General features: G+C 37.8%; 2 non-coding genes across 2 annotated transcripts; one reads left to right on the plus strand and one right to left on the minus strand.

Moving 5' to 3' along the window:
- The first annotated feature begins 49,651 nt into the window (after positions 1 to 49,651).
- Positions 49,652 to 49,760, plus strand: LOC112798803 (small nucleolar RNA R71). The gene has a single exon (XR_003200400.1). It is a non-coding gene; the product is annotated as a small nucleolar RNA R71 (small nucleolar RNA).
- Positions 49,761 to 70,281: 20,521 nt separating this feature from the next.
- Positions 70,282 to 70,389, minus strand: LOC112798896 (small nucleolar RNA R71). Its single transcript, XR_003200492.1, has one exon. It is a non-coding gene; the product is annotated as a small nucleolar RNA R71 (small nucleolar RNA).
- Between the last annotated feature and the right edge of the window lie 1,700 nt (positions 70,390 to 72,089).

The raw sequence follows: 72,089 nt of genomic DNA on the forward strand, positions 1-72,089 counted from the left end.
CAAAATTCCATCAAATTGACTACTGGACCCGCCTAGAAACATCTATCACCAAGTTGCAAGAAGCCATGGATCAAGTTAAGAAAGAATAGCAAAATCAAAATAGCATGCTCTGTAAGCTGCTTAAGGAACAGGAGAAGCAAGGGCGTGAACTACAGGAGCTGAAGTGCCAGAACGTGTCCCTTGAAGGACCAGACATACCACAGATTGAAGGAGCATCCATCTACCAAAATAAAGGTTGTTGACTCCTAATCTTAACTCTGTGATAACTTCTGCTATTAGAGAGCTACCTTAGGAGTCACATGAATAGTAGTAATTAGTATTTTTATTTTTATTTTTATCATCTCCAAGTAAGCTATAAATTATTTTTCTCATCATCATTAAACATGAATAAAATAGCAGATTTTTTTTTAATAAGGAGGCAATTCTTTCTCGAATTTTTAATAAGAAAAATTCAAATTATTTATATGTGGTGGCAATACTTTTTTTTTCTGAATGAATGCTTGAACAGTGCATATTTTTTATAGTGAAGTTTATGAATGTTAAAATTGTTGGCTCTTGAAGGAATGATGAAGAAGGAGAAATATTGTTGATAATCTGAAAAATCATAACATTGATTCTTGAAGCAAGAAAAAGCAGTGAAAAACAAAAGCTTGCGAAAAAAATAAATAAATAAAAAAAGGAAGAAGCAAGCAGAAAAAGCCAATAGTCCTTTAAACCAAAAGGAAAGGGTAAAAGGGATCCAAGGCTTCGAGCATTAATGGATAGGAGGGTCCAAAGTAATAAAATCCTGACCCAAGCTGGTGAATCAAGCTATCCCTAACCATGTGCTTGTGGCATGCAGGTCCAAGTGAGAAACTTGAGACTGGGTGGATAAAGTCGTGATCCAAGGCAAAAAAAGAGTGTGCTTAAGAACTCTGGACACCTCTAGTTGGGGACTTTAGCAAAGCTGAGTCACAATCTGAAAAGATTCACCCAGTTATGTGTCTGTGGCATTTATGTATCCGGTGGTAATACTGAAAAACAAAGTGCTCAGGGCCACGGCCAAGACTCATAAAGTAGCTGTATTCAAGAATCAACATAATAAACTAGGAGAATTAATAACACTATCTGAATTCTGAGTCCTTATAGATGACAATGATTCTGAACTTCAAAGGATAAATTGAGATGCCAAAACTATTCAGAAACCAAAAGCTACTAGTCCCGCTCATCTAATGAGACTTTGAGCTTCATATAAAACTTTGAAGCCCAATTGACGCGCTCTCAATTGCGTTGGAAAGTAGACATCCTGGGCTTTCCAGCAATATATAATAGTCTATACTTTGCCCGAGTTTTGATGACGCAAACTGGCGTTTAACGCCAATTTTCTACCCTATTATGGGGTTAAATGCCAGAACTGGGCTAAAAGCTGGATTTAAACGCCTAAACTAGCACAAAAGCTGGAGTTAAATGCCAAGAATAGTCTCTACACATGGAAGCTTCAATGCTCAGCCCAAGCACACACCATGTGGGCCCCGGAAGTGGATTTCTGCACTATCTATCTTAATTTACTTATTTTCTGTAAAACTAGGTTACTAGTTGAGTATAAAAACTACTTTTAGAGATTCATTCAGTACCTCATGACATTTTACAACTGAATTTGTATCTTCTATGGCATGAGTCTCTAAACCCCATGGTTGGGGGTGAGGAGCTTGAAGAACTAAAGATTGATGATTTAGAAGTTATAGTAAACTCTCGTTGTAAGTATAGTTACTAAACCAAGCAATCAACCTTTCTTACAAACGTTTTGGTTGTTACAAGTAACAAACCCTAAATAAATTGATAATCGAAGTATTTAAACCTCGGGTCATCTTCTCAAGGAATTGCAGGGAGGTATGACTTATTATTGGCTATGAAAAAGGTAAAATTTTGGGGGTTTTGAGAATGAGGAACAAGTATGATAAATGATAAGCGAAATAAATAAATAACTATAAAATAAACTCTTGGCAAGATATGAAAATTCGGAAGTCCTATCCTAGTTACTCCTATAAGAATAGAAGTTAATCCCACTTATTTAACCTTTGCGTAAGCAAGGGAAAGTCCAGTGAATCAATTGGTTAGAATTCCCAAGTCCTAGCCAACTCCTAAGGAAAGACTAGAGTTAGTGGAATTCAAATTAATTAGCCGACATAACAATCAATCATGAATAGTTGATAACTCAAGAGTTTCCAGTTAATCAATTAAAGCCAAGAATATAAAAAGCTAAATGAAAATCATAGATTTGAAAATACCTCAATTGTATTTAAATATAATATTAAATCTAACATGGAAAGATTTATGAATCAAATGGGCAACATAAATAATCAACAGATAAAAGTATTAGAGTATCCAAAGTAGAAGAGGAACATAAATTTAAAGGAATATTGAACCTGTGATGAAGACGAAATAAATCGTAATTTCTAAAAATCCTAATCCTAAAATCCTAAGAGAGAGGAGAGAACCTCTCTCTCTAAAAACTACATCTAAAACTATGAAATCTGAATTATGAAAAGCCCTGATTATGAATGGATGCATTCCCCCACTTTATAGCCTCTAATATGTGTTCTCCGGACCGAAAACTGGGTCAGAAACAGCCCAGAAATCGCTGATTGTGAAATCTGGTCCGTACAGGTCGCGGCAAAGTGACGCGGAGGCGTTATCCACACGTCCACGTGGAATGAGATTCGCAGATGCGACGCGTCCGTGTGGAGCATGCGTTTGCGTCACATATCTGTATGGCCACTATGGTGAATTATATATCAAATGGAAGCCCCGGACGTTAGCTTTCCAACGGAAGTGGAACCGCATCATTTGGATCTCTGTAGCTCAAGTTATGATCGTTTTAGTGCGAGAGGGTCAGGCTAACAGCTTTGCAATTCCTTCAACTTCTTGTATTCCTTCCACTTTTGCATGCTTCATTTTCATCCTATAAACCATTCCTACCCTGTAATTCCTGAAATCACTTAATACACATATCAAGGCATCTAATGGTAATAAGGGAGGATTAAATAAAAGGAAATAAAAGCCAAGGAAGCATGTTTTCAATCAAAGCACATAATTAGGAAGGCAAATACAAAACCATGCAAATAGTATGAATAAGTGGGTAAAGAATAGATAAAAACCACTCAATTGAGCACAAGATAAACCATAAAATAGTAGTTTATCAGAGCTCTGCTGTGTCTAGATGGATTAATACAATTACTTTTATTTTCTATTCAATCATGCTTGATTCTATTCTAAGACATTCACTCGCACTTAAACATGATGAATGTGATGATCCATGACACTCATCACCATTCTCAACCTACGAACGCGTGCCTGACAACCACTTCTGTTCTAACTTAGATTGAGTGTGTATCTCTTGGGATCCTAGTTCATGAGTTTGACTGCATCTCCTGACAACAGAGCGTTTAACCTGTGAGACCAGAGTCTTCGTGGTATAAGCTAGAATCAATTGGCAGTATTCTTGAGATCCGAAAAGTCTAAACCTTGTCTGTGGTATTCCGAGTAGGATTTGGGATGGGATGACTGTGAAGAGCTTCAAACTCACGAATGTTGGGCGTAGTGACAGACGCAAAAGGATCATTGGATCCTATTCCAGTACAAGTGAGAACTGACAGATAATTAGCCATGTATATGGACCTTTTTCACTGAAAGGACGGATGGTAGCCATTGACAACGGTGATCTACAAACATACAGCTTGCCATGGAAGGAGCCTTGCGTGCATGAAGAAGAAGATAGTAGGAATGCAGAGATTTAGAAGACAGAGCATCTCCAAAACTCCAACCCATTCTCCATTACTGCATAACAAGTATTTATTTCATGTTCTTTTATTTTTCACAATTAAAACTAAGAACCATTATTGATATCCTGACTAAGAATAATAAGATAACCATAGCTTGCTTCAAGCCGGCAATCTCTGTGGGATCGACCCTTACTCACGTAAGGTATTACTTGGACGACCCAGTGCACTTGCTGGTTAGTTGTACGAGTTGTGAAAAGTATGATTTACAATTTCGTGCACTAAAGAGTCATTCTATGATGCATACCAATCAAATGGCTATGGTGAATCTCCTTGTGACTTTCAAGAATCACCACTATATGCCTATGAGCCATATCCTCAACATGACCATCAACCATGCTCACAAGCCCTTTTTTACCAAGCACCTCCATATGACCCTAATCCATATCCACCATACCAACCACCTTTTGAACCATATGAGCCATACATAGAACCGCCACCATTCTAACCTCAATACTTCCAAGAACCACCTCCTTCATACTATGACCAAGATGAACCACCTCCAATGTGTGAAAACTTTCAACCACAAGATGAATTCTACCTTCCACCACAACCCTCCATGGAAGAATATCTATGTCCATCTTTCAAGAAAGCAATGGATTGGCTTCAAGCAATCATCCGTGAATAGTTAGATACATGGGACTCATACCATATGTCCAAGGATAATTGTGGAGGAGCAACCGAAGAGGAAAGCATGAAGGGAATTGTAGAATCTCAACTTGAGAACAATAGATTGGAATATGTTGGGCAACAAGTAGAACAAATGGAGAACATAGAACCACCGTATCCTCACTGTGATGAACCACCTTTCTATTAAGAACCCTTCCTCCAAAATGATGAAACCTTCCATCCACCCCAACCTCCAATGGATGACATCCTGGGTGTCCTTGTTCAAGGGCAAGAAGAGATGAAAAGAGATGTGCAAAATTTTATGGCCACCTTGGATGCGGTAACAAATCAATTAGCCTCCCAATGCTTGAACACTTGATGCGTGAGCATCTTTCTTGTCTTTTCCTAGTGAATTTGTAATCAGTTTGTTAAGTTTAATCTAGAATTAAGTGTCTTTTAGCCACTATGGATGCTACTTTGAGTCTTGTGCAATTCTATTTATTTTAGGTAACATTCGACTGGAATTGATGGAGTTTCTGCAGCACAAAAATTTAAATGAGATGACAGCAAGAAGCGACGCGCATACGTACCTGACGCGTGCGCGTGATTTAGAGCTTTCCATGGTGATGCGTGCACGTGGATGATGCGTGCGCGTGATTTTGAGCTTTCTATGGTGACGCGTACGCGTACCTGACGCGTACGCGTGACATGCACCACGTGCAAAAAATGCTTGGGGCAATTTCTGGGCTATTTTTGACCCAATTTTCAGCCCAGAAAGCACATATCAGAGGCTGCAGAATGGAAGAATCAGGGGAACACTTCTTATTACTTCCCAAGTTAGGTGTGGGTCCTATGAAGCAAGTGGTCCCCATCAATCACTTGAAGACTTGCTGATTGCCATAATTAATTCTGATTTAAATTTAAATATTATAGGAAAAGATATTAGTTTAGATATTAAATTTTGAATTAATTAGGATTAGATATAAAAGATATTAGGATTCTATACCAATTAACATTCAGTACTTTAGAGTTTACCTGAATCCTAGTTTTCTTCTCAGAGTCATGAGCAACTAAACCTCCATTGTTAAGGTTAGGAGCTCTGTCTATTGTATGGATTGACATTATTATTTTTCTATTTTAATTCATTTTTTTATTTATATTTCAAGAATTATTTTCGTTCTTTATTCTATGAATTTGGGTGGAACAGAAGTATGAACCATATTCTAATTGAGTTCTTGTATAACTTGGAAAAGCTCTTTACTTGAACAACAGCTTGAAAACATATTCTCCTGAATTTCTAGTTATTTGTATTTAACGGGATATGTGACATATAATCCCCTTACATCTGGATAATTAGGATTCTTGTGGCATATAAACTGGAATTTGATCATCGCCCTTTAATTGGAATTAATTGACCAAGGAATTGACGGTTGATGAATTTTAGAGGAGACTAGAAAGGTCTAAAAAATTAGGGTCTAGTCATATATAGTTTGCTATGAATTAAATCTTGCATGACTAAAATAGATAGTAAGAAAAGTCAATCCAGAAAATAGATAACTCTGAAGCCTTAACTATTTTCTCCTATATTTTATTCCTAACTTATTCACCTGCTGTCTTCAAACTCTTAATTTACTGTTTAATGCTCTTTGAACATCCAACACTCTTTTCTGTTTTCCTAACTAAGTGGTTTAACCAACCATTATTGCTTGATCCATCAATCCTCATGGGATCGACCTTCACTCACCCGAAGTATTACTTAGTACAACCCGATGCACTTGTCGGTTAGTTTGTGGGTTATAAATCCCGCAGCAACACTCAAGGAACTCCCATGGCTACATGTGGAAAATCTAATGAAGAACATAGCATGAAGGAGAAATTGGAAACTCCAGTGGGAAATGAGGGAAGTTGCTTTGTGTTGGAACAATTGGAGGAAGCTACTATCTTGAAGAAAAGAAAGAAGTGGTTGAGGACTTAGGAGATGCAGAACCCCCATGGGAACCTAGAGTTGAAGAAAACCCTCCAAAAAGATTAAAATTGATGTCAAGGAGGAATGTGCACAACCTCCAGGAAGGCATATCCCATATGAAGAATTGGACGGGATAGAGCAAGAATTGAGTTCCCTTGGCAATGAAGATCAATCAACAAGTACTAGTGGTGAAGAATCCTTTGCACTTGAAGAACCTTCTCCCCGTGAACTTGGAAGTGTTGTGGAGGTAAACCTCTCTCACCCTCCCAACTATGACTTGACTTGAGTAAGGGAAAAGGCTTAGATAAAATTTATAAACAAAGGATTGAAATTGAGAAATCTTGTAATGAGGTGGAAGTCCTTAGAAAAAGAAGGACGGGAGTTAGATACGTTTTGTTAAGACCCTTGGAAGCTTCATTACCTAGGTTGCCATCTACTCCTACATTTGAGTGGGTGAAATTCATTTCTATTAGCTTTATTATCCCACTCGAATATGGCTTGCTTGAAACGGATGGTTAACTTAGAGCATTTTATGGGATGAAGCGTAAAAGAAAGATGTTTTGTGGTTGGCGTTGCAAATAAAGGCTCATCATGGTTGATACTTCAAAGATTAGATGCAAAGGTTGGACTAACGCTCAACTAGATGGGTCTAGGAGGATTGTTGGATACTTCTTTGAGAATTCATCTTGCTTGCCACCCGGAAGGATTAATAATAATCAACTTCAAGACGGGTGTGAAAATAAGGTGTGGGATCCTGGATTACAAGAAGAGGATCGACTTTGGGAGCCCCAAGCTTGTGAAGAACTCCATCAAGACTTAGTGCAACCAATGAGAAATCTTGGGGCACAATGGAGAACCAAGCACTGGTGGGAGTTCCAAGAAGAGTTCAAGCACAAGCCACCTTGAAAGGAGCTCCCCATAAGTCCAACTTAAGGACAATAAACAAAAGTGTTAGGTGGGAGACACCCCACCATGGTAAGATTTTTTTCATGTTTTGTTTTGTTTGTTGACTTTATTTGGTAGTTTGGTATGTTAAATAAGGTTTCTTGGTGTTTTGGAAGCTGTTTGGAGGTTTGGAAGGCTTGGTTTGGTGCAAGAACTTGGAAAACTTTTGAAAAAATGGAGGAACAACCCGCGCGTGCGTGCACTTGGTGCGTACGCGTGCATCAAGCATTTTCGACCATCCACGTGCACGCGTCATGCACGCGTACGCATGGATGCAAAAATTCCATCCCCAGCCAAAAACCCGAGAGTTAGGCCTGCACTGTGCGAACAATGGGCCTAAGGCACAAACCAACCCGCGCGTGTGCGCATCTGGCGCATACGCGTCCTTCATTCTAATTGCGCAATGCACGCGTACGCACGCTATACGTACGCGCGTCGATAGCACACCTGCCCTCCTGGTACATTTTCCAAAGAGTTGGGCCAACCTTGGGCTGATGCTGCGCCCTGCGCCTAATCCCACCCAGGCGTGCGCGCACCTGGTGCGTATGCGTCCTTCTGCCAATCTGAGCATCGATGCGTGAGCGTGCATGACACGTCCGTGTCGGTGGAAAAAAATCCATAAGTCCATAAGTCCTTCAGGGATTAGGCCTCGGTTTTATTGATAGAGATTTGGGAAGGATAAACACATCATGGGTCAAGAAGTTTTACTGTAACTTCTTCAGTGTGACCCTTGATTTAGTTTATCTATGCGGCTGGCAAATTTTGGTTACAAAAGCTGCCATTAAGGATGCATTACATTGTCTACCTAAGACCGGTGCCACAGATGCCTATGAGCAGGCGGATGTAGCGATGTATTGCATGACTTTTGACTATGAGGTTCTGAGATGTGTTATAGCCTCACCGGACGTCCCTTAGGTGATGGACGCAGATAACAAGAAGCCCAAGGGGATGTTTTTTGCTCACTTATCGAGAGAGGCTAGGACTTGGCAGCAGTTTTTTGCCACTTATGTCATGCCTACTACCCATTTTTCTGAGATTTCGATGGACATGCTCATCCTGATCGGTTGTGTTATGGAGGGGAAGGAGGTATACTTCCCCCGATTAATCAGGAGATACATGTGGCGAGCACAGGTCCGTAGCATACTTCCATTTCCCACATTGGTCACTAGGATGGTTGGGCTAGCCGGTGCTCCATGGAGACATGATGACGTGCCACCACTATCCCCAGACGACGGTGTCAAGGAGGATGTTATTCTGTGGGGTACGTAGGTGCACGAGAAGCCACCATCCCAGTGTGCATCTAGAGCTCGAGCCAGAGCAGCACCAGCTGGACCCTCCTCTTCCTCAGCTGCAGCAGGACCATCAGCACCAGTAGGATCCGTAGTACCACCACCAGCACCTAAGCCGACTTATCTTCTGGTTCAGTGTCTTTTCTGCTTCATGGAGCGCAGTGAGTGCCGCATTATGCGACACCTAGACAGAGTGGATCAGATGTTCATGGCACTGGGCGTTGAGTTTCCCCCTCTTCGTGCTTCTTCCGCATCCGATTAGGAAGAGCAGGCTCAGCCAGAGGCACCTCCACAGACACAGGCCACCCCGGAGGCACAACAGCCACATGAGGATCCACAGCCTGAGACCCAGTAGCCAGATGCGACCGTTGACCCTCACCCTGAGTCCGAGCAGTAGCATCGAGGACGATGCTTCATTTCAAGTGCGGGGCGGTCACCTTCGTCGCTGTCGGTGGATAGCTATGTTTGGTGAATGACGAACGGATTTTTGCTAGTAAAGAATTTCATAAATAAATTCTCGTTGCAAGTATAGCTATTTAAACATCAGAATGGCTTTCAAGGAATTGCAAGGAAGTATGATTTATTATTGGTTATGGAAAAGGTATCTTTTTGGGTTTTTTAAGATAAACAACAATAGTAAATGGCAATGGAAACAAACTAATTATAAAAACTCTTGGCAAGGTATGAGAACTGGAAATCCTGTCCTAGTTATCCTTATCACTGGTGATGAGAATTGTTCACTGCTCCCACTTAGTTAACCCTTACTAAATAAAGGAAAGTCAAGTGGACTAATCAATTTGATTCCTCAAGTCCTAGTCAACTCCTAAGGAAAGAGAAGCCTTAGAGGGATCCAAACCAATCAGCAAATTCCAATTATCAATCACAAAGGAGTTTGATAACTCAAGTGTCACCAATTACTCAACCAAAGCCAAGAGGGGAAAAATCCAAATTATTTATATCATAAATAGAAGAAAGCAATAATAAATCTGAAATACCTCAAATTGCATTAAATAAAGAAATCAAATCTAACATGGAGAGTTCATAAACCAAATTAGGAAAATAAACAATTAAAGTAATAAAATAAATAAAAGTAGAAGAGAAATTAGAGTAAAGGAACATTGAACCTGGAATTGGGAAGAAATAGCCTAAAACTAACAGAAATCCTAAATCTTAAAACCTAGAGAGAGGAGAGAGCCTCTCTCTCTAGAAAAACTACATCTAAAACCTAAAATTGTGTATTATGAATGTTGTCTCATGAATGAATGGATTCCTCCACTTTATAGTATGTAATCTGTATTTTCTGGGACGAAAAAATGGGCCAGAAATAGCCCAGAAATCGTTGGGGGCGAATTCAAAGACGTGCAGGTCTGGAATTTCTGTAGAACAACGTGTGCACGTGATTCATGCGTGTGAGTATTTTTTCTGTACGGCCACTATATCCTTTCAAAACTCTGGATGTTAGCTTTTCAACGCAACTAAAACCGACTCATTTGGACCTCTATAGCTCAAGTTATGATTATTTGAGTGCGAAAAGGTCAAGCTGGATAGCTCAGCAATTCCTTCAGTTTCTTGTATTCCTTCCACTTTTGCATGCTTCCTTTCCATCCTCTAAGCCATTCCTACCCTATAAAGCCTGAATACACTCAACACACATATCACGGCATCAAATGGTAATAAAAGGGGATTAAACATAGAAAATTTAGGGCCAAAGAAACATGTTTTCAATCATAAAACAAATTCTAGGAAGGAATTGTAAAACCATGTGAATAATATGAATAAGTGTGAGACTAGTGGATAAAATCCACTCAATTAAGCACAAGATGTTCCACGAAATAGTGGTGCATCAAATCTCCCCATACTTAAACAGTAGCATGTCCTCATGCTAAGCTCAAGAGAAGCTATAAGAGTGAAAAGGAATGGTAAGACTTATGAAATGCAATGCAACCTATGTATATAAATGCAACTATATGCTGAGATGTTTCTATCTACTTGGTTAAAAGTAAATAAGTTCTCCAAGACAAACATAAATCAAATTCCACTAATTCAAATCATACAGTAAAGACAAGTAAACTTGTAAGAAGATAGCTCATGAAAGTAGGGAACATAGAATCAAGCATTGAACCCTCACTGGTAGTCTATATGCACTCTAGTCTCTCAAGTGTCTAGGGTTGATGACTCTACTATTCTCTAGTCATGCTTTCTAAAACTTTGTTCTTCATCTAACCAATCAACAAATATTTAATGTACTAATGCAAACATCATGAGGTCTTTCAAGGTTGTAATGGGGCAAAGGTAAAGGTGAGGATATATATATGTATGGCTAAGTGAGCTAAAATATGAATCTTTAATTAACCTAAGCTTTCACCTAACATACACACATACTCTATATAACTCTAAAATCATGCCTAGCTACCCTATAATTCCCACTTTTGTATCACATACTCATGTACCAAATATTTCTTCTAATTTTATCACATATGCATTGATCTTTTATTAAACTTAGCATTGGGGTAATTTTATCCCCTATATATATATATATATATATATATATATATATATATATATATATATATATATATATATATTTCTTTTTTTCTTTTTCTTTTTTTATCTTTTTTTATTTATTTTTATTTATTTTTAATTTTTTATTTTTTTATTTATTTTTTTTATTAAAAATATAAAAGTAAACATAACATATCAATGCACATGAATTTTTAATTTTTCTGGTCTCACATGAGTATTACCCAAATTCCCAATATTTTGTCAATAAAACACTGTACATTTTCATCAACCCAAGTTCCCACAGTTTTCCACACTTAATTGATACACAATCCTTAACTGAAGCTAACCAAAGATTCAATTTGGGATATTTAATTTGTTTTTCTACTTAAGATTAGTGATGTGGTAAAATATAGAACAAATGGGGATTAAAAGGCTCAAAGTGGCTAACAAAGGTAATTGAAAGGGTAGGCTATTTGGGATAAGTGAGCTAGTAACAAATAATGGCCTCAATCATATGCAAGCATGTAAATACACTAAACAATGGACATATAGAATGGAACAAAGCAAAGATTGCAGTTATAGAGAAGGAAACACACAAGAATAAAATATTATGGTTAAATAACATAACCATGTAATTAAGCTCAAATCTCACGGGTTGTGTGTTCTTAGCTATCAACCATGTTCCAAATACATCTTCCAACAAGTTTATCACAAATTTTCAATTTAAATTAGTGAAATACTATAAAATTAGGTCTTGAAAAGAAACTTATCACTTCAACCAAGTAGTGGTAGAATATGCACAAAATCAAGTAAACATGCAATGAAACATGCAGATGTAACAATGAACTAACAAATAAAATAAAACATTGGTGTTGAGAAGAAAATAACTAACCCATGGAAGTCGGTATCGACCTCCCCACACTTAAAGGTTGCACCGTCCTCGGTGCATGCTAAGATGTACAAGTGGACTGATTTCTCCAACTGACGCTTTTCTCCAAAGATTGTGCAGATGGACTTGTTTGTCTCCCCATTAAGAAGTTTTTCCTCTTTTACCTTCTTCAGTGGCCAGCCTGAAAGAAGAAAAAAAGAAGAACAGGAACCCAAAAACAATAACAGAAAACAAATAAAATATGAGTGGGTAATACCAAATAATAAGGGTCTTAATTACATGGTAGCTACAACATGAGTGAAAAAATAGTAGAAGCATACGGCATATCAATAGTGCAAGAATTACAACAATGGGGATAGCATGAGTGTATATCAATGCAAAAGGAATACCAGTATTATAAAAATGAGCATTGACTTATGAATAATAATACCCAATCAGAATAAAACAAGTCATGAAGCACCGAAATAATGCAAGAAAAGATGCAACAGTTGAATAAGAAAATTTAATACCAATGAACAAATAATAAATTCAGAGAAAAAAATAAAAATATGCACAAGATTAAAATGTAATGAATGAAAGTATGCAAATAAATTAAGTAAAATAGGATAAAAGTGAAGAAGGATGAGAAGTTAAAGAGATAAAGTAAGAAAGAAAGAAGAAAGAAGAAAAGATAGAAGAAATTAGGATTAGAAAGAAAAAGATAAGATAAGTGGCAGCACAGGGATCTGGTGGTGTTGCGTGAGAGACACGCACGCATACTCCAGGCGTACGGCAAGTCGCGCAAATGGGAATCGACGAGTCGGCGTCGGTGACCGAGCTTGTGCTGTGAGGGCATTGTGGCGCTTGCACAACTTTCTGTTTGCATTGGGGTGTGTGCCAAAATAGCATGTGATGCGTGCGCGTCATTGACGCGGATGCGTGAGTGTGCAGAATTAGAAAATGACGCGTACGCGTCAGGGATGTGTACGCATGAGTGACTTTGTGCCTTGGGCATAGTTCCCGCACCAGGCCATCACAACTTTCGGCCTGACATCTCTTTACATCAATTTTCCAAGGTCACGCGTGCGCGTCATTGACGCGTACGCGTGAAGTGCCAAATTTTCAATTGACGCGCACGCATGAGGGACGCGTGCGCGTGGTGATGCTTGTGCGGTTGGCACACTTTATGCATGACTCCCACATAACTTTCTGCCATTTTTTTGCAGTATGCAGAATGCAAAATGCAGATGCTGATGCAGAAATTATGAATGAAAACTAAGAAAAATAGAATAAAATAGAACTAAATAAAACAAAACAAAATAAAATTAAGTTTGAAAAAGAATGATCATACCATGGTGGGTTGTCTTCCACCTGGCACTTTTAGTTAAAGTCCTTATGTTGGACATTTGGTGAGCTCATTGTCATGGAGGCTTGTGCTTGAACTCTTCCAGGAATCCCCACCAGTGTTTGTAATTCCAGTAGCCTCCAGGATCCCACACTTGTTGCAAAAAGCCTTCAAGCAAGTTAAAGCAAGTGATAAGGCCCCAAGAGTATTGATTGCTAGAATAAATTCCGGGGTCCTAGACTTTACTTTTACACCCGTCTTCTTGTTGATCATCATGATTCCATCCGGGTGGCAGGCAATCCGAATTCTCACTGAGGCATCCAAACAGCTTCTTAAACCTATTCGATCGAGCTCTACACCAATCCTTGCACTTCAACTTGGAGCGTGCAACCATATTGAACCTTGCATGATAACTCTTACCACTAACCATCTCCCTCTTACTCTTAAAGCCATAGAGAGCTCTAAGTTGACCATCCGTCTCAAGTAAACCATATTCAAGTGGGAAAGTAAAGGTCAAGGATAAGAATTTTACCCACTTGAATGTTGTATTGGATGGTAATGGCTTTGGGAGAGGTGTTTCTAATGATCTTGCAAGCTCTACTCCTTTGAGCGCTTCTTTGAATTCTTCCACCTCCTTGTAAGCTTCTTCAATTTTAACCTCTTCCTCTTGGTAGCTTTCTTCCAATTCAATCTCCTCTTCATTGCTTTCTAAGGGCATGTGATGTTGTGCTTCTTCTTCCTTAATCTCCATGTCAAGTCCAATGGGAGAGGATTTAATTGTAGATAAGGATTCATCAATGATTGAGTCCATCTCTTGATCAACCTCTTCAAAATCTTCAACCAGGCTATGCCTTGGAGGTTGTACACCCTCGTCAACATCAATTTTAAATGTCTTTGAAGGAGGCTCTATAACTTGACTTTCCCATGGAGGTTCAAGATCTCCTAAGTATTCAACCACTTCTTCTTCTTCAATAATTACGGCTTCCTCCAGTTGTTTTAGCATAAAATCGTACTCCTTCTTGATGATTTCCTTTCTATGACAACTCCCTTCAACTACTCCTTCATCTTCAATGGTCTCTCCTACCTCCGCATTTTGGGCCTCCTCTTGCTCCTCTGGAAATAAGGCCGCGTATAACCAATCCATCGCAATTGCATCCCTAAGATGATCCCTTCTCTCTTGTTCCATGTCCATAGTATAATTCGGATCATCTTGCTCTTAGATTGATGGATGTGGGTGCTCTTCCATGGAGGGTGGTGATGGGATGGAGAGATCATTATGTGGTTGAAAAGGAAGTGTACTAGAGCTTGAGGGTTGAGTATTCGAGGTAGAGGATTGGTCCATGCGGGATGTATGAGCTTGAAGAGTAGAAGTGAGACTAGTGATAGAAGTAAGTGTGGTATGAAACTCTGTTTGCCCTTGGTGAATAGCACCAAGGGTGTTGTTATCCAGTGGAGGTTGGGGTGGATAGGAGGGTTCATATTTTGGCGAAAGGGTGCATGGTAAGAAGGTGGTTCTTCTTGGTAAGGGCATGGAGATGGTGAATATTAAGGTGGCGGCTCCTGAGAGTAATTGTGCTGGAATGGGGGTGGGTCTAAGTGTGGTTCATAAGGTAGATAAGGGTTAGGGTCATATGAGGGTGTTTGGTAGTAGGGGGCTTGTGAGTTTGGTGGTTCAAACCTATGTTGAAGAAGGGGATCATAGGCATATGGTTGAGCTTGTTGGTAACTACAAGGGGTCCACCATATCTATCATCTTGGTACGCACCTCGGAATGGCTCTTGACTATAGTAATTTGGTGGAAGTTGGTTGTCACGAAGAGGTCCACCTTGGAAGGTGCCATTTTGACGAACGGATTTCTGCTAGTAAAGAATTTTACAAATAAATTCTCGTTGCAAGTATCGCTTCTAAACCAGCAAAGAATCCTTTCATACAAAACTTGGTTGTCACGAGTAACAAACCCCTAATGAAATTGATAACCGAAGTATTTAAACCTCAAAATGGCTTTCAAGGAATTGCAAGGAAGTATGATTTATTATTGGTTATGGAAAAGGTATCTTTTTGGGTTTTTTAAGATAAGAAGCAACAATAGTAAATGGCAATGGAAACAAACTAATTATAAAAACTCTTGGCAAAGTATGAGAACTGGAAATCCTGTCCTAGTTATCCTTATCACTGGTGATGAGAATTGTTCACTGCTCCCACTTAGTTAACCCTTACTAAATAAAGGAAAGTCAAGTGGACTATCAATTTGATTCCTCAAGTCCTAGTCAACTCCTAAGGAAAGACAAGCTTTAGAGGGATCCAAACCAATCAGCAAATTCCAATTATCAATCACAAAGGAGTTTGATACCTCAAGTGTCACCAATTACTCAACCAAATCCAAGAGGAGAAAAATCCAAGTTATTTATATCATAAATAGAAGAAAGCAATCATAAATCTGAAATACCTCAAATTGCATTAAATAAAGAAATCAAATCTAAAATAGAGAGTTCATAAACTAAATTGGGAAAATAAACAATTAAAGTAATAGAATAAATAAAAGTAGAAGAGATACTAGAGTAAAGGAATATTGAACCTGGAATTGGGAAGAAATAGCTTAAAACTAATAGAAATCCAAAATCCTAAAACCTAGAGAGAGGAGAGAGCCTCTCTCTCTAGAAAAACTACATCTAAAACCTAAAATTGTGAATTATGAATGTTGTCTCATGAATGAATGGATTACCCCACTTTATAGCCTTTAATATGTGTTTTCTGGGCCGAAAACTGGGCCAGAAACAACCCAAAAATTGCTGGGGGCGAATTCAAATACATTCAGGTCGCTGAAATTTCTGCAGAACGACGAGTGCGCATGACTCATGCGTGCGCGTGATTCATGCATACGAGTCGTTTTGCTGTATGGTCACTATGTCGAATTATACATCGTTTCGAAGCCCTGAATGTTAGCTTTCCACCGCAACTGGAACCGTCTCATTTGGACCTCTGTAGCTCAAGTTATGACTGTTTGAGTGCGAAGAGGTCAGGCTGGAGAGCTCAGCAATTCCTTCAGTTTCTTGTTTTCCTTCCACTTTTGCATGCTTCCTTTCCATCCTCTAAGCCATTCCTGCCCTATAAAGCCTGAATACACTCAACACACATATAATGACATCGAATGGTAATAAGAGGGGATTAAACATAGAAAATTTAGGGCCAAAGAAACATGTTTTCAATCAAAGAATAAATTCTGGGAAGGAATTGTAAAACCATGCAGATAATATGAATAAGTGTGAGACTAGTGGATAAAATCCACTCAATTAAGCACAAGATATGCCACAAAATAGTGGTGCATCAGTGAACATTTTCGAACATTATCTCCTAGATTATGTTATTTTGCCATATTTTGCACTTTTTGGATTATTGTATATACTAGTATTTTGAATACCTTTATTTTAGTTGTTGCATACTTTTATTTTAGTTTATTGCATTTTGCACCTTAGATTGGATACATTTCATATTCTTAGTTGGATTTTGCTTTATATAGTTGTCTTAGCTTTTGGTTGTGATTGGAAAAATATTTTGGATTGTTGGAACCTTGTTGATCCTTTTTGCACAAGAAATTGGTTTTGATTGAAAAAACGGAGAAACTAAGGAATTTTTAGAATTTCTCAATCACAACATTGCATTTAAGATAAGCTTAGTCAAAACAATGAGATTTTTCCAAGAATTTATCTATAGGGCACCACCCCAATTGATTGAAAATTTTTGTGGAACTTGCTTGAATTTTACACTTTGTGAAGCATGTTTTGAGCTAAGAACACAAGCATGTGGATTTGAGCCTAATGGTGTGGTTACATCTTATAACCACTTAATTTTCCTTCTTGTGTGCAATTGTTCTCTTCCTATGATTGTGATTCTTGATTTGCTTAATTCTATATGTCCAATTATCCCTTGTATTCATGCATTTATATGATTGAGACCATTACTTCATTAGCTTACTAACATAAATAACCTACCTTTTATCTTCCATTGTTAACCAACTTTGAGCCTACGCTTAACCCAATTGTTCTTTATTTTAGCACATTACATGCCTAAAGTGAAAAACAATGAAAGTTCCTTGTTTGGATCTTTGATTAGCTTAGGCTAGTGAGAGTGTTTATTCTTCAAGTTTAGGGAGATTTGGGAACATTGGTTGGGATAAAAGGGTGTTTTGTAATTCTATATTTGGGAATTGGGTGCACACTCATGTAGTGATCAAATATATAGACCTTATGCATTGACATTCTTGTATAATGTTTGAAAGAAAAGAAAAAATGAGAAAAAAAAGAAAAAAGAAAAACAAAAGAAAAATATATATAAAAAATAAAAGAAAAATGTGGAAAAACAAAGAAAAAGAAGAAAAAAATAAAAGGGGACAAAATGCCCTAGAATAAAGTGAATCCAATAAAAGTCAATGCATAAGTGTTGTGACATGAAAAGGGAAATGCATGAGTATGTAAGAAAAAGTGAAGAATGGGTAGTTAGATTAGTTTTCAATTTGTATAGGTCATTGTATAGGTTAGGTGGGAAAGTCTAGGTTAATCAAAGATTCAAATTCTAATCCACTTAACCATATATGATCCTACCTTGACCCTAACCCCATTACAACCTTTGAAATAAGTCCTCATGATATTTGCATGCATGCATTGAATGATTATTGATTGTTAGATGAAGAACAAATTTTAGAAAGCATGATTAGGGAAGAATTGAGTGAATCAACCCCTAAACACTTGAGTGACTAAAGCGGATACACATCCGGTGAGGGTTTGATTGCTCAATTACATGTGTTCACCATAATCATTCTTATTCTTGCAAGTTTGTAAATCTTTTTGGTAATTCAATGCAATTGTGGGTTGGATTTGATTCCTATTGCTTTAGCCCTTATGCTTACATATGTTCTCTTAGAAGTTGATTTCTTTTGACCAAGCACTTGCATTCACATAGAAAGTTGCATCTAGATAGTTTGCATATAGTATTAGTTGCATTAAATAAATGTCATACCCTCTACTTCTTTCTTTGTTTAACATGAGGACATGCTGAGATTTAAGTGTGGGAAGGTTGATAAACCTCATTTTTAGGGTTTATCTTGTGTTGAATCTAGAGAATTTTGTCAACCTTTTCTCACAATTATTCAATAATTAGCATAGTTTCATGATTGTCTCTCAATTTGTGCTTAAATGTGAAAACATACTTTTTGACCCTTGATTTGATAATTTTAATCTTCCTTTGATTCCACTAGATGCCTTGATGTGTTTGCTAGTGATTTCAGATTGAAAAGAGGTAGGAATGGATCAAAGGAATAAAGAGAAAGCATGCAAAGTGGAGAAATCATGAAAAGCCAAAGTTTTAGGATGCGCCCATGGACGCGTGCGCGCAATAGACGCATACACATGGATCACGCAAAACCCCATGGACGTGCACGCGTGCTGTACGCGTATGCGTCGATGCTGGCATGTAATTTTTAAGTGAAATCGTACCCATCAAATTCACAGAGGATGTAGGGCCCAGTTTGGAACCAACTTTGACGCCAAAATGCTTTAAAGGACCCAGGATTGAAGGAAAAATGGGGGGATTCCATTCATTCCATTAATCTTAGATAATTAGGGACTTGAGATCTAGTTTTAGTGTTAGTTTTCTAGAGAGAGAAGCTCTCTCTTCTCTCTAGAATTAGGATTAGGTTTAGGTTAGAATTTCTTAGATCTAGGTTTTAATCTTTGCTTTCATCTACTTCTACTTTTCAATTCCATGTTTCTACATCTTGTTCTCCTATTCTCTTGTAGCAATTCTTCTATTTTGTTCCTACACTTTGTAAGTTGATCTACACTTTTGTTCTTCTTATTTCCTTTTAATGCAATTTGAGATAATTCATATTAATTGTGTTTTCCTTGATTGTTGTTGTTAATTCTTTGCAATTGATTATTGTTAGATTTCATTCTTGTTGTCAATTTACTATACTTTCTTTTTGTGTCTTCCAAGTGTTTGATAGAATGCTTGGAAGGATGTTAGAGTAGAATTTTATGTTCTTGGCTTGAGATGGTAATTTAGGAACTCTTGAGTTACTAATATCCAAATGATTGATGATTGGTAGCCATTGACTCTAGCTCTCATTAATTCAATTTGTGAATATTTAGGACCTATGGACTTGGATTGATATAGCTCATTTGACCTTCCTTTACTAGTTAGAGGATGATTTAATGAGATTGACCCTTGCAATTATCATGATGTGATTAGTGATAAGGATAGAGATCCTTGACCACCAAACCTTGCCAAGACCGCTTTATCATTTGATTTTCATTGCCATTTACTTTTCATGTTTCTCATCGAAAACTCCAAAATATACAACTCATAACCAATAACAAGAACACTACCCTGCAAGTCCTTTGAGAAGACGATCTGAGGTTTAAATACTTCGGTTATTAGGATTATTAGGGGTTTGTTACTTGTGACAAAAAAATTTTTGTATGAAAGGATTATTGTTGGTTTAGAAACTATACTTGCAACGAAATTTTATTAGTTAAATTCTATAGCACACAAAAGTCCGATCATCAAATTTGTATCAAAATCGGAGGAGCTGAATGCCTTTATGCACCGTGCGTATGATAACGTCATGGTTGAGATGGAAGAACTGAAAGCCAAAAGGAAGGGGACATGTTTGTTATCTCACAAAGATGCCAACTTGGAATCCATTAACGAGCTTCAAAGCCCTCTAAGGATTCGAACAAGAGGACGTCTAAAAAATAGGCTAGGTTCAAAGTTGGACAAATAGATTGCAAATGCCTCAAAGAAGAAGAAAACGAAAGCTTTAAATGAGGTAAAAGTGATGTTCTTTAAATCTGTGGTGATTGAGTTTAATTTTCTTGTTAATAGTTTTGCTAATATGTGAGTTTATTATTTCCAGTTAAACCTCTTTGATGTTGCATCAGTGGTGCGTCCAAATTCCAACCAATATCAAGGACGTGTTATGAATTATCAATTCAGGGAACCAATAGCAGGGGATAGTTTTTTGGGTGTAAAGCTCCAGTTTTTTGGTGTATTTCTAAATTTCTTGTGTTTGACATTTTACATATATATATATATATATATATATATATATATATATATATATATATATATATATATATATATATATATATATATTTCAGATACTGCTGTTTATGTTATAAATTATTGTTTTGTTTATTTTGTATGGTTTAGGGTTTAGGGTTTATGGTTTAGGATTACGGTTTAGGGGTTTAGGGGTTTAGGGTTTATGGTTTTAGGATTTAGGGTTTTTAGGGTTTAGGGTTTTAGGGTTTAAGGTTTAGTGTTTAGGGTTTAGGGTTTAGGGTTTAGGGTTTAGGGTTTAAGGGTTTAGAGTTGAGGTTTAGGGTTTAGTGTTTAGGGTTTAGGGTTTTACGGTTTAGGGTTTAGGGTTTGGGGTTATATAGAAGTTTGGGTGTATATTCAACTTTTTTTGGGTGTAAAATTTTATGTTTTAGGTGTATATCTGATTTTGATGTTTTCCTTCATCTTTTGGTACCTGTAATTCAGACCTTTTGAATACATCAGAGACAGTTTAACTATGGAAAAAAATTATATAATAAAACTGGATTATAATTGGCAAAAATTTACAGCATGTGTTCAATTTGTTACAAGACTACATAATAGTTAGATTAATCAGTGTCAATATCATGTGAATCTTTCTGACAATATGGACTTAATAACAATGAGGATGGCTTGGACAGTCTTATTGCATTACTTCCCCTAATGGCTTCAACTTTGTCTTGATTTATTTCATTGAATAGAATCCGGGAAGCATATTCTACTCTATAGTGGTCCACCTCGTCCTACAGTTTAAAAGAATATTATTTTTAATCAACCATGTTAATTTAGTAAAGTAATACAGAGTTATATAGTTTTAAACACAATTACCTGGGTCCAATTGTCATACTCATACTTCCCCCTTTTAACGTTTTTGGGCTAAATTATCTCAAGCCACTTCATTACATAAATAGCACAGTCATAGCTAAAAAACAAGAAATAAATTAGCAAATTACATAGAAGAAAGATTAATTTTCAGAGTGAAAAATTTATACCTCGTCTTTTGGCCTGAGATGTTAATGTATGGTGGTTCAATTTCCTGATCTTTTCTCTTCAGAGGTGCCCCCATCATATACTCTTATTCTTGAAATTATATATCCCTTAAAAGACAAAACAAATCAGTAATATATGAATAAATTTAATAAAGAAATACACCCAAAGGAGCACAAACTTACACTTTATATTGAGCAGAAATACACCGAAATATTAAAATACAAAACACAGAAAATAACTTACAATGAATTTATTTATGTTTATTTTCTCTTTCTTGCATCAGCCACCCATAACCACCAATGGTTTGAATAGCAAACAGGTGCAAAAATCTAAAGCATGTCCACATTGAACAGTGTTTTAGTTTATTTTGCACATAACTACAGAATGGTAATAAGTTTTAGAAATGAAAACTTACATATGGATGTGACGCTCATTTTTTGAGGTCCAAGAAGGGTGATGAGGGAAAAACGATTCCACACAAACTCACCGGCAAGTGTACCGGGTCGCATCAAGTAGTAGTAACTCACAAGAGTGAGGTCAATCCCACAGGGATTGATGGATCAAGTAATTTTAGTGGGTGATATGTCTAGTCAAGCTAACAGTAATGAATTGGATGAAATTGAAGCAACAGAAAGTAAATTGACTGAAAATTGTAAATGGCAGAATGTAAATTAGACAGAAGCTTAAATTGGCAGAAGCTTAAAGAGCAAGAAAAGTAAAATTGCATCAGATCTAACTTGCAGGGAAATAAATTTGGCAAAATCTTAAAGAACAAGAAAGGTAGATTGTAGCAAAAGTAAAGGGAAGTGGGAGCAGGGAAATTAAAGAAGCAGTGAATCAAAACTCAAGACAATTGCAGGAATTGTAAATTGTAAGAAAGTAAATCAAACTCAGTGTGAATGGAAAAAGTGATATTGAAGAATAACAGAATTGAAGAATTGCAGGAAGAATTTAAATCACTTGAAAGTAAATTGGAAGCAATGGGAACAGAAGACAATGGGAACAAAAGAGAAAAATCAAGCTTAATGTAAATTGAATTGTAAAATTGCAGAAAAGGAAAAGAAAGCTAAGCTCTCTACCAGAGCCTTTTACCCTACTCCTACTCCTACTGCTCTCTATTAGAGCCAACCTAACTCGAAAATGATGCTGATGCCTTTATATAGACTTTTTACAAAATGAAAATGAAATTGACATTGAAAACAAATTACAATTAAAATGAAATTCCTAATCTAATTGTTTCTTGTGCCTTTGAGTCATGTCAATGGGCTTTGCTTGCTTTGGGGCTTCAATGAAATGGGTTGATTTGGATTTGGCCTTGAATAATTGGATCCGGATTGGCACTTGATGGCATGGGTTAGAGTGGGTTGGTGCAGCTCCAATGGAGCGCTCAGTTCACTTTAGTGAACGCCCAGTTCTCTTTCTTGGTGTGCCACTTTGGTGGGCATTTGGTGCCTAGCGTTCACTTAGTGAACGCCCAGTTCACTTATTGAATGATGTTCCTTATGGGTGGCCCTCCTTGGTTGAGCGCTTCATCCTTTGTTGCGCTTCCTTGGTTGAGCACGAAAACGTTCATAGCAATGAATGTGGCGTTCACTTTAGTGAACGCTGCTTCTTGTGTTGCGCTTTGGTGCTTCAATTGTTGCCACCATTTCTTGCCTAGCGTTCACTTCTTTGAACGCTCAGTTCATTCCTTTGAGCGCTGGCCGTGTGCTCCCAAGCTTCCAAGCCTTGTGTCGCGCAAAGGTTCACAAAAGTGAACGCTAAGTTCAAACTTATGAACGCTACCCTTTGTTTGGCTTTAATGAGCGCTTGCATGGTTGGCATTATAGCGTTCATTCATTTAATGAATACATAAGCCAATGATGGCATTACTAATACTACATGTATGCTTTCATGGCTTTATTAATGTACGCTTTCATTAACTTTAATTAACAACGCCAAGCGTTCATTCATTAGCATTAGGAATTAAATGTTTCATGCATACATTCATTAACGCCTTAGCAAAGAATTAATGACATTAATAATATTACATGCATGCTTTCATTACTTTATTAGTAATGCCAAGTAATGTAGCGTTCATTCATTCTTAATTGGCATGATTAAATGCATGCATGCTTTAATTCATGATAATGCATGCATAAGGCATTAACTAAATGCCACGGCTTCATGGTCATGGGCCACGCTTTTAAAAGCATGGCCTAAATTAAAGTTCCAAAGCGTGCTCAAACTTCAAAGTGTGCCCCAAAATTCTTCTTTTCTCTTTTTGAGCTTAATTTGTGCTTTTTTTTCTTCTTTTTTCACTTATTTCCTTCAAGATTTATAAAATTAAAAGATCAAAGAAATATACCATTTAAGCACAAAAGCATTCAATATTTAAGCATTAATCATCAATTTCTTGTATGAAAAAGCATAGAAAAATATGACATGATGACATGTCATCACAACACCAAACTTAAACCTTGCTTGTCCCCAAGCAAGAAAAGAATCATCCAATAAAGATTGAAAATCCAAGGTAAGAAGAATAGCAACTCAATATTCATGGTTGGCTAGTTTTCTATGCATGCCACAATCACAAAAGAAATGTAAATGATTGATGCTTCTATCTAGCTCATTTTATGAAATCTTTTCCTTATGTTTCTTCCTTGAAACAAGCTTTTGATTTTCTTATTAGCTTCTCCTTTTGGGTGTTTTACCCCATGAGTTGATAACAAAGCTACGATTCTAAATGCTTTATTTTCAAGTATTACCATTTGATACATAAGCGCCACAAGCATTGAATTAGAGGACTTCATTAGGCTCATTTGTTTCTTTTCTTGACTCTCTAATCATTGATGCTCAGAACTTTGAGCTTTTAGGGAGTGCTTTTGTACTTGAGCCTAGCCTTGACTTCTAAGTGTTTTGTTTTCAAGCTTTTTGCCTGATACATAAACACCACAAGTACTTAACAAATGAATTATCATTGGTACTCAGAGCCGTCAACTTTCTCATTCTTTCCCTTTTTCTTTCTTGCCTTATTTGCATTTGCTTCCTTCAAGGTTTTCATGATTTCCAAAGAGTTCAAAAAATGTCCTAGATGAAAACTTTAATTAAATAAAATCTAATGCAATTGAGCAACAATTAACCATACTAGCTTTCCAATACTTGTATGCACATGCTAAGTTCTTCTTTAATTCCTTGTTTGTTTATGATCATGATACTTTATTGATTTTGAACTCACAAAATTCAAGTTGGTAGTCATAATGTCACAACAACATGTTACAATTTATCAATCAAACTATGATTATTCACAGTACACATGTATACAGAGAAGGTAAAGACAATCATGCACTTTACAGTGCTGGAAATAAGCAGGAGGAGAAAGGAGCGTTACCACCTTGTGGTTCATCTTCCTTTGTTGTGGTTCTTTTCCTCATATTCTTCCTCTTCTCTTGCCAAATTCAAAATGCTTGCTCATCCTCAAGCAACAATTAGAACAATGGCTTTGGGGCTAAAATGGATGATGAATGTCTTACACAATGAAATGTTAGTAGTACATGTGTTTCAAGCAAGAAAAATTAAAGATAACAATCAAGGCATATAAAACAGAGACATTGTGATTACAAATATAAGAGGTTGTGCCTGATACATGATGGTTTTTTTGTGGAAAACGAATTTTCAACACACATAACTAACCAGCAAGTATACCGGGTCGCATCAAGTAGTAATAACTCACAAGAGTGAGGTCGATCCCACAGGGATTGATGGATCAAGCAAATTTAGTGGGTGATTAGTTTAGTCAAGCTAACATTGATGAATTGAGTGAAATTGTAGCCAACAGAAAGTAAATAGCAGTGAATTTAAAGTTGCAGAATGTAAATGGCAAGAAACTTAAAGAGCAAGAAAGTAAAAGAGCTGAAACTTAAATTGCAAGAAAAGTAAATTGCCGAAAAAGTAAAGGGGGGCTGGGTGTTGAAAATTTAAAATTCAACAAGAAAATGTAAAGAGCAATCAAGCAGAGGGGTAAAAGATGAAATAAGTGCAGCAGATTTAAAAAGAAATGGAAAATTGCTTGAAGAAGCAATACAGAATGTAATTAAGCTCAATTGTGAAATTTAAAGAGACAAATGAAGATCTCAGGGAATCAAGAGACTAGAAAACAAGTATAGATCTCAAGCCCTTCCTTGATTCAACAGCAGGCATATTGAAAAAGAAACGAAGATGAAAGCAGTAGGAGAACTTTGATTTAAATTACAATTCACTGAAATTATGCAGCAAGGCAAAACAAAGAGAAATCTCAAAGGGAGAATGAAACAGAATTCCTTCAATTCTCCACCCAAGATTCAAAACAAAGAAAAGAAAACTAAAAGAGAAAGCTCTCTATTACTACTCCTAATGCTCCCTAGTGGAGCTAGCCATTCTTTTGAAAATGAGAATGATGCCTTTATATAGGCTTTTTACAAAATAAAATGAAATTGAAATGAAAAACAAATTAAATAAAAATCCTAATTCTAGCTTGTTCTTGTGCCTTTGAGTGATGATGTGGGCTTTGCTTGCTTTGGATTTGAGGAGAAATAGGTTTGGTTGGCCTTGATTCAATTTGGTGAGGAACTGAATTTACATAGAATTTTGGTTGAATTTTGGCCCATAAGTGACACTCCCAGGGGGATCCTCTGCTCTTGTGGAGAGCGGAGCATTGGTGCCTTGTGTGGGGATCCTTGTTGCGTGCCAAGGCTTGTGAGGCAACAGGAGATTGCCCTACTCTTGTGGAGAGCGGAGCAGTGGAGCCTTGCATGTGTATCCTGCGCTCCAAGCTTCCTGGCCCGTGTTGTGTTGTGCGCCTCATGTGTGTGGCACCAAGGAGTAGTGCTCCGCTCTCCTTGTGAGCAGCGCAATGGAGCTTCCAAGGGGAGGTCCTAAGTTCAAACCCTTGTGAAAGCATTTGGGGAAACAATTTTCCTTGAATTTTTATGAAGAGAGTACGACATTGCTCTCACCAAGAGAGCAGAGCAGAATAATGAGCTTTACTTTGCTTGGGAGTGAGGCTCGAGCTTCGAACCTTGGTGGAAGCATTGGCCAATTTTTTTACTTGTTTTTGGCACTTAAAGATGCCTTTGACTCGTGCCCCAATTTCATGCCAAATATAGATTGCCATATATCGTTGGAAAGCTCTGAATGTTAGCTTTCCAACGCAACTAGAAGCACATCAATCGGACATCTGTAGCTTAAGTTATAGCCCTTTGAAGAAGACATGGTCATGCTGTGAGCGCCCCAAATTTAACTTAGCGAAAATTTGCTTCCACTCACTTTGCATCACGATAATGCTCTGCTCTTGGCAAGAGCGGAGCATTGTGTGCTGATTGCCTATTCTCCTTCAATTTGGTCATGGGCCATGCTTTTAAAAGTGTGGCCTAAGGCTCCAAAGTGTGCTCCAACTTCAAAGTGTGCCCCAAAGCTATTTTCTTTCTCCTTTTTAGCTTATTTTGTGCTTCTTTGCTTCTTTTGCTTCTTATTTCCTACAAGATTTATAAAATTAAAAGATCAAGGAAATATTCTAATTAAGCACAAAAGAATGCAATATTTAAGCACTAATCATCAATTTATTGTATGAAAAAGCATAGAAAAACATGACATGGTGACATGTCATCACAACACCAAACTTAAACCTTTCTTGTCCCCAAGCAAGAAAAGAATCATGCAATAAAGATTGACAATCCAAGGTAAGAAGAATAGCAAGTTAATGTTCATGGTAGGCTAGTTTTCTATGCATGCTACAATCACAAGAGAAATGTAAATAATTGATGCTTCTATCTAGCTCATTTTATGAAATCTTTTCCTTATATTTCTCCTTGAAACAAGCTTTTGATATTTTTTTTTATTAGCTTCTCCTTTTGGGTGCTTTGTCCCATGAGTTGATAACAAAGCTACGACTTTTAAATGCTTTGTTTTCAAGTATTACCACTTGATACATAAGCACCACAAGCATTTAATTAGAGGACTTCATTAAGATCATTTTTCTTTTCTTTTCTTGACTCTCTAATCATTGATGCTCAGAGCCTTGAGCTTTGAGGGAGTGCTTTTGAACTTGAGCCTAGCCTTGACTTCTAAGTGTTTTGTTTTCAAGCATTTGGCTTGATACATAAACACCACAAGCACGTAGCAAATAAATTGCCATTGGTACTCAGAGCCTTCAGCTTTCTCATTCTTTCCCTTTTTCTTTTCTTACTTTAATTGTATTTGCTTCTTCAAGGTTTTCATGATTTCAAACGATTTCACAAAATGTCCTAGATAAAAACTTCAATTAAATAAAATCCAATGCAGTTGAGCAACAATTAATCATACTAGCTTTCCAATACTTGTATGCACATGCTAAGTTCTTCTTTAATGCCTTGTTTGTTTATGATCATGATGCTTTTTGCTTTTGAATTCACAAAACTCAAGTTGGTAGTCATAATGTCACAACAACATGTTGCAAATCAAATTTAAGCTATGCTTAGTCATACCACATATGCATACAAAGAATATAAAGACAATCATGCAATTTAAAGTGCTGGAAATAAATGAGAGGAAAAGGAACTTTACAACCTTGCAATTCATCTTCTCTATTGTTGTCATTTTCCTCCCATTCTTCTCCTTCCCATACCAACTCAGAATGCTTGCTTATCCTTAAGCAACAGTTAGGACAATTGTGTTGGGGCTAAGATGGATCATGAATGTCTTATTCAATGAAATGTTAGTAGCACATGTGTTTTAAGCAAGCAGAATTAAAGATAAAAATCAAGGCACAAGAGACAAAGATATTTTGATTGCATAGATAAGAAGGTGTGCACAATACATTGCATAAAAAATAAGTGGCACACCAAACTTAGTGTGACACTCTCACTTGGAATTGATGCAAGTATCTAGTAAACATTGGAACCAAATTTTGTTGCATAGCAACACCAAACTTAGAATGCAACCATATGTCAAATTATTTGAACTAAGACTAAACAAGAGAATACAATCACCAAGCCAAGATTTGTCATGAATAAGGATCTCTTAGTGATGTATTAACAAAAATAGTTAATAAAAGAAAACATAAAAAAATAAAGAAGTTACTAAAACAAAGAGAATGCAAACGAAATGTCAAAACAAAAGAAGAATAACAATGCAAAGGCAATATGATTATGCAGACAAGTGATGTTGCTGGATGAGTTGCATAGAAAATAAGTGGCACACCAAACTTAGAATTTTAGTGTGACACTATCATGTAGAATTGATGCAATCATCCAAAGGAGTTGAAAACAATTTGTTGCAGTGCAACACCAAACTTAGAATGTGATCATATGCCAATTTATTGAAATTTAAACAAGGCAAGGAGAAGGAATGTTACCTACTGTTTACCTATTCTTCACTTTCTTCCTCTTCTTCCAGTTTGTTAAGAAGAATAACCTCAAAGGGGGAGAAGATTCAGCTACTGTCCCTTGCCTTGGCCTTTCCTCAGCAAGCTTCCTTTTGCAAATGGCTTGATTGATCTTGCTTGATGGATCAGGGACAGGATTGGTGCTCTTGTTAGTTGCCTTCACTTCTTTGAATCCAAGTCTTGGTTACAGTGTGATTATTAGAGTTTTGTATTCATCCAGAGCCTTTTGAATCGGTGGTTCCATGAACTCTTCCTCGCTTGAGTGTAAATTTTCTGGAATGACTTCCTTACTTTCTTGCTCCTCTACTCATTTCTTTGCACCCAACATTTGACTTAATAGCTTTTTCATTGAGGAGGTTTGTTGATCTTCCCAACATTTCTTCATCTCATCTTCATATTTTTCAATCACAGATTCAATTGTTGAGAGTTGTTGGGACAGGAAAGTTTGTGAGAGTTGTGAGTCTTCATGTTCCCTTGTCATCTCAAGTGCAGTTTCATTTTCAACCACCTCATTTTTCATTGAAAGTTCACTTGATACAGTAGCCTCCTCATCTTTCTCTTCCACTTTCTCCCTTGCACTTAACATTTGGTTTACCATCACTTCTATGTTTTTGAATGAATTCTCTTGCTCATTCCAGGATATCTGTGCCTCCCTCTCATATTTTTCAAACATGGTCTCAAGCTTTGAGAGGCTTTGGTTCATAGAAGTTTGTGTGGGTGGTGAGTTTTGACAGGGGCTTTTTGTTGAAGCATGGTCAAGTGATGATATCTTTGGATGAATATCATATAGAGCATTAGAATTCCCTTCCCAGTCACCATTAGAATCATGACTAGCATCATTTTGTGGTGGAGGAAAATATCCCATATGGTTTTCTCGCTCATCTTGTGTCTCTGAAGCAGATCTCCATGGATTGGAGTGCTTGGAATTTGTATTTTCTTGGTGATATTCCCAGCCACCATTAGAGGTTTGTGATGGTAGGTAATATCCCATAAAATTTTGTTTGACCATAAGATGAGTTGAACTCCATTTATATTTTGTAAAATGCAACATCAATGAAAATTGAAATTCATGTCACAGAGAAAGAATTTCTTAGTGAGGCAAAAACACAAACACCTTGGTTTCAACTTAGAACAGAGAACAAAAACAAAAAAATGCTTGATCTAGACTTCTCACCCACTTAATCATTGTTGATCTAATCTATCCCCGGCAACGGCGCCAAAATCTTGATGGTGTTTTTGTGGAAAACGGATTTCCAACACACATAACTAACTGGCAAGTGTACCGGGTCGCATCAAGTAGTAATAACTCACAAGAGTGAGGTCGATCCCACAGGGATTGATGGATCAAGCAACTTTAGTGGGTGATTAGTTTAGTCAAGCTAACATTGATGAATTGAGTGAAATTGTAGCCAACAGAAAGTAAATAGCAGTGAATTTAAAGTTGCAGAATGTAAATGGCAGGAAACTTAAAGAGCAAGAAAGTAAAAGAGCTGAAACTTAAATTGCAAGAAAAGTAAATTGCAAAAAAAGTAAAGGGGGGCTGGGTGTTGAAAATTTAAAATTCAACAAGAAAATGTAAAGAGCAATCAAGCAGAAGAGTAAAAGATGAAATAAGTGCAGCAGATTTAAACAGAAATGGAAAATTGCTTGAAGAAGCAACACAGAATGTAATTAAGCTCAGTTGTGAAATTTAAAGAGACAAATGAAGATCTCAGGGAATCAAAGAGACTAGAAAACAAGTCTAGATCTCAAGCCCTTCCTTGATTCAACAACAGGCAGATTGAAGAAGAAATGAAGATGAAAGCAGTAGGAGAACTTTGATTTAAATTGTAATTCACTGAAATTATGCAGCAGGGCAAAACAAAGAGAAATCTCAAAGGGAGAATAAAACAGAATTCCTTCAATTCTCCACCCAAGATTCAAAACAAAGAAAAGAAAACTAAAAGAGAAAGCTCTCTACTACTACTCCTAATGCTCCTTAGTGGATCTAGCCTTTCTTTTGAAAATGAGAATGATGCCTTTATATAGGCTTTTTACAAAATAAAATGAAATTGAAATGAAAAACAAATTAAATGAAAATCCTAATTCTAGCTTGTTCTTGTGCCTTTGAGTGATGATGTGGGCTTTGCTTGCTTTGGATTTGAGGAGAAATGGGTTTGGTTGGCCTTGATTCAATTTGGTGAGGAATTGAATTTAAATGGAATTTTTGTTGAATTTTGGCCCATGAGTGATACTCCCAGGGGGATGCTCTGCTCTTGTGGAGAGCGGAGCATTGGTGCCTTGTGTGGGGATCCTTGTTGCGTGCCAAGGCTTGTGAGGCAACAGGAGATTGCCCTGTTCTTGTGGAGAGCGGAGTAGTGGAGCCTTACATGTGTATCCTGCGCTCCAAGCTTCCTGGCCCGTGTTGTGTTGTGCGCCTCATGTGTGTGGCACCAAGGAGTAGTGCTCTGCTCTCCTTGTGAGCAGCGCAATGGAGCTTCCAAGGGGAGGTCCCAAGTTCAAACCCTTGTGAAAGCATTTGGGGAAACAATTTTCCTTGAATTTGTATGAAGAGAGCACGACATTGCTCTCACCAAGAGAGCAGAGCAGAATAATGAGCGCTACCTTGCTTTGGAGTGAGGCTTCAGCTTCGAACCTTGGTGGAAGCATTGGCCGATTTTTTTACTTGTTTTTTGCCCTTAAAGATGCCCTTCACTCGTGCCACAATTTCATGCCAAATATGGATTTCCATACATCATTGGAAAGCTCTGAATGTTAGCTTTCTAACGCAACTGAAAGCACATCAATCGAACATCTATAGCTCAAGTTATAGCCCTCTGAAGGAGGCATAGTCATGCTGTGAGCGCCCCAAATTTAACTTAGCGAAAATTTGCTTCCAACCTCACTTTGCATCACGATAATGCTCTGCTCTTGGCAAGAGCGGAGCATTGTGTGCTGATTGTCTATTCTCCTTTAATTTGGTCATGGGCCACGCTTTTAAAAGCGTGGCCTAAGGCTCCAAAGTGTGCTCCAACTTCAAAGTGTGCCCTAAAGCTCTTTTTTCTCCTTTTTAGCTTATTTTGTGCTTCTTTGCTTCTTTTTCTTCTTATTTCCTACAAGATTTATAAAATTAAAAGATCAAGGAAATATTCCAATTAAGCACAAAAGAATGCAATATTTAAGCACTAATCATCAATTTATTGTATGAAAAAGCATAGAAAAACATGACATGGTGACATGTCATCAATACATTGCTTAAAAATATAAGTGGCGCACTAAACTTAGTGTGATAGTTTCACTTGGAATTACTGCAAGTATCAGTAAAGATTAGAAACAAAATTTATTGCATAGTAACACCAAACTTAGAATGCGACCATATGTCAATTTATTTGAACTAAAATTAAACAAATGAAATTGTTATACGTTAAGTACAATCACCAAGCCCAGAATCTGTCATGAATAAGGGTCTCATGGTGATGTATTAACAAAAACAGTTAATAAATGAAAGCATTAAAAACAAAGAAATGACTAAAGTAAATAGAATGAAAAAGTGTCAAACCAAAAGAAAAATAATACTGCAAAGGCATTATGATTATGTAGACAAGTGGTGTTGCTGAATGAATTGCATAGAAAATAAGTGGCACACTAAACTTAGAATCTTAGTGTGACACTTTCATTTTTGATTTGATGCAATTATCCAAAAAGATTGAAAATAATTTGTTGCAGGGCAACACCAAACTTAGAATGTATTCATATGCCAATTTATTGAATTTAAACAAAGCGAACAGAGAAAGTAAACACAGCAAATAAATTAAATGTTACCTACGGTTGGGTTGCCTCCCAACAAGCACACTTTTAGTGTCATTAGCTTGACATGTTGTTCTCCACTTTCTTCCTCTTCTTTCAATTTGTTAAGAGGAATGACCTCAATGGGGGAGAAGATTCAGCTATTGTCCCCTTTCTTGGTCTCCTCTCAGCAAGCTTCTTTCTGTAAATGGCCTGGTTGAGCATGCTTGCTAGTGGTTCAGGGGTTGGATTGCTTGTATTCGACCTTTCCTTCTTCATGGATATGATCAATCATGGCTTGGTCACAATCCTCTCTTTGGTGTTCTTGTCAGTTGCCTTCACTTCTTTGATATCAATACTTTGTGGTTGTGTGATTGTTGAAGTGTTTTCTTCATCAAGAGCCTCTTGAATTGGTGGTTCCATGAGCTCTTCCTCTATGTACTTCTCTGATTCACTTGAACTTGGAATTCTTTGATTGTCTTCCTCACTTTCTTATTCCTCCACTTCCTCCTTTGCACTCAACATTTGATTTAATAGTACTTTCATAGAGGAGGTTTGTTGTTCTTCCCAAAATTTCTTCATCTCCTCTTCATATCTTTCAATCACAGATTCAAGTGTTGAGAATCTTTGGTTTAGGAAAGTTTGTGAGGGTTGTGAGTTTTCATGTTCACTTGTCATCTAAAGTGCAGTTTCAGGTTCAACCTCCTCCACCACCTCATTCTTTATTAAAAGTTTGCTTAACACAGATGCCTCTTTTTCTTGTTCTTCCACTTCCTCCTTCACATCCACCAATTGGTTTTTATCTTTCTTGCTTAGCAGTTCTAAGTTTCTCCTCATTTGCTCTAAGTGCCCATCCATCTTCTTGAAGAGGATCTCTCGCTCTTTCCAGTATTGTTCTTGCCTTTCCAATAATTCTCTGGACTTTTAAAGGGGATCTTCAACTGCTGGCTCAAGAGACGAAGGCTGAGAGTGATTTTGTGGACATGGATGTGTTATGGTAAAATTGTTTTGTGGGATATAAAATGAATTTTGTGAATTGTGGAATGAATTTTATGGTTGGTGAGATGAGTTGTATAGATCTTGGAGGAAACTGTGTGTTGAGGCATAATCAAATGATGAAGAATTTTCAAATGAGAAACTGGGAGGTGAGGGTGGATAATTTTGCATAAATGAATTAAAGGTTTGCTCAAGTGATGATGGCTCTTGACAAGTAGAGTGTGCACTATCAAATGCTCTCTGGTTTTGCTCATTCCATCTACAATGTGAGTCATTAACGAATTCATCACAATACGGATCATGTTGTGGTTCTGGGGAGCAAACTTGCATGAATTCATTGATAGCAGGATCAAGTGACGATGTCTTTGGATGAATAGCATATAGAGCATTAAATTACCTTCCCAGCCATAGTTTGTGTCAATGTCATAACAGCATGATTCACTTTGTGGCCTTGGGAAGAAATTCATTTCAATTGATTGTTCACACTCTTGTTGATATGTCCATATACCATGAAGATAATGACATAAATTATTTTGTGGTTCTGGACAATATCTCATGTGATTGTCTTGCTCATCTGTTGGCTTTGAAGCATATCCCCATTGATTGGGTTGCTTAAAATATGTTAATTCTTGGTGATACTCCCAGCCACCATTAGAATAATGACTTGAATCAAATTGTGGTGGTGGGTAATATCCCATATGATTCTCTTGCTCATCTTGTGGCTCTGAACATATCTCCATTGATTGGAGTCCTCAGAATCTGTGATTGCTTGGTGATATTCCCAGCTACCATTAGAATAGTCAATTGGTGATGGTGGGTAATATCCCATAAAATTTGTTTGATCACAAGATGAGTTGAACTCCATTTGAATTTTATAAAACACATCACCAACGAAAATTGAAATTCATATCACAGAGGAGAATTTCTTAGTGAGGCAATAACTCAAACACCTTGGCATCAGAAAATTAAAAGAACAAAAACAAAGAAAATTCTTAATCTAGACTTCTCACCCACTTAATCATTGTCGATCTATATCAATCCCTGGCAATGGCGCCAAATATTTGATGAGGGAAAAACGATTCCACACAAACTCACCGGCAAGTGTACCAGGTCGCATCAAGTAGTAATAACTCACAAGAGAGAGGTCGATACACCAAGGATTGATGGACCAAGAAATTTTAGGGGGTGATATGTCTAGTCAAGCTAACAGTAATGAATTGGATGAAATTGAAGCAACAGAAAGTAAATTGACTAAAAATTGTAAATGGCATAATGTAAATTGGATAGAAGCTTAAATTGGCAGAAGCTTAAAGAGCAAGAAAAGTAAAATTGCATCAGATCTAACTTGCAGGGAAATAAATTTGGCAGAAGCTTAAAGAACAAGAAATGTAAATTGCAGCAAAAGTAGAGGGAAGTGGGAGCAGGGAAATTAAAGAAGCAGTGAATCAAAACTTAGGACAATTGCAGGAATTGTAAATTGCAAGAAAGTAAATCACACTGAGTGTGAATGGAAAAGTGAAATTGAAGAATAACAGAATTGAAGAATTACAGGAAGAATTAAATCGCTTGAAAGTAAATTGGAAGCAATGGAAACAGAAGACAATGGGAACAAAAGAGTAAAATCAAGCTTAATGTAAATTGAATTGTAAAATTGCAGAAAAAGAAAAGAAAGCTAAGCTCTCTACCAGAGCCTTCTACCCTATTCCTACTCCTACTGCTCTCTATTAGAGCCAACCTAACTCGAAAATGAAACTGATGCCTTTATATAGACTTTTTACAAAACAAAAATGAAATTGAAATTGAAAACAAATTACAATTAAAATGAAATTCCTAATCTAATTGTTTCTTGTGCCTTTGAGTCATGTCAATGGGCTTTGCTTGCTTTGGGGCTTCAATGAAATGGGTTGATTTGGATTTGGCCTTGAATAAGTGGATCCGGATTGGCACTTGATGGCATGGGTTAGAGTGGGTTGGTGTAGCTCCAGTGGAGCGCTCAGTTCACTTTAGTGAACGCCTAGTTCTCTTTCTTGGTGTGCCACTTTGGTGGGCATTTGGTGCCTAGCGTTCACTTAGTGAATGCCCAGTTCACTTATTGAATGCTGTTCCTTGTGAGTGGCCCTCCTTGGTTGAGCGCTTCATCCTTTGTTGCGCTTCCTTGGTTGAGCACGAAAACGTTCATAGCAATGAATGTGGCGTTCACTTTAGTGAACGCTGCTTCTTGTGTTACGCCTTGGTGCTTCAATTGTTGCCACCATTTCTTGCCTAGCGTTCACTTCTTTGAACACTCAGTTCATTCCTTTGAGCGTTGGCCGTGTGCTCCCTAGCTTCCAAGCCTTGTGTCACGAAAAAGTTCACAAAAGTGAATGCTAAGTTCAAACTAACGAACGCTACCCTTTGTTTTGCTTTAATGAGCGCTTGCTTGGTTGGCATTATGGCGTTCATTCATTTAATGAATACATAAGCCAATGATGGCATTACTAATACTACATGCATGCTTTCATGGCTTTGTTAATGTATGCTTTCATTAACTTAAATTAACAACGCTAAGCATTCATTCATTGGCATTAGGAATTAAATGTTTCATGCATACATTCATTAACGCCTTAGCAAAGAATTAATGACATTAATAATATTACATGCATGCTTTCATTCACTACAAGAAAATAAGCTTTTTGCCACGCTTTTAAAGTGTGCTGAAAAGGGCAAAAAAACGTTACCGATAGCTTTTTGCCACGCTTTTTAAGCTATCGGCACGCTTTTGAAAGGGTCACATCTGCGAGCGTGCCGGTAGCTCTATCGCCACGCTTTTTTCGATCTACTGGCACGTTTTTTTTTGCCACGCTTTGATCTATTGGCACGCTTAAAAGTGTGGACGTATGTATAATCCTATAGCCTCACTTTTAAAGCGTGCCCAAAAATAGACATACAGCCAAGTAATGTAGCGTTCATCCATTCTTAATTGGCATAATTAAATGCATTCATGCTTTAATTCATGATAATGCATGCATAAGGCATTAACTAAATGCCACGGCTTCATGGTCATGGGCCACGCTTTTAAAAGCGTGGCCTAAAATTCCAAAGTATGCTCAAACTTCAAAGTGTGCCCTAAAATTCTTCTTTCCTCTTTTTGAGCTTAATTTGTGCTTTTTTTGCTTCTTTTTCCACTTATTTCCTACAAGATTTATAAAATCAAAAGATCAAAGAAATATATCATTTAAGCACAAAAGAATTGAATATTTAAGCACTAATCATCAATTTCTTGTATGAAAAAGCATAGAAAAATATGACATGATGACATGTCATCAAAGGGTATAAACATTGGGTAGTCTTCCACCCTGAATGGCTTATTGGTTTTAGGCTGTAAGAATTCCCCATTTGGATGATTTCCAACAGCCATGTTCTGCAACAATTTTGAAACACCCAAATGAATACAGAAAATACACCCAAATGAATACAGAAAATACACCTAAGATTTGTTGAAGTACACCTTACCACTATATCAGGAGGGAGACAGTATACTTCTTCTTGAAACCTTTTAATGTTTTGCTAGTTAAGAATGAGGCATATGGCAGAGACAATCTAGAAAAAAAAGCCCAAATCAATTTACATCAATCAACATTGCAGTTACATTTCATGATAAAATCATTAATGTTATTCTAATATTACCTCAGCTTCTATATGTGTATCGGCTTTGAGAGATGTGAAGTGGACTTTTGACAAAATGTATCGATCTTGGGCATTGAGTGTGCACACAGCGTTATACTCGTTAGTGCTTCCATCTCCGTATGTTTTAACACGTGTGGTCCAGATGTAGCATTTCTCATTCATCTCAGCCGACATCTCATTGGTCCTCACAGGAGTTTCAAATTTTTCAAAACTTTCTTCGCCACTCTGCTTTTGAATCTGTGGACTTTTACCTTCTGTTTTCACTCCACTGCTTGCAATTTTTTCCACTAGCTCACCTAATTGTTCTATTAGGTTTGGCATTTCAGGAGTTTTTGCCCTCTGCCCCTCTTGCGTTGCTGCTTCTTCTTGGCTTGAATCAGTCAAGCCAAGGCTGAATGATTGTATCGGACCTTCTTTAGGAACGTAGGATGCTGTCCATGCCATCATCATCAGTGTAGCAGTGTCTTCTGGGGCTGGATTACTGCGTGATGACATATAACATACTATAAGAGTAAGAATAGACGAATGATATTGAAAACCAAATTTTACTCTGCTAAACTTACATTTTAGGTGGAGCTAGTAGAAGCGTCATTGTGCTTTCTTCAGGTTTTGGGGGTGGTTTTGGAGTGCTGCAGGGTTACATAAAACAAATCATGTTATAAAAAAACTAGTTACAGATCAATTGTGAAAATATACACCCCAACAAGGATAATATACACCCAAACAATAACGAAATACACTCTAACATTATTCCTTACCTTTTTGTTGTTTCTTCATTAATTTTTTCACTTGGAGACTTTGCAGGGGTTGGTTCAATTTCTGGCACAGGGGTTGTTTGGGATAGAGGTAGATAAACTTTAATCAGAGCTCTAAACAAGACAAAAATAAAAGGTTAAGCCCGTGAAAATAAAATGGTTATAAGGTTGAAATTTACTTGAAAAACTCACATTGAAAGCGCTTCTGTTTGTGACTGTGTCTCTACTCGCACAACTGATAAACCACTATTTATGGTTTATCTTGTGCTCAATTGAGCGGATTTTATCAATCTTTCATACACTTATTCATACTAATTGCATGAGTTTATATTTTCCTTCCGGATTTTGTGCTATGATTGAAAACATGCTTCTTTGGCCTTATATTTGCTAATATTAATCCTTTCTTATTACCATTAGATGTCGTGATATGTGTGTTAAGTGATTTCAGGGATTAACAACCATCATGTTCTCTTCAGTTGCGCCATTCGCTGATTCTTCTACTAGACTCAACCTAAAATACACCCAAAGAAACTCAAAATACACTAGAAGAATTCAAAAGAAGCACAGACTTTGTTTATTGAGAACATACGCACTTCCAGTTTTTGGTTTTTTTCCCTTTCTTTTTTTTATCTAAAAAACATATATATAGAATTAGAAGCAGAAGGTAATAAAAGATAAAATAAACCGTTATTAGAAAGAGAAATTACATGCTATGCTCTAGTTTGTTTATGCTGCTTTGATCTGTGTGTCCTTGAGACAAAGGATCATCACTTCCTAAGTTTACCTCTGGTATTCTAAATATACAATAGATATCATTCAGTAAAAATACCATATGGTTAAATTAGGATAACAAGATTTTATAAAATAAAGGTTCTTACATTTCCGATGAGTCATAGTTACCTTTTGTCGATTACAGGTCAGCTCCCTTCTCCCTGGGAAATGAGAAACAATATAGCAACGAAAACACCTTAAAATCGATAATATTCACCCCAAACATATGAAACCTCTATGCAGCAAATTTTTCATTGTTTTTCTTCTTTTTAGATTCCCTTAAGAATTCTTCTAACTCTTTAGTTCCAATTTCAGATCTGACAGTACATGCATAAAAGAACATGTTAACAAATACAATTTTGATGATAAATGTTAATATAGCTTTACAAAGTATCCTACCCATGATAGGATTGAGTTTGTTCAGGAGATGAATCCTTAACAATAAGCTTTCTCTTTTTGGATAGCGTCTTAGGGAAAAGAAGTATGAATCAGAAAGACAAAATAAAATTGATCAGAAGATACTATCCAAGGTTGTGCTTACTTTTTGGCTCTAGTCTGAATTTTTTTCTTTGTTTTTTGTTTTTCTATAGGTGATGATTCTTCGCTTCTGAAAGTTAATAAGAAACGCTCTATTAATACATGAAATTTTGAGAATAAACGGAAAAGAAAGTGATGATAATTTCAGAACATTACTGATCATTCAATTTAATTTCTAAATCGGAATCCTCCTGAATCTTCTTCCTTTTTTTGGATTTCATTCTGGAAGACAAACAATCATTAGCAAAAAACACCCCTAAAGTGACAAAATACACTTAAAAGTAACATAATACACCCTAAAAGTGACAAAATACACCCAAGTATGTTACTTACTTTTTGGCTGTTCGGGTGGGTTGTTTCCCCTTTGGTTCCTCTGAGTCATATTCAGTCTCAGACTCAGAGGAAGAATAGACTTTAGCTTCAGATGTTTCACTCTCAGATGATGATGAACTTGCCTTCCTTTTTTTTCTTTGTTTTCTTTTTTCTTAATTTGTTTCAATTTCTCTTTTGTTTCGGCCATCATTACAATTCCCTAAAAAAGTAGAAATGTTAGTTAACAACATCCACATAAATAAAATACACCCAAGGTATTCCGTTCACTTACCATATGTCCATCCATTTATGCTCTCATCCTTTCAACCAACTGCTCTCTATTCCAGTAGGCCATCCAGGGTTGTGTAGGTCTTTCTTCTCCTTTCTTGTATTTGTTTTTTGATAGATGGAAATAGACCATTATCAGGGCAAATAGGTAGCCGTTGATTGACTTTTTCTTTTTCAGATTGTAATTAGTTATGCCCTTGATGATAAAATTCAGAACATGGGCTCCCCAGTTGCCCTCCTTTATTCTGTCAATCTTGAAAATTGGAGCTAGGTGCACATGAGAGATGTTGTTTATTGTGGTTGGCAACAGGAACGCCATCTGTATATTGAGGATGAAAATTCTCTTGAACATGAGGCGATCCTGTTCATTTCCAACACCAATACTCATCATCTCATCCGTCAAACATTTTAGAGTCTTCCCCGGGTTAGGTGGTTTTGAAAAAGATAATGAACAAACAACAAGTTAGTTAGTTGATTGAAAAAGATTTGAAATCAAATTTTGAAAAAGATAAGAAGATAAGAGGTTAGACAAGATATTTTGAAATCAAATTTTGAAAAAGATAAAATTTTTGAAAAAGATAAGATAAAAGATAAAAAGATATATTTGAAAAAGATATTTTGAAAAAGATTTAATTTTAAAAAATTACTTAACTAACAAGAAACTACAAGATAAGATTCTAGAATTTAAAGATTGAACCTTTCTTAACAAGAAAGTAACAAACTTCAAATTTTTGAACCAATCACATTAATTGTTAGCTTAATTTTCGAAAATTTAATAAAAAGATAAGAAAAAGATTTTGAAAATATTTTGAAAAATAATTTTTGAAATTTTCGAAAATTATAAAAAAAATGAAAAAGATATGATTTTTGAAAAAGATTTTGAAAAGATAAGATTTTTAAAATTGAAATTTTGACTTGACTTGTAAGAAACAACTAATTTTAAAAATTTTTGACCAAGTCAATCCCAAAATTTCGAAATTTTGGAGGGAAATAAGGAAAAGATATTTTTGATTTTTTTAAATTTTTAAAGAAAAACACAAAAATGACCCAAAACATGAAAATTTTGGATCAAGACACAAGATGCATGCAAGAATGCTATGAATGTCAAGATGAACACCAAGAACACTTTGAAGATCATGATGAACATCAAGAACATAATTTTGAAAAATTTTTGATGCAAAGAAAACATGCAAGACACCAAACTTAGAAATCTTTAATGCATGAAAAATATGAATGCAAAGATGCACATGAAAAACAACAAAAGACACAAAACAAGAAGTCATCAAGATCAAACAAGAAGACTTGTCAAGAACAACTTGAAGATCATGAAGAACACTATGAATGCATGAGATTTTCGAAAAATGCAAGGAAAATTTTAAAAGCATGCAATTGACACCAAACTTTAAAATTGACACAAGATTCAAACAAGAAACACAAAGTATTTTTGATTTTTATGATTTTATGAATTTTTTTTTTAAATTTTTTCGAAAACATAGTTTGGAAAAACGAAAATTAAAAAAAAAATTTTGAAAAAGATTTTTGAAAAGAAAATTACCTAATCTGAGCAACAAGATGAACCGTCAGTTGTCCATACTCGAACAATCCCCGGCAACGGCGCCAAAAACTTGGTGGACGAAATTGTGATTTCTATCTTTTGAGCTTTAGCATATATTTACTCTTAGGGCACTGTTTATTTTCACAACTCCGTTCAACTAACCAGCAAGGGTACTGGGTCGTCCAAGTAATAAACCTTACGTGAGTAAGGGTCGAATCCACAGAGATTGTTGGTATGAAGCAAGCTATGGTCACCTTGTAAGTCTCAGTCAGGCAGATTAAAATAGTTTATGGGTTTTCGAATTTTAAAGAAGAAATAATAAAATAGAATATAATAAAGAGGGATAGAACACTTATGCAGATTCATTGGTAGGAATTTCAGATAAGCGGATGGAGATGCTGTAGAGCCCAAGGATTCCTGCTCTCCTACTGCTTCTACTCAATCCTTCTTACTCCTTTCCATGGCAAGCTTTGTATAGGGGTTCACCATCAACTGTGGCTACTTTCTTCCTCTCGGGGAAATATCCTGTGCGGCTGTCACTCGCACAGCTAACCAGTCTGGAGGCATCACCCATGGCTGATGGCTACATCCCATCCTCGCAGTGAAAACTAATGCTCACGCACTCTGTCACAGTACGGCTAATCACCGGTTGGTTCCCGCTCTTACTGGAATAGAATCCCTCTTTTGCGTCTGTCACTAACGCCCAGCAGGTTAAAGTTTGAAGCACGTCACAGTCATTCATTACCGGAATCCTACTCGGAATACCACAGACAAGGTGAGACTTTCCGGATTCCCAAGATCCTACTCGGAATACCACAGACAAGGTGAGACTTTCCGGATCCTCATAAATGCCGCCATCTATCTAGCTTATACCACGAAGATTCTGTTGGAGAATCTAAGAGATATACATTCAAGCTCGGTTGCATGTAGAACGGAAGTGGTTGTCAATCACATACATTCATAAGTGAGAATAATGATGAGGGTAATTTGACTCATCACATTCATCATGTTCTTGGGTACGAATGAATATCTTGGAATAAGAATAAGAGAGATTTGAATAAAAGAAAATAGAACTTCATTAATACTTGAGGTACAGCAGAGCTCCACACCCTTAATCTATGGTGTGCAGAAACTCCACCGTTGAAAATACATAAGCAAAGAGTTCAGGCATGGCCGAATGGCCAGCCCTCTCTATGATCAAGTGACCGAATAAAAAAGACTAAAAATGGTCAAAAGATATCTAATACAATAGTAACTTATCCTATTTATACTAGACTAGCTACTAGGGTTTACATGAGTAAGTATTTGATGCATAAATCCACTTCCGGGGCCCACTTGGTGTATGCTTGGGCTGAGCTTGATCATTCCACGAGCTAAGGCATTTCTTGGCGTCAAACTCCAGGTTATGACGTGTTTTGGGCGTTCAACTCCGGATCATGACGTTTTTCTGGCGTTTAACTCCAGACAGCAGCATGTACTTGGCGTTTAACGCCAAGTTACGTCGTCATTCTTCGAATAAAGTATGGACTATTATATATTGCTGGAAATCCCTGGATGTCTACTTTCCAACGCCATTGAGAGCGCGCCAATTGGAGTTCTGTAGCTCCAGAAAATCCATTTCGAGTGCAGGGAGGTCAGATTCCAACAGCATCAGCAGTCCTTTTGTCAGCCTTCTTCAGAGTTTTGCTCAAATCCCTCAATTTCAGTCAGAATTTACCTGAAATCACAGAAAAACACACAAACTCATAGTAAAGTCCAGAAATGTGAATTTAGCATAAAAACTAATGAAAACATCCCTAAAAGTAGCTTAAACTTACTAAAAACTATATGAAAACAATGCCAAAAAGCGTATAAATTATCCGCTCATCAAAGAACCAACGGTACTATTGAGCTCTGGTGCACGAAATTGTGATCATCAATGGTGCCATCAACATGGTACGCTCAATTGCAATCTCAACTCTTTATCACAACTTCGCACAACTAACCATCAAGTGCACTGGGTCATCCAAATAATAAACCTTACGCGAGTAAGGGTCGATCCAACGGAGATTGTTGGTATGAAGCAAGCTATGGTCATCTTGTAAATCTCAGTCAGGTGGATTCAAATGGTTGTGGAGGATTAATGATTAAAAGATGAATAAAATATAAAATAAAGATAGAGATGCTTATCTAATTCATTGGTGAGAATTTCAGATAAGCGTATGGAGATGCTTTGTCCCTTCCGCCTCTCTGCTTTCCTACTGTCTTCATTCAATCCTTCTTACTCCTTTCCATGGCAAGCTGTATGTTGGGCATCACCGTTGTCAATGGCTACAGTCCCGTTCTCTCAGTGAAAATGTTCAACGCGCTCTGTCACAGCACGGCTATTCATCTGTCGGTTCTCGATCATGTTGGAATAGAATCCAGTGATTCTTTTGCGTTTGTCACTAACGCCCCACAATCACGAGTTTGAAGCTCGTCACAATCATTCAATCCTTGAATCCTACTCAGAATACCACAGACAAGGTTTAGACCTTCCGGATTCTCAAGAATGCCGTCATCAATTCTAGCTTATACCGCGAAGATTCTGATTAAGGAATCCAAGAGATATCCACTCAATCTAAGATAAAATGGAGGTGGTTGTCAGGCACACGTTCATTGGTGAGAATGATGATGAGTGTCACGGATCATCACATTCATCAAGTTGAGGAACAAGTGATATCTTAGAACAAAATAAGCTGAATTGAATAGAAGAACAATAGTAATTGCATTAATACTCGAGGTACAGCAGAGCTCCACACCTTAATCTATGGTGTGTAGAAACTCCACCGTTGAAAATACATAAGAACAAGGTCTAGGCATGGCCATGAGGCCAGCCCCATGACCTAAGATAGCATAAGACTATTCGAAGATAGCTACCCAGATGAAAATATAATAGCAAAAGGTCCTATTTATAGAGAACTAGTAGCTTAGGGTTTACAAAAATGAGTAAATGACGTATAAATCAACTTCCGGGCCCACTTGGTGTGTGCTTGGGCTGAGCATTGAAGTATTTTCGTGTAGAGACTTTTCTTGGAGTTAAACGCCAGCTTTTGTGCCAGTTTGGGCGTTTAACTCCCACTTTTGTGCATTTCCGGCGTTAAACGCCGGGTAGTCTTGAGCTGATTTGGAACGCCGGTTTGGGCCATCAAATCTTGGGCAAAGTATGGACTATTATATATTGCTGGAAAGCCCAGGATGTCTACTTTCCAACGCATTTAAGAGCGCGGCAATTAGACTTCTGTAGCTCCAGAAAATCTACATGGAGTGCAGGGAGGTTAGAATCCAACAGCATCTGCAGTCCTTTTTCAGCCTCTGAATTAGATTTTTGCTCAGGTCCCTCAATTTCAGCCAGAAAATACCTGAAATCATAGAAAAACACACAAACTCATAGTAAAGTCCAGAAAAGTGAATTTTAAATAAAAAATAATAAAAATATAATAAAAACTAACTAAAACATACTAAAAACATACTAAAAACAATGCCAAAAAGCGTATAAATTATCCGCTCATCACAACACCAAACTTAAATTGTTGCTTGTCCCCAAGCAACTGAAAATCAAATAGGATAAAAAGAAGAGAATATACAATGAATTCCAAATACATCTATGAAGATCAGTATTAATTAGATGAGCGGGGCTTTTAGCTTTTTTTGCCTTTGAATAGTTTTGGCATCTCACTTTATCCTTTGAAGTTCAAAATGATTGGCTTCTATAAGAATTCAGAATCCGATAATGTTATTGATTCTCCTAGTTAGGTATGATGATTCTTGAACACAGCTACTTTATGAGTCTTGGCCATGGCCCAAAGCACTCTGTTTTCCAGTATTACCACCGGATACATACATGCCACAGACACATAACTGGGTGAACCTTTTCATATTGTGACTTAGCTTTGCTAGAGTCCCCAATTAGAGGTGTCCAGGGTTCTTAAGCACACTCTTTTTTGCTTTGGATCACGACTTTAACCGCTCAGTCTCAAGTTTTCACTTGACACCTTCACGCCACAAGCACATAGTTAGGGACAGCTTGGTTTAGCCGCTTAGGCCAGGATGTTATTCCTGTAGGCCCTCTTATCCACTGGTGCTCAAAGCCTCGGATCCTTTTTATTACCCTTGCCTTTTGGTTTAAAGGGTATTGGCTTTTTCTGCTTGCTCCTTTTTTTTTTTTAATTCAATGCTTTTTCTTGCTTCAAGAATCATTTTTATGATTTTTCAGATCCTCAGTAACATGTCTCCTTTTTCATCATTCTTTAAAGAGCCACAATTTTAACATTCATGAACAACAAATTCAAAAGACATATGCACTGTTCAAGCATACATTCAGAAATCAAAAGTATTGCCACCACATCAAAATAATTAATCTGTTATAAAATTTGAAATTCATGCAATTCTTCTCTTTTTCAATTAAGAACATTTTTCATTTAAAAAAGGTGATGGATTTATAGGACATTCATAACTTTAAGGCATAGACACTAAGACACTAATGATAATAAGACACAAACATAAATAAAACATAAAGCATAATTTTCGAAAAATAGGAAAATAAAGAACAAGGAAGTTAAAGAACGGGTCCACCTTAGTGATGGTGGCTTGTTCTTCCTCTTGAAGATCTTATGGAGTGCTTGAGCTCCTCAATGTCTCTTCCTTGCCTTTGTTGCTCTTCTCTCATGATTCTTTGATCTTCTCTAATTTCATGGAGAAGGATGGAATGTTCTTGGTGCTCCACCCTTAGTTGTCCCAAGTTGGAACTCAATTCTCCTAGGGAGGTGTTGATTTGCTCCCAATAGTTTTGTGGAGGAAAGTGCATCCCTTGAGGCATCTCAGGGATTTCATGGTGAGGAATTTCCTCATGTCCATGAATGGAATCTCTTGTTTTCTTCATCCTCTTCTTAGCGATGGGCTTGTCCTCATCAATGAGGATGTCTCCCTCTATGTTAATTCCAACTGAATTACAGAGGTGACAAATGAGATGAGGGAAGGCTAACCTTGCCAAGGTAGAGGACTTGTTCACCACCTTATAAAGTTCTTGGGATATAACCTCATGAACTTCTACTTCCTCTCCAATCATGAAGCTATGAATCATGATAGCCCGGTCTATAGTAACTTCAGACCGGTTGCTAGTGGGAATGATTAAGGTCATGCCTTCTCAGTTGAACCGGCTTCCCTCTTGAATCTCTCTTCCATTGAGCACCCTCTTCACAAATGTCTATGAGGACTTGGTCCAACCTTTGATCAAAGTTGACCCTTCTAGTGTAGGGGTGTTCATCTCCTTGCATCATGGGCAAGTTGAATGCCAACCTTACATTTTCCAGACTAAAATCTAAGCATTTCCCCCGAACCATTGTAAGCCAATTCTTTGGGTCCGGGTTCACACTTTGATCATGGTTCTTGGTGATCCATACATTGGCATAGAACTCTTGAACCATTAAGATTCTGACTTGTTGAATGGGGTTGGTAAGAACTTCCCAACCTCTTCTTTGAATCTCATGTTGGATCTCTGGATATTCACTCTTTTTGAGTTTGAAAGGGACCTCGGTGATCACCTTCTTCATGGCCACAACTTCATAGAAGTGGTCTTGATGCACCCTAAAGATGAATCTCTCCATCTCCCAAGACTCGGAGGTGGAAGCTTTTGCCTTCCCTTTCCACTTTTTAGAGGTTTCTCCGGCCTTAGGTGCCATAAATTATTATGGAAAAACAAAAAGCAATGCTTTTACCACACCAAACTTAGAAGGTTTGCTCGTCCTCAAGCAAAAGAAGAAAGAAAGGAGTAGAAGAAGAAGAAAATGGAAGAGATGGATGGGGCTTTGTGGTTCGGTCAAGGGGGATAAGTAGTGTTTATGTTGTGTGAAAATGAAGGAGTGAAGATGGGTTTGGGAGGGAAAGTGGTTTGAATTTGAATGGTGAGGTATGTGGGGTTTTATGAAGGATGGATGTGAGTGGTGAAGAGAATGGTGGGATTTGATAGGTGAGGGGTTTTTGGGGAAGAGGTGTTGAGGTGATTGGTGAATGGGTGAAGAAGAGAGAGAATGGTGGGGTAGGTGGGGATCCTGTGGGGTTCACAGATCCTGAGGTGTCAAAGATAGCTCATCCCTGCACCAAGTGGCGTGTAAAACGCCCTTTCTGCCAATCCTGGCATTAAACGCCGGGCTGCTGCCCTTTTCTGGCGTTTAACGCCAGCTTCTTGCCCATTCCTGGCGTTAAACGCCAGTCTGTGCCCCTTTCTGGCGTTAAACGCCCAGAATGGTGCCAGACTGGGCATTAAACGCCCATTTTGCTGTCTTCACTGGCGTTTAAATGCCAGCAAGTTCTTCTCCAGGGTGTGCTATTTTTCATTCTGTTTTTGCTTTTTTAATTGTTTTTGTGACTTCACATGTTCATCAACCTACAGAAAACATAAAATAACAATGGAAAATAGATAAATATAACATTTGGTTGCCTCCCAACAAGCGCTTCTTTAATGTCAGTAGCTTGACAGTGGGCTCTCATAGAGCCTCACAGATACTCAGAGCAATGTTGGAACCTCCTAACACCAAACTTAGAGTTTGACTGTGGGGGTTCAACACCAAACTTAGAATTTGGTTGTGGCCTCCCAACACCAAACTTAGAGTTTAACTGTGGGGGATCTGTTTGACTCTATTTTGAGAGAAGTTCTTCATGCTTCCTCTCTATGGTTACAGAGGGATATCCTTGAGCCTTAAACACAAGGGATTCTTCATTCACTTGAATGATCAATTCTCCTCTGTCAACATCAATCACAGCCTTTGCTGTGGCTAGGAAGGGTCTGCCAAGGATGATGGATTCATCCATGCACTTCCCAGTCTCTAGGATTATGAAATCAGCAAGGATGTAATGGTCTTCAATTTTTACCAGAACATCCTCTACAAGCCCATAAGCTTGTTTTCTTGAATTGTCTGCCATCTCTGGTGAGATTCTTGCAGCTTGTAACTCAAAGATCCCTAGCTTCTCCATTACAGAGAGAGGCATGAGGTTTATGCTTGACCCTAGGTTACACAGAGCCTTTTCGAAGGTCATGGTGCCTAATGTACAAGGTATTGAGAACTTCCCAGGGTCCTGTCTCTTTTGAGGTAATCTCTGCCTAGTCAAGTCATCCAGTTCTTTGGTGAGCAAAGGGGGTTCGTCCTCCCATGTCTCATTACCAAATAACTTGTCATTTAGCTTCATGATTGCTCCAAGGTACTTAGCAACTTGCTCTTCAGTGACATCTTCATCCTCTTCAGAGGAAGAATACTCATCAAAGCTCATGAATGGCAGAAGTAAATCCAATGGAATCTCTATGGTCTCGGTGTGAGCCTCAGATTCCCATGGTTCCTCATTAGGGAACTCATTGGAGGCCAGTGGATGTCCATTGAGGTCTTCCTCTGTGGCGATTACTGCCTCTTCCTCCTCTCCAATTTCGGCCATGTTGATGGCCTTACACTTTCCTTTTGGATTCTCTTCTGTATTGCTTTGAAGAGTACTAGGAGGGAGTTCAGTAACTTTCTTACTCAGCTGACCCACTTGTGCCTCCAAGTTTCTAATGGAGGACCTTGTTTCAGTCATGAAACTTTGAGCTGTTTTGATTAGATCAGATACTATGGTTGCTAAGTCAGAGTGGCTCTGCTTAGAATTCTCTGTCTGTTGCTGAGAAGATGATGGAAAAGGCTTGCCATTGCTAAACCTGTTTCTTCCACCATTATTGTTGTTGAAACCTTGTTGAGGTCTCTATTGATCCTTCCATGAGAGATTTGGATGATTTCTCCATGAAGGATTATAGGTGTTTCCATAGGGTTCTTCCATGTAATTCACCTCTTCCATTGATGGGTTCTCGGGATCATAAGCTTCTTCTTTAGATGAAGCGTCCTTAGTACTGCCTGCTGTAGCTTGCATTCCAGAGAGACTTTGAGAAATCATATTGACTTGCTGAGTCAATATTTTGTTCTGAGCCAATATGGCATTCAGAGTATCAATCTCAAGAACTCCTTTCTTCTGATTTGTCCCACTGTTCACAGGATTCCTTTCAGAAGTATACATGAATTGGTTATTTGCAACCATTTCAATGAGTTCTTGAGCTTCTGCAGGTGTCTTCTTCAGATGAAGAGATCCTCCAACAGAGCTATTCAATGACATCTTGGACAGTTCAGACAGACCATCATAGAAAATACCTATGATGCTCCATTCAGAAATCATGTCAGAAGGACACTTTCTGATCAATTGTTTGTATCTTTCCCAAGCTTCATAGAGGGATTCACCTTCTTTCTGTCTGAAGGTTTGGACTTCCACTCTAAGCTTACTCAATTTTTGAGGTGGAAAGAACATTGCCAAGAAGGCATTGACTAGCTTTTTCCAAGAGTTCAGGCTTTCTTTAGGTTGTGAGTCCAACCATATCCTAGCTCTGTCCCTTACAGCAAAAGGGAATAGCATAAGTCTGTAGACCTCAGGGTCAACCCCATTGGTCTTGACAGTGTTACAGATCTACAAGAATTCATCTAAGAACTGATAAGGATCTTCCAATGGAAGTCCATGAAACTTGCAGTTCTGTTGCATTAGAGAAACTAATTGAGGCTTAAGCTCAAAGTTGTTTGCTCCAATGGCAGGGATAGAGATGCTTCTCCCATAGAAGTCGGGAGTAGGTGCAGTAAAGTCACCCAGCACCTTCCTTGCATTGTTGGCATTGTTGTTGTTTTTGGCTGCCATGTTTTCTTCTTGTTTGAAGATTCCTGTTAGGTCCTCTACAGAGAGTAGTGCTTTAGCTTTTTTTAGCTTTCGCTTCAAGGTCCTTTCAGGTTCAGGGTCAGCCTCAACAAGAATGCTTTTGTCTTTGCTCCTGCTCATATGAAAGAGAAGAGAATAAGAAAGTATGGAATCATATATGTCACAGTATAGAGATTCTTTGAGGTGTTAGAGGAAAAGAAGAATTGAAGGAGGAGGTAGAAGAATTCGAACTTATCGAGAGGGATAGAGTTCGAATTATGTATTGAGGAGGAGTGTTAGTCCATAAATAGAAGGATGTGAGAAGAGGGGAAGAATTTTCGAAAATAAAGTAGAAGATTAAAAGAAATTTTGAAAATTTGATGAATGATTTTCGAAAATTAAAGTTGGGAAAGAAATAAAGTGATTTTGAAAAAGATTTTGAAATTAGAAATCAAAAAGATATGATTGAAAACTATTTAAAAAGATTTGATTTTTTTTTAAATTAATGATTTGGCTAACAAGAAATTTAAAAGATATGATTCAGACATTAAACCTTTCTCAACAGAAAAGGCAACATACTTGAAATGTATAATCAAATCATTAATTGTTAGCAAGTGTTTTTGAAAAATGGAAAGAAATTGATTTTGAAAATATATGATTGAAAAGATATGATTTGAAAAAGATTTGATTTTGAAAAATTATGAAAACTTGAAAATAATTTGAATTAAAAACAAAATCTTCCCTTTTGTATCATCCTAGCGTTAAACGCCCATAATGGTATCCATTCTGGCGTTTAACGCCCAAAATGCTACCCTTTTGGGCGTTAAACGCCCAGCCAGGTACCCTGGCTGGCGTTTAAACGCCAGATTTCCTTCCTGATTGGGCGTTTTGAACACCCAGCTTTTTCTGTGTAATTCCTCTGCTATATGTTCTGAATCTTCAATTCTCTGTATTATTGAGTTGAAAAGACACAAATTAAGAATTTTTTTGAATTTTTTTAATGATGAGGAATAATCAAAATGCAACTAAGATCAAACAGACAATGCATGCAAGACACCAAACTTAGAAGTTTGTATACTATTGACACTAATGATGTGCGGAAAACGATCCGACACAAAACTCACCGGCAAGTGTACCGGGTCGCATCAAGTAATAAAATTCACGGGAGTGAGGTCGATCCTACAAGGATTGAAGGATTGAGCAATTTTAGTTTAGTGGTTGAGTTAGTCAAGCAAACAAGTGTTGATTGTGTGAAATTGTATTGACAGAAATTAAATTGCATTGAATGTAAAGGGGAGTGGGTGATTTACAAGAAATTAAAGAGAACAAAAAGAAAAAGAGCTGAATCTTAAAGTGCAAGTAATGTAAATTGCAGAAACTTAAAGTGCAAGAAATATAAATGACTTGAAAAATAAAAGGGGGATGGGAATTGGATCTGCAGGAATTAAACAAGGGAAAAGCAAAACTAAACAGAATGAAGAGTAGTTGATGGAATTAGTTGAACAGGATCTCAAAATTAAAAGGAAAATAAGCTTGATGTAGTAATTAAACAAGGAAATTAAAGTGGAAACCAATAGATCTCAGGACCCAAGAGACTAGATAACTGAGTCTAGATCTCAATGCCTTCCTAGATCCAAATTCAGAGAGCAAATGCAAAATTAAAGAATAGAGCAATGTACAAATGTAAATCCAAGTTCAATTTCCAGAAGTTGCAATAAGAAAAACAGAGAGATCTCAATGTGAGATTGAGACAGAATTTCCTCAATTCTTCAACACCCAAGACTCAAGACAAGTGTAGATGAAATTGAAAACAAGAAAACTAAGAGGAAGAGAATTCAATTCTCCTTCCCCAAGACTCAGAATCATAAAATAGCCCAGGACCCAAAAGCTCTCTACTGTGAATACTATGAAAATTCTCAAAGAAAACTCTCCCGAAAAAAAGCTCCCTTAAAACTTCAAATCCTATGCTATTTATACACTTTCTTCAAAGGATCATTAAGCTTTGAATTGGGCCTTTAGTCTTGATGGAATTGGGTTGACAATAGCCTCTGTTGATTGCTCTTGGTGTTGGGAAGAAATCCACTTGTGAACCGGGCCATGAACCATTCACGTTTGAGTCAACATTTGAGGCAAACGTTGACTCAAACGTCCCTTGTGTGAGGCATTATGCAGATGCCCTTCTTGCTATCATCCACGTTTCAGCCAACGTTTGAGGTCAAATGTGAGCTCAAACGTGGGTCTTCCCAGACTCCCTTTTTGGCCAACGTTTGCCCCAACGTTTGAGGCAAATGTTGGCGCAAACGTGGCTCATCTAAACCATCAATCAAGGGTGCTCTTCCATGTTCTTTCTTGCCAAAATGTAGCCAACGTTTGACCTCACGTTTGAGGCAAACATTGGCTCAAACATTGCTGTGCCCAGGAGCTCTATTTCTCTTCTTTTTGGCGCCAACATTTGACCTCACGTTTGAGGCAAACGTTGGTGCAAACATTGGCTCCTTCCCCTGTTTCTTCTTCAGCCAACGTTTGCCTCAATGTTTGAGGCAAACGTTGGCACAAACGTTGGCTCTTCCCAGGGTGTTCTTCATCTTCTTCTCATGTTTGAGTTAACGTTTGAGGTCAAACGTTAGCTCAAACGTGAATCCCTTCTTTCCAAGCCCATTCTTGCAAACTTCTTCCAAGCTTTATTCCTCTTGTCATCAATCAACAATTGTATCAAAGCTATGCCATCATCATGAGAGTTATTCTTCTTCTTGTCATATGCGCAATTATGGCACAAAAACTCATAAAAATGCATCAATTTATTCATGGTTGATTGAATCAAAGGAAACATGAATTTCAACCCAATTGGCTTACTTATGGCTTAAGAAAGTGCATAAAAACTAATGAAACAAGTGAAATTAGCTTGAGAAATGGGTATATGATGACTTGTCATCAACTAACAAATTGAGAATGCATATGAGAAACAACAAAACACTCAAGACAAGAGAATTTAAAGATCAGAGCAAGGAAATCATCAAGAACAACTTGAAGATCAATGAAGACACATGAATGAATTCGAAAAATGCAAGAAGAATAGAAACATGCAATTAACACCAAACTTAAAATGAGACACTAGACTCACACAAGGAATATTTCTGGTTTTTATGATTTTGTAATTTTTTTGGATTTTTCGAAAATTATGCGGAAAAAGAAAATAAAGAGGATCAAAACTTTTAATAAGAATTCCAGGAATCATGCAATATTAGTCTAAAGCTATAGTCTAAAAAGATTAGACATGGCTAGCCAAGCTTCAGCAGGACATTACATTCAAGAGCTAAATTGATGAAAATCTATCAGCTTTCGTGATGATAAGAACATCACCTTGAAACTCTAGAATTCATTCTTAAAAACTCTGAAGAAAAATACCTAATCTAAGCAACAAGATGAACCGTCAGTTGTCCAAACTCGAACAATCCCCGGCAACGGCACCAAAAACTTGGTGCACGAAATTGTGATCATCAATGGCGCCATCAACATGGTACGCTCAATTGCAATCTCAACTCTTTATCACAACTTTGCACAACTAACTAGCAAGTGCACTGGGTCGTCCAAATAATAAACCTTACGCGAGTAAGGGTCGATCCCACGGAGATTGTTGGTATGAAGCAAGCTATGGTCATCTTGTAAATCTCAGTCAGGTGGATTCAAATGGTTATGGAGGATTAATGATTAAAAGATGAATAAAACATAAAATAAAGATAGAGATACTTATGTAATTCATTGGTGAGAATTTCAGATAAGCGTATGGAGATGCTTTGTCCCTTCCACCTCTCTGCTTTCCTACTGTCTTCATCCAATCCTTCTTACTCCTTTCCATGGCAAGCTGTATGTTGGGCATCACCGTTGTCAATGGCTATAGTCCCATCCTCTCAGTGAAAATGTTCAACGCACTCTGTCACAGCACGGCTATTCATCTGTCGGTTCTCGATCATGTTGGAATAGAATCCAGTGATTCTTTTGCGTCTGTCACTAACGCCCCACAATCGCGAGATTGAAGCTCGTCATAGTCATTCAATCCTTGAATCCTACTCAGAATGCTACAGACAAGGTTTAGACCTTCCGGATTCACAAGAATGCCGCCATCAATTCTAGCTTATACCACGAAGATTCTGATTAAGGAATCCAAGAGATATACACTCAATCTAAAGTAGAACGGAGGTGGTTGTCAGGCACACGTTCATAGATGAGAATGATGATGAGTGTCACGGATCATCACATTCATCAAGTTGAGGAACAAGTGATATCTTAGAACAAGAATAAGCTAAATTGAATAGAAGAACAATAGTAATTGCATTAATACTCGAGGTACAGCAGAGCTCCACACCTTAATCTATGGTGTGTAGAAACTCCACCGTTGAAAATACATAAGAACAAGGTCTAGGCATGGCCGTGAGGCCAGCCCCATGATCTATGATAGCATAAGACTATTCGAAGATAGCTACCCAGATGAAAATACAGTAGCAAAAGATCCTATTTATAGAGAACTAGTAGCTTAGGGTTTACAAAAATGAGTAAATAACGTCTAAATCCACTTCCGGGCCCACTTGGTGTGTGCTTGGGCTGAGCATTGAAGCATTTTCATGTAGAGACTTTTCTTGGAGTTAAACGCCAGCTTTTGTGCCTGTTTGGGCGTTTAACTCCCACTTCTGTGCCAGTTCCGGCGTTAAACGCTGGACAATCTTGAGCTGATTTTGAATGCCAGTTTGGGCCATGAAATCTCGAGCAAAATATGGACTATTATATATTTCTGGAAAGCCCAGAATGTCTACTTTCCAACGCAATTGATAGCGCGCCAATGGGACTTCTGTAGCTCCAGAAAATCCACTTCGAGTGCATGGAGGTCCGAATCCAACAGCATCTGCAGTCCTTTTTCAGCCTCTGAATTAGATTTTTGCTCAGGTCCCTCAATTTCAGCCAGTAAATACCTGAAATCACAAAAAAACACACAAACTCATAGTAAAGTCCAGAAAAGTGAATTTTAAATAAAAGCTAATAAAAATATAATAAGAACTAACTAAAACATACTAAAAACATTCTAAAAACAAGGCCAAAAAGCGTATAAATTATTCGCTCATCAAGCTCCTCTATGTCTCTTCCTTGCCTTTGTTGCTCCTCCCTCATGGCTCTTTGATCTTCTCTAATTTCATGGAGAATGATGGAGTGCTCTTGGTGCTCCACCCTTAGTTGGTCCATGTTGTATCTCAAGCCTTCCAAAGAGGTGTTGAGTTGCTCCCAATAGTTGAATAGAGGAAAATGCATCCCTTGAGGCATCTCAGGGATTTCTTGATGAGGAATTTCCACATGCTCTTGTAGAGGTCCATGAGTTGGCTCTCTTGTTTGCTCTATCCTTTCCTTAGTAATGGGCTTGTCCTCTTCAATGAGGATGTCTTCTTCTATGTCAATCTCAGCCGAATTGCATAGGTGGCAAATGATATGAGGAAAGGCTAACCTTGCCAAGGTGGAGGACTTGTCAGCCACCTTGTAGAGTTCTAAAGGTATGATCTCATGAACTTCCACTTCCTCCCCAATCATGATACTATGGATCATGATGGCCCAATCCACAGTTACTTTGGATCGGTTGCTAGTAGGAATGATGGAGCGTTGGATGAACTCCAACCATCCTCAAGCCACAGGCTTAAGGTCTAGTCTTCTCAATTGAACCAACTTGCCTCTTGAGTCTCTTTTCCATTAAGCTCCTTCCACACATATGTCCTTGACGACTTGGTCCAACCTTTGATCAAAGTTGACCCTTCTAGTGTAGGAGCGTGAGTTTTCTTGCATCATTGGCAAGTTGAACGCCAACCTTACATTTTCTGGACTGAAATCTACGTATTTCCTCTGAACCATTGTAAGCCAATTCTTTGGATTCGGGTTCATACTTTGATCATGGTTCCTAGTGATCCATGCATTGGCATAGAACTCTTGAACCATTAAGATTCTGACTTGTTGAATGGGGTTGGGGAGAACTTCCCAACCTCTTCTTCGAATCTCATGTCGGATCTCCGGATACTCATTCCTTTTGAGCATGAAAGGGACCCCAGGGATCACTTTCTTCTTGGCCACAACTTCATAGAAGTGGTCTTGATGGAACTTTGAGATGAATCTCTCCATCTCCCATGACTCAAAGGAGGATGCTTTTGCCTTCCCTTTTCTCTTTCTAGAGGTTTTTTTGGCCTTAGGTGCCATAAGTGGTTATCGAAAAACAAAAAGCAATGCTTTTACCACACCAAACTTAAAAGGTTTGCTCCTCCCCGAGCAAAAGAAGAAAGAAAGAAGTAGAAGATGAAGAATTAGAGGAGAGGGAGATGAGAGATAGGTTCGGCCAATGGGGTATAAGGTGATTGTTAAGTGTGAAAATTAAGGAGTGAAGATGGGTATTTATAGGGAAAGAGAGAGAGAGAGAGTGGCCGAATGGAATTGGGTGGGTTTGGGAGGGAAAAGTGTTTGAATTTGAAAAATGAGGTAGGTGAGGATTTTAGGGAAGAGGGATGGAGGTGATTGGAGAAGAGAATATAGGGAAGATGATAGGATTTGATAGGTGAGTGGTGTTTTGGGTAGAGTGTTATAGAGATGTGTGAGGGGGAGAGAGAGAGGTGGGGTAGGTGGGGATCCTGTGGGGTCCACAGATCTTGAGGGGTCAAGTACTTCTGATCCCTACTCCATTTAGGTGTGCAAAAATGCCCTTAGAATGCAATTCTGGCATTTAACGCCAGACTGCTGCCTGTTTCTGGCGTTAAACGCCAGCTTTTATACCTTTCATGGTGTTTAATGCCAAGTTGTAGCCTGTTTCTGGCATTAAACGCCAGTCTGGTGCTTCTTTGTGGCATTAAATGCTAGTCTGGTGCCCATTTCTGGCGTTAAACACCCAGAATGGTGCCAGACTGGGCGTTTAACACTCATCCTGCTACCCTTACTGGCATTTAAATGCCAGTAAGTTTTTCCTCTAGGGTGTGTTATTTTTAATGTTGTTTTTTTTTTGCTTTGATTTTTGCAGTTGTTTTTGTGACTCCACATGATCATCAACCTAAAGAAAACATAAAATAACATAAATAAATAGAAATTGGGTTGCCTCCCAATAAGCGCTTCTTTAATGTCAATAGCTTGACAGTGGGCTCTCATGGAGCCTCACAGATAATCAGAGCATGGTTGGGGCCTCCCAACACCAAACTTAGAGTTTGGTTGTAGCTTTTCAACACCAAACATAGAGTTTGGTTGTAGCCTCCCAACACCAAACTTAGAGTTTAAATGTGGAGGCTTTGTTTGACTCTGTATCGAGAGAATTTTTTCATGCTTCTTCTCCATGTGTACAGAAAGAGAACCTTGAGTCTTGAATACAAGGTACTCCTCATTCAGTTGAAGGACCAACTCTCCTCTGTCAACATCAATCACATCTCTTGTTGTGGCTAGGAAAGGTCTGCCAAGGATGATGGATTCATCCTTATCTTTCCTAGTGTCTAGGATTATGAATTCAGCAGGGATGTAAAGGCCTTCAACCTTCACTAGCACGTCCTCTACTATTCCATAAGCCTGTTTCATTGATTTGTCTACCATCTCTAGTGAGATTCTTGTAGCTTGTACCTCAAAGATTCCTAGTTTCTCCATTACAGAGAGTGGCTTGAGGTTAAAACCTGACCCTAGGTCACACAGAGCCTTCTCAAAGGTCATGGTGCCTATGGTGCAGGGTATTAAGAATTTACTAGGATCCTGTTTCTTTTGAGGTAAAATTTGCTGAACCCAGCTATTAAGTTCATTAATTGGCAATGGAGGTTCATCCTCCCAAGGCTCATTACCAAATAGCTTGGCATTCAGCTTCATGATTCCTCCTAAATACTGGCAACTTGCCCTTCAGCAATGTCTTCATCTTCTTCAGAAGATGAATAGTCATCAGAACTCATGAATGGTAAAAGGAAGTTCAATGGAATCTCTATGGTCTCTGTATGAGCCTCAGATTCCTTTGGTTCCTCATTGGGGTACTCCTTAATGGCCAGTGGATGTTCTCTAAGGCCTTCCTCACTAAGAATCACTACCTTTTCACTCTCTCCAGGTTCGGCCATGTTGGTCATGGTTATGGCCTTGCACTCTCTTTTGGGATTCTCTTCTGTATTGCTTGGGAGAGTAGTAGGAGGAGTTTTAGTAACCCTTTTACTCAGCTGACCCACTTGTGCCTTCAGGTTTCTGATGGAGGACCTTATTTCATTCATGAAACTGAGAGTGGCCTTAGATAGATCAGAGACTATATTTGCTAAGCTAGATGGGTTCTGCTTAGAGTTCTCTGTCTGTTGCTAAGAGGATGATGGAAAAGGCTTGCCATTGCAAAACCTATTTCTTCCACCATTATTATTGTTAAAGCCTTGTTGAGGCTTTTGTTGAACTTTCCATGAGAAATTTGGATGATTTCTCCATGATGGATTAGAAGTGTTTCCATAGGCTTCACCCATGTAATTCACCTCTGCCATAGCAGGGTTCTCAAGATCATAAGCTTCTTCTTCAGAAGATGTTTCTTTAGTACTGTTGGATGCATTTTGCAATCCATTCAAACTCTGAGAAATCATATTGACTTGTTGAGTGGTGCACGAAATTGTGATCATCAATGGCACCATCAACATGGTACGCTCAATTGCAATCTCAACTCTTTATCACAACTTCGCACAACTAATCAGCAAGTGCACTGGGTCATCCAAGTAATAAACCTTACGCGAGTAAGGGTCGATCCCACGGAGATTGTTGGTATGAAGCAAGCTATGGTCATCTTGTAAATCTCAGTCAGGCGGATTCAAATGGTTATGGAGGACTGATAATTAAAAGATGAATAAAACATAAAATAAAGATAGAGATACTTATGTAATTCATTGGTGAGAATTTCAGCTAAGTGTATGGAGATGCTTTGTCCCTTCTGTCTCTCTGCTTTCCTACTGTCTTCATCCAATCCTTCTTACTCCTTTCCATGGCAAGCTGTATGTTGGGCATCACCATTGTCAATGGCTACAGTCTCGTCCTCTCAGTGAAAATGTTCAATGCGCTCTGTCACAGCACGGCTAATCAGCTGTCGGTTCTCGATCATGTCAGAATAGAATCCAGTGATTCTTTTGCATCTGTCACTAACGCCCCACAATCGCGAGTTTGAAGCTCGTCATAGTCATTCAATCCTTGAATCCTACTCAGAATACCACAGACAAGGTTTAGACCTTCCGGATTCACAAGAATGCCGCCATCAATTCTAGCTTATACCACGAGGATTCTGATTAAGGAATCCAAGAGATATCCACTCAAGCCATGTTTGCATGTAGAACGGAAGTGGTTGTCAGGCACGCGTTCATAAGTGAGAATGATGATGAGCGTCACATAATCATCACATTCATCATGTTCTTGGGTGCAAATGAATATCTTAGAACAAGAATAAGCTGAATTGAATAGAAGAACAATAGTAATTGCATTAATACTCGAGGTACAACAGAGCTCCACACCTTAATCTATGGTGTGTAGAAACTCCACCATTGAAAATACATAAGAACCAGGTCTAGGCATGGCCGAATGGCCAGCCTCCCATAATCTAAGAACTAGACGTCCAAAGATGATCCTAAGATCTAAAGTGATCAAAAGATGTCTAATACAATAGCAAAAGTTCATATTTGTAGAGAACTAGTAGCTTAGGGTTTACAAAGATGAGTAAATGACATAAAAATTTACTTCCGGGCCCACTTGGTGTGTGCTTGGGCTGAGCATTGAAGCTTTCATGTGTAGAGACTTTTCTTGGAGTTAAACGCCAGCTTTTGTGCCAGTTTGGGCGTTTAACCCCCATTCTTGTGCCAGTTCTGGCGTTAAACGCCAGAATTCTTGAGCTGATTTGGAACGCCAGTTTGGGCCATCAAATCTCGGGCAAAGTATGAACTATTATACATTGATGGAAAGCCCAGGATGTGTACTTTCCAACGCAATTGAGAGCGCGCCAATTGGGCTTCTGTAGCTACAGAAAATTCACTTCGAGTGCAGGGAGGTCAGAATCCAAAAGCATCTGCAGTTCTTTTTAGCCTCTGAATCAGATTTTTGCTCAGGGCTTCTCTGTCTGTTGCTGAGAAGATGATGGAAAAGGCTTACCATTGCTAAACCTGTTTCTTCCACCATTATTGTTGTTGAAACCTTGTTGAGGTCTCTGTTGATCCTTCCATGAGAGATTTGGATGATTTTTCCATGAAGGATTATAGGTGTTTCCATAGGGTTCTCCCATGTAATTCACCTCTTCCATTGAAGGGTTCTCAGGATCATAAGCTTCTTCTTCAGATGAAGCATCCTTAGTACTGCCTAGTGCAGCTTGCATTCCAAACAGACTTTGAGAAATCATATTGACTTGCTGAGTCAATATTTTGTTCTGAGCCAATATGGCATTCAGAGTATCAATCTCAAGAACTCCTTTCTTCTGATTTGTCCCATTGTTCACAGGATTCCTTTCAGAAGTATACATGAATTGGTTATTTGCAACCATTTCAATGAGTTCTTGAGCTTCTGCAGGCGTCTTCTTCAGATGAAGAGATCCTCCAGCAGAGCTATTCAATGAAATCTTGGACAGTTCAGATAGACCATCATAGAAGATACCTATGATGCTCCATTCAGAAAGTATGTCAGAAGGACACTTTCTGATCAATTGTTTGTATCTTTCCCAAGTTTCATAGAGGGATTCACCTTCCTTCTGTCTGAAGGTTTGGACTTCCACTCTAAGCTTACTCAATTTTTGAGGTGGAAAGAACTTTGCCAAGAAGGCATTGACTAGCTTTTCCCAAGAGTTCAGGCTTTCTTTAGGTTGTGAGTCCAACCATATCCTAGCTCTGTCTCTTACAGCAAAAGGGAATAGCATAAGTCTGTAGACCTCAGGGTCAACCCCATTGGTCTTGACAGTGTCACAGATTTGCAAGAATTCAGCTAAAAACTGATGAGGATCTTTCGGTGGAAGTCCATGAAACTTGCAATTCTGTTGCATTAGAGAAACTAATTGAGGCTTAAGCTCAAAGTTGTTTGCTCCAATGGCAGGGATAGAGATGCTTCTCCCATAGAAGTCGGGAGTGGGTGCAGTAAAGTCACCCAGCACCTTCCTTGCATTGTTGGCATTGTTGTTGTTTTCGGCTGCCATGTATTCTTCTAGTTTGAAGATTTCTGTTAGGTCCTCTATAGAGAGTAGTGCTCTAACTTCTCTTAGCTTCCACTTTAAGGTCCTTTCAGGTTCAGGGTCAGCCTCAACAAGAATGCTTTTGTCTTTGCTCCTGCTCATATGAAAGAGAAGAGAATAAGAAAATATGGAATCCTCTATGTCACAGTATAGATATTCCTTGAGATGTCAGAGGAAGAGAAGAATAGAAGGAGGAGGTAGAAGAAGAATTCGAACTTATCAAGAGAGATGGAGTTCGAATTGTTGATAGTGGAGGAGTGTTAGTCCATAAATAGAAGGATGTGAGAAGAGGGGAAGAAATTTTTGAAATTAAAGTAAAAGATTTTAAAATGATTTTGAAAAATTGAAGAATGATTTTCGAAAATTAAAGTTCGGAAAGAGATAAAGTAATTTTTGAAAAAGATTTTGAAATTACAAAAGAAAAAGATATGATTGAAAAGTTATGGTTTTAAAAAGATATGATTCAAAAGATATGATTGAAAAATAATTTAAAAAGATTTGATTTTTAAAATTAATGACTTGGCTAACAAGAAATTTAAAAGATATGATTCAGACATTAAACCTTTCTCAACAGAAAAGGCAACATACGTGAAATGTTGAATCAAATCATTAATTGTTAGCAAGTATATTTGAAAAATGGAAAGAAATTGATTTTGAAAATATATGATTGAAAAGATATGATTTGAAAAGATTTGATTTTGAAAAATTCTGGAAACTTGAAAAAAAATTTGAATTAAAAACAAAATCTTCCCTCTTGTGCCATCCTGGCATTAAACGCCCAGAATGGTATCCATTCTAGCGTTTAACGCCCAAAATTCTACCCTTTTCGGCGTTAAACGCCCAGCCATGTGCCCTGGCTGGCGTTTAAATGCCAGTTTTCCTTCTTTGTAATTTTTTTGGATTTTTTGAAAATTATATGGAAAGAAAATAAAGAGATTCAAAATTTTTAATAAGAATTCCAGGAATCATGCAATGTTAGTCTAAAGCTTTAGTCTAAAAAGATTAGACATGGCTAGCCAAGCTTCAGCAATACATTACATTCAAGAGCCAAATTGATGAAAATCAATCAGCTTTGGTGATGATGAAAACATCACCTTGAAACTCTAGAATTCATTCTTAAAAATTTTGAAGAAAAATACCTAATCTAAGCAACAAGATGAACCGTCAATTGTCCAAACTCAAATAATCCCCGGCAACGGCGCCAAAAACTTGGTGCACGAAATTGCGATCATCAATGGCGCCATCAACATGGTACGCTCAATTGCAATCTCAACTCTTTATCATAACTTCGCACAACTAACCAGCAAGTGCACTGGGTCATCCAAGTAATAAACCTTACGCGAGTAAGGGTCGATCCCACGGAGATTGTTGCTATGGAGCAAGCTATGGTCATCTTGTAAATTTCAGTCAGGCGGATTCAAATGGTTATGGAGGATTGATAATTAAAAGATGAATAAAACATAAAATAAAGATAGAGATACTTATGTAATTCATTGGTGAGAATTTCAGATAAGCGTATGGAGATGCTTTCTCCCTTCTGTCTCTCAGCTTTCCTACTGTCTTCATCCAATCCTTCTTACTCCTTTCCATGGCAAGCTGTATTTTGGGCATCACCATTGTCAATGGCTACAGTCCCGTCCTCTCAGTGAAAATGTTCAACACGCTCTGTCATAGCTCGGCTAATCAGCTGTCGGTTCTCGATCATGTCGGAATAAAATCCAGTGATTCTTTTGCGTCTGTCACTAACGCCCCACAGTTGCAAGTTTAAAGCTCGTCACAGTCATTCAATCCTTGAATCCTACTCAGAATACCACAGAAAAGGTTTAGACCTTCCGAATTCTCAAGAATGCCATCATCAATTCTAGCTTATACCACGAGGATTCTGATTAAGGAATCCAAGAGATATCCACTCAAGCCTTGTTTGCATGTAGAACGGAAGTGGTTGTCAGGCACGCGTTCATAAGTGAGAATGATGATGAGCGTCACATAATCATCACATTCATCATATTCTTGGGTGCAAATGAATATCTTAGAACAATAGTAATTGCATAAATACTCGAGGTACAGCAGAGCTCCACACCTTAGAGAACTAGTAGCTTAGGGTTTACAAAGATGAGTAAATGACATAAAAATTCACTTCCGGGCCCACTTGGTGTGTGCTTGGGCTGAGCATTGAAGCTTTCATGTGTAGAGACTTTTCTTGGAGTTAAACGTCAGCTTTTGTGCCAGTTTGGGCGTTTAACTCCCATTATTGTGCCAGTTCCGGCGTTAAACGCCAAAATTCTTGAGCTGATTTGGAACGTCGGTTTGGGCCATCAAATCTCGGGCGAAGTATGGACTATTATATATTGTTGGAAAGACCAGGATATCTACTTTCCAACGCAGTTGAGAGCACGCCAACTGGGATTCTGTAGCTCCAGAAAATCCACTTCGAGTGCAGGGAGGTCAGAATCCAACAACATCTGCAGTTCTTTTTAGCCTCTGAATCAGATTTTTGCTCAGGTCCCTCAATTTCAGCCAGAAAATACCTGAAATCACAGAAAAACACACAAACTCATAGTAAAGTCCAGAAAAGTAATTTTTAAATAGAAACTAATAAAACTAACTAAAACATACTAAAAACATACTAAAAACAATGCCAAAAAGCGTATAAATTATCCGCTCATCATTGAGTCAACATTTTTTTCTGAGCCAATATGGCATTCAGAGCATCAATTTCAAGAACATCCTTCCTCTGAGGCATCCCATTACTCACTGGATTCCTTTCAGCGGTGTACATGAACTAGTTATTTGCAACCATTTCAATGAGTTCTTGAGATTCTGCAGGCATTTTCTTCAGTTGCTTGTATCTTTTCCAATCGTCATAGAGGGATTCAACTTCTTTCTGCCTGAAGGTTTGAACATCCACTCTAAGCTTGCACAGCTTTTGAGGAGGAAAAACTTTGGCCAAGAAAGCCGTGACCAGCTTATCCCACGAGTTCAGGCTATCTCTAGGTTGAGAATCCAACCATATTCTAGCTCTATCTCTTATAGCAAAAGGGAAAAGCATATGCTTGTAGACCTCAGGATCAACTACATTGGTCTTAACAATACCATAGATCTCCAAGAATTCAATTAAGAACTGATAAGGATCTTCTGATGGAAGTCCATAAAACATGCAATTATGTTGCATCAGAGAAACTAATTGAGGCTTTAGCTCAAAATTATTTGCTCCAATGGCAGGGATTGAGATGCTTCTTTCATGGAAGTTGGAATTTGGTGCAGTGAAGTCACCAAGCATCTTCCTTGCATTGTTGTTGGGTTTGGCCATTACTTCTTTTTCGAGATTCTTTGTAAGGTTTTCTCTGGATTGTTGTGCTTTAGCTTCTCTTAGCTTCTTCTTTAGAGTCCTTTCAGGTTTAGGCTCAGCTTCAACAAGAATGTTCTTGTCCTTGCTCCCACTCATATGAAAAAGAAGAGGATAGAAAAGGAAGAGGAATCCTATATGTCACAGTATAGAGATTCCTTTATGTAAGTAGAAGAAGAAAAGAATAGAAGAATGATGTAAAGAGAAGAGATGAAGAATTCAAACACAGAGAGGGAGAGAGGGTTCGAATTATAAGAAGAAGAGAAGAGTGTTAGTGATTAAAAAAATAAATAGAAGAAGATGAGAGAGAGTTTTTGAAAATAATTAAAAGGAAATGGAAAATATTTTTGTTTTTATTTTAAAATTTTGTTAGAATTCGAAAAAATTAAGAGAAGAAACAGAATAAAATTAAAATTTAGAACAATTAGTTAATTAAAAAGAATTTTGAAAAAGAAGTTAATGATTATCAAAAATTAGAGAGATAAAAGTAGTTAGGTGGTTTTGAAAAAGATAAGAATTTAAAATCAAACAAAAAGTTAAGTAGTTAATTGAAAAAAATTTGAAAATCAATTTTGGAAAGATAAGAAGTTAGAAATGATTTTGAAATTGATTTTGAAAAAGATATGATTTGAAAAAGATATGTTTGAAAAGATATGATTGAAAAGATATAATTAAAAAGATATGAGTGAAATTTATTTTGAAAAAGATATGAAAATAAAATTTAGAAAGATTTGATTTGAAAATTAAAGTTAATGACTTGACTAACAAGAAACTAAAAGATATGATTCTAGAATTTAATTGTTGAACCTTTCTTAACAAGAAAGTAAAAAACTTGAAAATTTTGAATCAATCACATTAATTGTTAGTAAAGTTTTTGAAAATTTGAAATGAAATTAAGAAAAATATTTTGAAAAATAATTTTTAAAATTTTCAAAAAACATAAAAGAAAAGATGAAAAAGGTTTGATTTTTTAAAAAGTTTTGAAAGGATAAGATTTTTGAAATTGAAATCTTGACTTTACTTACAAGAAACAACTTATTTTAAAATTTTTTGACTAAGTCAATCCAAAGATTTAGAATTTATGAGTGAAATGAGGAAAATATATTTTTTTGAATTTTTTTTTGAATTTTTAATGAGGAGAGAGAAAAATCACAAAATGACTCAACACATAAAAATTTTGGATTAAAACAAATGATGCATGCAACAACACTATGAATTTCAAGATGAACACCAAGAATACTTTGAAGATCATGATGAACATCAAGAACATATTTTTGAAAAATTTTCAGGAAAAGAAAAACATGCAAGACACCAAACTTAGAAAATTTTCATGTTTAGACACTTTGAATTAAAAAATGCATATGAAAAACAAGAAAGACACAAAACAAGAAAATTTTAGGATCAAACAAGGAGACTTATCAAGAACAACTTGAAGATAATGAAGAATGCAATGCATGAATTTTCAAAATTTTTTTTAGACAAATTAAAACATGCAATTGACACCAAACTTAAAACTTGACCCTAGACTCACATAAGAAACACACAATATTTTTTTATTTTTTATAATTTTATGATTTTTATAAATTATTTTTGAAAAAGAAAATAAGAAACTTAAAATTTTTATTAAGAATTCCAGGAATCATGCAATGTTAGTCTAAAACTTTAGTCTAAAAAGATTAGACATGGTCAGCCAAGCTTCAGCAAGACATTGCATACAACAGCCAAATTGATGGGAATCAACTAGCTCTTAAAAATTCTGAAGAAGAAAATAAAAAGAAAAATACCTAATCTGAGCAACAAGAAGAACTGTCAGTTATCCAAACTCGAACAATCCCCGGCAACGGTGCCAAAAACTTGGTGCACAAAATTGTTATCCCTTGGCATGGCTCTAAAAACTTGATGCACAATACCATGATTCACACGTCTCTTCACAACTTCGCACAACTGACTAGCAAGTGCACTAGGTCATCTAAGTAATACCTTACGTGAGTAAGGTTCAATCCCACGGAGATTGTCAGCTTGAAGCAAGCTATGGTCATCTTGTAAATCTCAATTAGGCGGATTCAAATGGTTATGGGAGTTTTGATAATTAAAAGATAAATAAACATAAAACAAAGATAGAGATACTTATGTAATTCATTGGTGGGAATTTTAGATAAGCGTATGGAGATGCGTTATTCCTTCTGAATCTCTAATTTCCTACTGTCTTCATTCAATCATTCATACTCCTTTCTATGGCAAGCTGTATGTTGGGGATCACCGTTGTCAATGGCTACCTCCTGTCCTCTCAGTGAAAATGGTCCTCTACGGTTTTTGTATGGTAAATCAACTGTCGGATTTCTCGTCTCGGATGAAAAATACCAGGCACAGCTATCACCTTGCTAATTAGCTGTTGGTTCTTGATCATGTCGGAATAGGATCCAATGATCCTTTTGCGTCTGTCACTATGCCCCGCAATCGTGAGTATGAACCTCGTCATAGTCATCCCTTCCCAGATCCTACTCGGAATACCACAGATAAGGTTTAGACTTTCCGGATCTCAGGAATGCTACCAATTTATTCTAGCCTATACCACGAAGGTTCTAATCTCAGATTCAGATGCCCCATTGTCCGAGGGGAGTTGATGTGAATCATTGATTAGAAACCCAATAGATACACACTCTAGCTTTCGCAGGTAGAATGGAAGTGGTTGTTAGGCACGCGTTCATAAATTGAGAATGGTGATGAGTGTCACGGATCATCAAATTCTTCATGTTGAAGTGCGAGTGAACATCTTAGAATAAGAATAAGCTTGAATTGAATAGAAAATAGCAGTAATTGCATTAATACTCAAAGAACAGCAGAGCTCCACATCTTAATCTGTGGTGTGCAGAAATTCCACCGTTGAAAATACATAAGTCATGAAGGTCCAAGCATGGCCGAATAGCCAGCCTCCCCAAAGTGATCAACAGATCAAAAGATGATCAAAAGGTCCAAAGATGTTCCAAAAGATATAAAGATTTATGAGTACAATAGTAAAAAGTCCTATTTATACTAAACTAGTTACTAGGGTCATAGAAATAAGTAAATGATGCAAAAATTCACTTCCGGGCCCACTTGGTGTGTTCTTGGGCTGAGCATTGAAGCTTTCATGTGTAGAGACTTTTCTTGGAGTTAAATGCAAGTTTGGGTGTTTATCTGCAGCTTCTATCCTGTTTCTGGCATTTAACGCCAGAATAGGGCAGGAACTTGGCATTTGAATGCCAGTTTGCATCGTCAAAACTGGAGAAAAGTATGGAGTATTATATATTGCTGGAAAGCCTAGGATGTATACTTTCCAACGCAATTGAGATCGCGCAATTTGGGTTTCTGTAGCTCCAAAAAATCCATTTCGAGTGCAGGGAGGTCAGAATCCAACAGCATTAGCAGTCCTTTTTCAGCCTCTGAATTAGATTTTTGCTCTGGTCCCTCAATTTCAGCCAGAAAATACCTAAAATCATAGAAAAACACACATACTCACAGTAAAGTCTAGAAATGTGAATTTTTCTTAAAAACTAATAAAAATATACTAAAAAGTAGCTATATCCTACTAAAACCTACCTAAAAACAATGCCAAAAAGCGTATAAATTATCCGCTCATTAGCACGCCGAACAGAAGAATCACTATCTTACAAAGGGCTTGGCACGCCAGACCCTGGGCGTGCCACGCAGGTCAACTTTCAAGAGAGCTTGATCAAGCATGCAACAAGGGAGCTTGATCAAAAGTGCAGCAAGAATCACTATCTTACAAAGGGCTTGGCACGCCAGACCTTGGGCGTGCCACGCTAGTTCAACTTTCAAGAGAGCTTGATCAAGCATACAGCAAGGGCGTGGCACGCTAGACCCTGGGCGTGCCACGCAAGTTCAAGTCTCCAGAGGCAAGAAGAAGAGGAAAAAGGCTAGGGCGTGCCACTTAAGCTCAAAGGCGTCGCACGCCAGGCTACATGGGTATTAAAAGACCTTAGGTGTGCCACTTTAGCTCGAAAGCATGGCACAACAGGGATGTTATTGAAGAAGAGCATGCCACTTGAGGGACTGGGCGTGGCACGCCATGCCAGAATTGGAGGAGCACATGGCACGCCACTGAAGCGCCAGCCACACGCGAGCTGGGAAGTCACACTTATTCATTTTCTTTTCCCTCCAAATTGTAATTTTCCTTTTAACTTTTGAAATTCTTTTATTTTGAGAGCTAGGAGTAGTATAAATACCCCCAAGAAGTACTGAAAAAAGGGGGTTAAGCAGTTAGAGAGCTAAGTTTTAGATCCACTTTTACACTTCATCATATTCTTTACTTTTGAGTACTTTTTTTTGAGCTATGAGTAGCTAAATTCTGTCTCATTGAGAGAGGCAGCTCTGTTGTACTTGATGGATTAATGATAGTGAAATTCTTCTTCTCTTCATCTTCTCTTTGATTTGCTAGACGGAATTTTGATTTCCATGCTTAGTGTTCCATTATCTTGGAAAAGAGATTGAATGCAAAAATGGGTTTCATGGGAACCATGGAAAAGGAAACATGAAACCATGCTTGAAATCCATTCTCAATTGATTAATTCATCAATTGATTAAAACTGTTCAAATTTACCAATCTCGGTGGATACGATCCCACTCCACTGTGGGTTATTACTTGACGATAATTTTGGTGCGCTTGCCAAAAAACTGGATTCATAATAAAAAATTTTATGGGGTGTGAATTCCAAAGTCATCAAGTTTTATGGCGCCGTTGTCGGGGATTGGTTTAAATTTGACAGTGATTAAATTGATTGGAGAGCTAGATTAAGCAATTTAATTTCCTTGTTATTTTATATTTTTTTAGTGCTCTTTTTTTTCATCTATATTCTGATTTCTATCCTTTCTTTTTTTAGATTATTTTAGTTATCCATTGTCCATATTTCCATCCTTCTAACTGTTTGATTAATTGCATCAACAAAACTAACCATTAATCTCAACAAGATTTTTTTATTTCACTTGTTCTCTACTTGTTATTTGCTAAGTGTATGACATGTAGAAGAGGAGGAACTATATCTCCCTTCGATAGTGAACCTGAGAGGACCTTCCTTAGATTATGGAGGAAAGCAAGAGGCAAAGGCATAGTTGGAGAAGAAGAAGTGGAGAAAGATCTAGAAACCACTATGGAGGAAGAAGCACATAACCATGTTGGAAAGGAAGCTAGTAATCATGTTGGGCAAGAAAGGAGAGTCTTAGGCTCCTATATCAACCCAAATCTAGGAAACTGTGGCAGGAGCATCCTAAAGCCAACAATCCATGCCAATAACTTTGAGTTGAAACCTCAACTCATCACACTTGTCCAGAATAATTGTTTATACGGAGGAGGTGCCCAAGAGGACCCAAACCAACATCTCAATACATTCTTGAGGATCTATGACACTGTAAAGACCAATGGTGTACATCTGGACACCTACAAGCTACTTTTGTTCCCTTTCTCACTCAGAGACAAGGCAACAAAGTGGTTGGAAGCATTTCCCAAGGAGAGCTTAACCACATGGGTTGATGTTGTAAACAGATTCCTTGCAAGATTTTACCCTCCACAAAGAATCAACAGGCTAAGAGCTAAGGTGCAAACTTTCAGACAAGAAGATGGTGAAACACTCTATTAGGCCTGGGAGAGATTCAAAGATTTGACAAGAAGATGCCCACCATAAATGCTCAATGATTGGGTACAACTACACATCTTCTATGAAGGGCTGTCCTATAAATCAAAGAAGGCTGTGGATCATTCTTCAGGAGGCTCACTCAACAAGAAGAAAACCATTGAAGAAGCCATAGATGTCATTGAGACTGTAGCTGAAAATGAGTATTTCTATACTTCAGAAAGAATTCAGAAGAAAGGAGTGCTAGAACTCAATTCTGTGGACGCCTTGTTAGCTCAAAACAAGGCAATTGCAGCACACTAGCAGCCTTAACCAAGAAGATGGAGGCTAATCAAGTCTCAGCCATTCAAGACCAAACTTCTCAACAAGAAGGAAGTGCATAAGAATCTGAAGGTGACTAGAAATAAGCTAATTATGTGAACAACTCATCCAGACCACCATATGACCCCAACTCCAAGACATACAACCCAGGCTGGAAGAACCACCCAAATTTTGGGTGGGGAAACCAACAAAGCCATAACTAGGACCACAACAAACCTTATCTATCAAATCAACACAACACTCACAACCCCAACCATTAGACAAACAACCATAGATCTTACCATAATTCATAAAACACATCATACCATGGTAACAAACCAACACACAACAATCACCATCAAGACACACTACCCTCAACCATGCAACCATGTGAAATCAAGAGCAACTTTGAGAGAATGGAGGCTGTAATAGCACAACTATCATCACAGCTTGAAGGAGCTGTTTCTACCCTTTTGGAGAGACAAACGTAGACTGATAGAAGGATAGACGCCAATCAAGAAAAATACAGGTCAAATCTGAAAAATCAAGGCGCAGTAATCTCAAAGTTGGAAGCACAAGTAGGGATCTTATCCAAGCAAATCCCAATGCCCACACAAACATTTTCCAGTGATACCATGGCCAACCTGAGAGGTAAATGCAAAGCCATTACACTTAGAAGTGGGAAGGTTGTAGAAGAAGGAACCCCAAGCAAAGACAACCATGAAGAAGAACTTGCAAAAAAGCATGAAAACAAGAATGACGAAGAGGCCTATGCTCCATCCTCATCAAAACCAGTCTAGAAGCCTTATGTGCCCAAGGCACCATACCCACAAAGGCTGGGAAAAGATGGGAAGGATGGCCAATTCTCTAAGTTCTTAGAGATCTTCAAGAAGCTCCAAATCAATATACCATTTGCTGAGGCATTGGGGTAGACGCCACTTTATGCCAAATTCTTGAAAGAGATCATAACAAGAAAAAAGAACTGGGGGGCAAAGGAGTCCATAGTACTAATTGAGGAATGTAGCGCCATCATACAAAAGAAGCTACCTCAGAAGATGAAGGACCCAGGGAGTTTCCAAATCCCATGCATCATAGGGGATATCACTATTGAGAAAGCTTTGTGTGACCTGGGAGCTAGCATAAATCTCATGTCCCTAACCATGATGAGAAGGATGAAGATCGAGGAAGCCAAGCCAACAAGAATGGCACTCTAATTGGCTGATAGAACATTCAAGTTTCCACATGGGGTAGTGGAAGATTTGTTGGTGAAAATGGGAGAATTCATTTTCCTAACTGACTTTGTTGTGCTGGACATGGAAGAAGAGGCCAAAACATCAATCATCCTAGGAAGGCCATTCTTAGCTACTGCCAGAGCCATTACTGATGTGCAAAAAAGGGAACTAGTCTTGAGATTGCATGAAGAGAAGATGGTCTTCAATGTCTTTAAGGCAATGAGT

The sequence above is a fragment of the Arachis hypogaea genome, chromosome 4, assembly GCF_003086295.3.
Source record: "Arachis hypogaea cultivar Tifrunner chromosome 4, arahy.Tifrunner.gnm2.J5K5, whole genome shotgun sequence".
Lineage (NCBI taxonomy): Eukaryota > Viridiplantae > Streptophyta > Magnoliopsida > Fabales > Fabaceae > Arachis > Arachis hypogaea.